At 44.2% G+C, this 70,821-nt stretch overlaps 1 protein-coding gene and 1 pseudogene across 5 annotated transcripts; both read left to right on the forward strand.

Moving 5' to 3' along the window:
* Positions 1 to 28,187: 28,187 nt before the first annotated feature.
* LOC125540038 lies at positions 28,188 to 37,132 on the forward strand. Of its 5 annotated transcripts, XM_048703611.1 has the most exons (12): positions 28,188 to 28,640; positions 29,757 to 29,851; positions 30,438 to 30,504; positions 30,703 to 31,238; positions 31,339 to 31,434; positions 31,516 to 31,653; positions 31,732 to 31,803; positions 31,905 to 32,053; positions 33,502 to 33,576; positions 36,648 to 36,792; positions 36,886 to 36,910; positions 36,997 to 37,132. In XM_048703611.1, the coding sequence occupies exons 4-11, from the start codon at positions 30,734 to 30,736 to the stop codon at positions 36,903 to 36,905; spliced, it is 1,200 nt and encodes a 399-aa protein (XP_048559568.1). In that variant the 5' UTR covers positions 28,188 to 28,640; positions 29,757 to 29,851; positions 30,438 to 30,504; positions 30,703 to 30,733; the 3' UTR covers positions 36,906 to 36,910; positions 36,997 to 37,132. The 5 variants fall into 5 exon arrangements, with proteins under 5 accessions (XP_048559568.1, XP_048559563.1, XP_048559566.1 ...); XM_048703606.1 differs by having other exon boundaries at positions 36,886 to 37,132; XM_048703609.1 differs by lacking the exon at positions 30,438 to 30,504 and having other exon boundaries at positions 36,886 to 37,132.
* Positions 37,133 to 37,369: 237 nt separating this feature from the next.
* On the forward strand, positions 37,370 to 40,873 carry LOC125540039 (annotated as a pseudogene).
* The last annotated feature ends 29,948 nt before the right edge of the window (positions 40,874 to 70,821 follow it).

Genomic DNA, 70,821 nt, shown 5'->3' on the forward strand with positions numbered 1-70,821 from the left:
TATAATTGAGATTTGTATAGATAACACACAGGAGCAAAACCAAGTGGTACGGTTAAGGGCATCCACAATGTGTAGCCAAATGTGAAAATAGCTTTTGGCATCGTGGGAACCATTGTGCACGGTGTTGCCAAAGCCAAATGGAAAAATGCAACGTCTCTCCTCTTTCTCCCATGCTTGGACGCATGTAGTACAGTATAGAGCACAGATTCTACTCCCCTGTCCCTTCTATCACAAATCACAAAGCAGTGAGGCGTCAAATCACAAAAGCACTGATGAAGCAACCATCATTTCACTCTTCGCTGACTCCGCTTCTCCATTGTCTTCTTCGAGAAGCCATCTCACTGCATTAGTTAGAGTATTACTAGTAAAGGACTTCCTGGATGCAAATAAGGCGGTTTTCTCGGCTTGCAGGCGGCACTTGCGAACGACTTACCGTGGTCTCCCTCAACGGTGTTCTCCGTCGTACGCACTTCGCCAAACCACCAAAAAAATATCGTCGACGTCACCGCAATGGGGAAGGAAGTCAAATATAGTTACTACCTCCATTTTTTTGTACAGAAGGCCAGTGTATCAAAATTACAATTTGCAAAGGGCCACTAACACTAATCGAGGCAAAATTGATGGGGTTAGCAACCAAGGACATTAATATCCCCTGCATGCATGCGGAAGTGAGAAGGTCGGTTTGCATGGCGCTGCATTAATCAAGCGATGAGGAGTGAGATGGTTAGCTCTTTGTTCTTTGGAGAAAAAAATACGCATTAATTGACACGTGAAATGAGTATTTGCATCGATTAAATCCCACGAAGGAAAACCCAGCCTTTCTTTTTTAACACTAGTACTCCTAGTACGTACGTACTTACCCTGTTTGGGTCTAAGCCTTGCATTGCCAAACTTCGCCACACATTTTTGCCAAGCTTTCCTAAAAGTTTTCAAAATGAGAAGGAGGTACATTTGCACACGGCTATCGTGGTCGCACCACACCCTCACACGGTCGCTCCTGCACGCCGCGGTCGCACCGCACCCTCACACGGTCGCTCTTGCACGCCGCAAACCCAACCAAGCGAACGCACCCTCACTGACACGTGCTGTCGCATGTGAACACACCAAACTCAGCCATCCTATCGCTGACACATAATTGTCGTTTATAGAGTATGTTTATCCAACCGCATGTTGGGGAGTATCCGTACAGCCCGTGCGGTGGTCTGTTGGGGAAGAAGAAGAGGTGAGGATGAAGGAAACAAGGGTTAGGAGACGTAGGATATTCATCCAACCGCCTGAAATGGTAGACTGACCCAAGTCAGGCGACTTGCATAACAAATATATGTTTTTACACAGCAAAAGATCCATAAAAACAACAACATAAAGAAAAACTATCACTGCTCAAGGAAAGAGACGACCTCGTCGTCTTTGGCTGCCGGCGCGAACCAGCCGTCACTGCCGACGTGTGTCTCCGCACCATGGTTGCCCTCGCTCTCCAGCTACTCATTCAAGCGGAGCGTGCGGGCGCTCTGCACGGACGAGAGCACAACCCGGTTCAAGTCGAGGACATCCGGTTCCGCATGCAGGAGGGCCTCGATGGCAGCGGCATCCGCGCGCTCCGCGTCGAGTCGAGCCTCCGCCGCCCGGTTCAAGTCCAGGATGTCCGGTTCCGCCTGCAGGAGGGCGTCGATGAGAGCGGCATCCGCATGCTCTGCGTCGAGTCGAGCCTCTGCCACCCGGTTCAAGTCCAGGACGTCCAGTTCCGCCTACAGGAGGGCCTCGATGGCAGCGGCATCCGCGCGCTCCGCCTCAAGTTGAGCCTCCGCCGCCTGGTTCACATCCACGACATCCGGTTCCGCAGCAGGAGAGCCTCGATGGCAGTGGCATGCGCACGCTCTACGTCGAGTTGAGCCTCTGCCTCCCGGTCCTCCTTTAGTATCGCCATGTTGAACCGCAGCTCCGCCTGCACCATGGGGGACTCGGACGCCGGCATGAAGTCGAAGTCCATCGTCTCATACCCATCGGGGGCCTTCTGCGCCACGACCTCCGCCATGAACATTGGATCGGCTTCCTCCTCCTCGTAGCTTGGCTCCAGAGAACTCGGGGATTGGCCCGCCGCAAAGCGAGCTTGGGAACGGAGGTCTGTGGCGCCGACCGCCGCCGCGATTTCTGCGTGGCGCTCCGGCGTCAGCATCTTGTAGTAAGTGATATTGCAGCCCACCATGGCTTTTCGGCGAACTAGGGGACGCTTGATGCGGTCTAGGGGATCGAAAGGTGGGGGAATGGGCTGGAGATTTGGTGTGGTTTTAGGGCAGTGGCTGGCATAGGCCGAGCAGTGAAGGTTCTTGTGTGAATAGTGGTTCCGATAATGACCGGTCAATCGGTTTTGACTGTACATCGCTCTTGTCGCGTTCGCGTTGCAGCCCGGCACGCTGGACCCTCCATGTCGCTCACCGAATGGAACACGCTTCGTCTTGCGTTTTCGCTCACTTGTGGGACCGCAGTTGAGAGCAAGCCGACGTCCATCCCCCTCCCCCGCCCGCATCATTTATTATACCACCACTCCCTCCGTTTTATGTGGAGTAAATAAAAACAGAGGGAGTATACTACGGATGAGGATCCCCTGACGTGGCTGAACCCATTGAGTAACTGACATGCGGGGCCTAGCAAGCATGGGGTCCGCCAGTAAGTGACCAAAAGGGAGGGTCAGGCAGGGATACCTACGTCAGAGGATCCACTTCCACTATACTACTTTGACCAAATGTTAGAGTAATAATATATGACATGCAACTTACACAAATGTTAGAGTAATAATATATGACATGCAACTTACACAAAGCATACAGGGTCTAATGTGTTTTTCGAGGCTAACTTTGACCAAATGTTAGAGTAATAATATATGACATGCAACTTACACAAAGCATACGGTCAAATTCATATGTGAAAGGAGTTTCCAATGATATAATTTTCACATTATACATCTCATGTACTATTAATCTTGTCAATAGTCAAATTGGAAACCATCTCGAGTACAAATCTAGGAGTACGTACGAATCTAACAATATTGATTGGGAATTGTTGAATGTTGATACCTTTTTGATCAAAGTAGATATACTTTGACTACACATAAAACTTATATGTAAACTAGAAAGGATAGGAGGGAGTATATTGTACGTTCAAAAATGAAACGAACATTGAATACCCTTTATATATGATTTGCGGATGCTATGATCACCAGTTCAAAATTTTGAATCCGCCTTAGGTATCATGTGCCCCCACTCGTTCCCTCTCAATTTCATCTCGGGGTCCGGAGATCTATTGAAAGAGGACTAGGGTGGGTACATGCGAATGATACTCGGCGGAATGTTCATCCAACCCCCCACCGGGAACTGTTCATCCAAACCCCCTCAACATCGCTCACTGTTCATCAAGGGAAGGAGGCAGCAGTGTTCGATCGGCTTCAGTTAGTAGTAGTAGCGAAGGAATCACTCAGGTTCAGTTAACAGCAAGGGATCGATCGATTGCTCGGGTTCAGTAATGCGTAGCCTGCAGTGCAATCGCTCGGATTCCGTTAGATCCCAACGCCTCGCTCGGGTTCAGTTGGAGCCCAACACCTCGCACACACGCATGTACGTACGAGAGAAACGCGCATCGCTCGGCCCCCGACCACCCACCGTAACCGGGAATTCCCCCGATATTTTCCTCGCCCTCGCTTCTACCATGGTTTTCTCCGTCATGGACGGCCCAAACAATGTCATGCAGCAGCGTCTCCGGCCCGCCCAGGACGAAAAGCCCATTTTCTGTCATGATTTTTTGTCATAGAAGTAGGAACCCACCACATCTATGATGATACCGGGTTTCGTCACAATTATCGTCATAGAAGTGTCATAAGTATGACAGGAAAAAAAATTCGTTTAGCCCAAAATGTCACGGATGTGTCTTTTTTTGTAGTGATACTTTGTTCTCATATATGGATCCTATCTCAGATTTCATGGCCTCAAGCCATTTATCGGAATCTGGGCTCAGCATAGCTTCTTCATAGTTCATAGGTTCGCCATGGTCAAGTAACATGACTTCCAGGACAGGATTACCGTGCCACTCTGGTGTGAAACGTGATCTGTTTGACCTACGAAGTCCAGTAGTAACTTGATCTGAAGTTTCATGATCATCATCATTAGCTTCCTCTCTAGACGGTGTAGGCATCACGGGAACTGATTTCTCTGATGTGCTACTTTCCAATTTGAGAGAAGGTATAATTACCTCATCAAGTTCTACTTTCCTCCCACTCACTTCTTTCGAGAGAAACTCCTTCTATAGAAATGTTCCATTCTTGGCAACAAAGATCTTGCCTTCGGACCTGTGGTAGAAGGTGTACCCAATTGTTTCCTTAGGGTATCCTATGAAGACGTACTTCTCTGATTTGAGTTCGAGCTTATCAGGCTGAAGCCTTTTGACATAAGTGTCACAACCCCAAACTGTGAGAAAGGACAGCTTAGGTTTCTTGCCAAACCATAGTTCATACGGTGTCATCTCAACGGATTTAGACGGTGCCCTATTTAATGTGAATGTAGCTGTCTCTAATGCACACCCCAAAACAATAGTGGTAAATCGGTAAGAGACATCATAGATCGCGCCATATCCAATAAAGTACGATTACGACATTCGGACACACCATTACGCTGTGGTGTTCAAGGTGGCGTGAGTTGTAAAACTATTACACATTGTTCTAAATGAAGGCCAAACTCGTAGCTCAAATATTCGCCTCCATGATCAGATCATAGAAACTTTATTTTTTTTGTTATGATGATTCTCCACTTCACTCTGAAATTCTTTGAACTTTTCAAATGTTTCAGACTTGTGTTTTTTTATTGAATACTATGAGGCAAAAGCCCCACAACCCTTTATTAAAATAGGACCCCAAGTCTTACAAAATTAAAAGGTAGAAAAATAAAACTATCTAGGAGTTACAAAGAACCTACCTATGAAAATACAACAACATCATATATATAAATATACAGAGGAGTAACATGCCACATAGATCATGGAAGCGCATTAATCCACTGAAGGAGCAGTGGCTCGATCAAAGCCTTCATCCTATGGGAGTGCAGCGTGATGTCATGTATGAATTTGGCCTTCCATCCCCCAAAGGTTGGCCTGATATGTCTGAAGATTCTGTCATTCCTTGTGGTCCGGATGCTCCAAGCAGCAAGGTAAACTACCTCAAAGAAGAAAGGGTGATTGAAACTCCTCTTTGCTGCCAAGATACATTCCTTAGGAGATAACCCTGCAATCCAGGTAATCTGAAGGTAATTCCAAACTCTGGTGCTGAAAATGCACTTGAAGAATAAATGATCTCTATCCTCATGTATATTAGCCACACACATAGGGCATAAATTGTCCTCATCCTCAGATCTCCAATGCCTTCTAACAAGCATATCTCTAGTATTGAGTCTATCATTCAACATTAACTAGGCAAAAACCTTGATTTTCATTATGCATTTACTTCTCCAAATCCATTTACAGGGATCAACATCTGGCAGATGCGCATGGGCCACAGAATAGTAACTTTTTAGCAGAGCATAAGTTCCTTTGCCAGGTGTCCATGACCAAGAGTCAGGTTCCTGAGGGCACCTTTGTAACCCACTTAACTATGTGTTAAGGGAAACCATCTCGTCCATTGCTTCCTAAGATAATGGTAACTAAAAATAAGTACCAATATAAAAATCTTCTATAAAGTCCTTGACAGAAATCTTGTCATCCAAAGCAAAGGAGAAAAGTCTGGGGAATCTATCATTAATAGGCAGATGGCTTCCACCCAAGATCCAAGCATCATGCCAAAACAGTGAGTTTTTGCCATCATTGATGGTGATAACAGAATGTGATCTATAAACCTCATTTAGCTTCATCATATCCCTCCACCAAAAGGAACCGCACTGGACAGTTGCATGTGGAACCACTCCATTGTAGTAAGTGTCCCAAATCAAGGAGACCCAAGGTATTTCTGTTTTTGTAGAACTTATGCAAGTGTTTTGTGAGAAAGGCCTTATTTTGAACTGCAAGGTTAAGGACCCCCATGCCCCCTTTATCTTTTGGTTTACAAACCATTGGCCAGACAGCTAGAGATTGTTTTGGGGTGGCAGAATTTCCTCTCCAAAACATTTCCTCATTATTCTTTCCAACTGCTTAATAATACTAGCTAGCAAACTCAGACTGCAAAGGAAATCAATGGGCAAGGAGGAGAGAACTGGTTGCAGAAGTTGTAACCTGGCACCCTGGGAAAGCAGGGAGGAACTAGCAGAAAGCCTCCTCTCAACTCTATCAACAACAGGCACCAGATCTTGGATTCTGGGCTTTGTGGTACCCACAGGCAGACCCAGGTATGTGAAAGGAAGAGACCCAACTTGACAGCCAAAAATAGCAGCCAACCTAGCTGTTTCCTCCTGTGTAACATTGATGGGTAAGATGCAGGACATATGGAAATTAACTTTGAGCCCAATTGACTTGGAGAAGGCAACCAGCATGTTCTTTAGAGCTAGCAGCTAGGTTTCATCAGCTTGGACAATCAACAAGGTATCATCTGCATATTGGACTATAGGGAAGTCATGATCATTAGAAGGTATTGGAAGTGACAGTAGCCCTTGTTAGAGCATTTGATTAACCAGTGATTGCAAGAGATCAGCAACAATAACAAAGAGGAGTGGTGAGAGAGGATCTCCTTGTCTTACACCTCTTTTGCAATTGAATTGCTTACCAGGAACACCATTTAGAAGGATAGAAGAGGATCTAGAAGAAAGAAGCTCTTAGTCCAACCAATCGATTTTGCATCAAAACCCTTATATTTCAACATAAGCAAGATCAGATCATGCTCCACAGTGTCAAAAGCTTTTGCAAAGTCAAGCTTAAGGATGAGGATGGGTCTCTTGGACTGATGACACTGATGAATGTATTCCAAACTCCAGGCAATGCAATCCTGAATGGACCTTGACTTTATAAAACCATACTAGTTCTTATGGACGCATGCGAGGATAACCTTCTGCAATCTATTTGCCAGGAGTTTAGTGAGGAATTTGAGGCATGTATTTGTGAGAGAGATTGGCCTATAATCATTGGGTCCTTCAGGAGATAGGATTTTTGGAATAAGGGTCACTAGGGAACCATTTATGCTTTGCAGGGAAATTCTTCCTTCATAGAAATCAGTGATTAACTTTAGGAAGTCATCTTTAATGATGTGCCAACACTTCTTCACAAACAGACCAGTAAATCCATCTGGTCCAGGTGCCCTGTCAAGAGGTAAATATTTGAGCACATCATTGATCTCCTCATCTGAGAAAGGATCAGACAAGCACTCAAGGCCAGGGACAGGTTGGATCAGATTCTCCAGATCAAATAACATGTCAATCCCATAAGAAACTCCCATTCTATCCTTATACGAAGACCAAAGGAGAGCAGCCATGTCATTGTGTGAGGAGAGGGCCAAACCTTCATCATTAATTAGACTGGAAATAGTATTCCTTCTAAATCTCTCTTTTGCCATAGCTTGGAAGAATTTGGAATTTTCTTCCCCCACCTTTATCCATCTGATGGTGCATCTCTGCTTCCAATAAAGATACTGAAGATGGAGCAACTCTTCAAGGTGCAGCTTGACTATTTCATTGAAATTAAATTCTGACCTAGATAATGGCCTCTGGTCTTCCAAATTGTCAAAAGCTAGAATAACTGCATTACAGGCATCCATCAGCAACTTTAGCCTAGAGAGGCCAATCTGCCATTTCCTAAGATCAGTCCTCAACCTTTTGAATTTCTCAGTTAGAATGGTAGTAGAATTAGACTTTCTAGTGGGGGCAGACCAAGAAAGCTCCACACACTCCAGAAACCCAGGCATGTCCACCGAATAGTTTTCAAAACGAAAAATCTTTGCTTTAGGTATGGAAGTGGAGATGGAGACCACACATGGCACATGATCAGAGCTAGTTTTAGCTAAAGGATACACCATTGTATTAGGGTACTCCCCAATCCATGTTGGTGTAGTAAAAAACCCATAAAGCTGCTCTAGAAGAGGTGTTTCCTGCATGTTTGACCAAGTGTATGACCTTCCTTTTAATGGTAGTTCAATTAGCCCCAAATGGCCAATAATTTCATTGAAAATGAACATATCATTAATGTCTCCTCCGGGCAAATTCCTATTATCCAATGATCTGATAAAGTTGAAGTCTCCCAGAAATAACCAGAGATCATCTAGAGGAATTTGAATATGATATAACTAGTGCACAAAAGCATCTATAAGCTCCCCCTGACAAGTCCCATAAATATTAACCAAGTTCCAAGATTGGTTGTTTTGGGTTGTGGTGAAATTAATGATGATGCCAAAACTTTGCAGTTCAACCAAAGTACCAGTTACTACAGAGGAACACCATAGGACAATAGTTCCACCAGAAGCACCCACAGAAGGAGAATATGCAAAGTTATCAAACCTTTTAGGACAAAATTTCCTGATAGATCTTTGGTCAAAGAAATCACACTTTGTTTCCTATAAGCAAACAACTGAACATTGACTTTCCTCAATTTTAGCTCTGACAGCCCGCTGCCTAATTTCAGAATTAAGCCCTCTAACATTCCAACATAGCACCTTCCAATCCTTATTAACATTTGCACTCATTATAAAACACTATAAGATAATAGTAGAAGCACATCATCACATAATAATACTGGCACACGGCATAACCATAATAGTGCAGAAAATAGTTCAGATGATCCATGATGACCCACAAGTATAGGGGATCTATCGTAGTCCTTTCGATAAGTAAGAGTGTCGAACCCAACGAGGAGCAGAAGGAAATGATAAGCGGTTTTCAGCAAGGTATTCTCTGCAAGTACTGAAATAAGGGGTAACAGATAGTTTTGTGATAAGATAATTTGTAACGAGCAACAAGTAACAAAAGTAAATAAAGTGCAGCAAGGTGGCCCAATCCTTTTTGTAACAAAGGACAAGCCTGGACAAACTCTTATATAAGGAAAAGCGCTCCCGAGGACACATGGGAATATCGTCAAGCTAGTTTTCATCACATTCATATGATTCACGTTCCGTACTTTAATAATTTGACATGTGGGTGGACCGGTGCTTAGGTCCTCTTCTTACTTGAACAAGCATCCCACTTATGATTAACCTCTATTGCAAGCATCCGCAACTACAACAAAAGTATTAAGGTAAACCTAACCATAGCATGAAACATATGGATCCAAATCAGCCCCTTACGAAGCAACGCACAAACTAGGGTTTAAGCTTCTGTCACTCTAGTAACCCATCATCTACTTATTGCTTCCCAATGCCTTCCTCTAGGCCCAAATAATGGTGAAGTGTTATGTAGTCGACGTTCACATAACACCACTAGAGGCTAGACAACATAATCTCATCAAAATATCAAACGAATACCAAATTCACATGACTACTAATAGCAAGACTTCTCCCTTGTCCTCGGGAATAAACGTAACTACTCACAAAGCATATTCATGTTCATAATCAGAGGGGTAATAATATGCATAAAGGATCTGAACATATGATCTTCCACCAACTAAACCAACTAGCATCAACTACAAGGAGTAATTAACACTACTAGCAACCTACTAGCACCAATCCCGGACTTGTAGACAAGAATTGGTTACAAGAGATGAACTAGGGTTTTGAGATGAGATGGTGCTGATGAAGATGTTGATGGAGATTTCCCTCTCTCGATGAGAGGAGCGTTGGTGATGACGATGGCGATGATGTACCCCTCCGGGACGGAAGTTCCCCCGGCAGAACAGCTCTGCCAGAGCCCTAGATTGGTTCCGCCTCGTGGCGGCGGAGTTTCGTCCTGAAAAGTTGCTTCTAGTTTTTTTCTCGACGAAAGACTTCATATAGCAGAAGATGGTCATCGGAGAGCCACCAGGGGGCCCACGAAGTAGGGGAGCGCGCCCTAGGGGGGGCGCCCCCCACCCTCGTGGAAAGGGTGTGGGCCCCCTGGTCTTCATCTTTGGTGAGGATTTTTCATTATTTATTATAAGGTATTCCGTGGAGTTTCAGGACTTTTGGAGTTGTGCAGAATAGGTCTCTAATATTTGCTCCTTTTCTAGCCCAGAATTCCAGGTACCGGCATTCTCCCTCCTTATGTAAACATTGTAAAATAAGAGAGAATAGCCATAAGTATTGTGACATAATGTGAAATAACAGCCCATAATGCAATAAATATCGATATAAAAGCATGATGCAAAATGGACGTATCAACTCCCCCAAGCTTAGACCTCGCTTGTCCTCAAGCGAAAGTCGATAACAATAAATATGTCCCCATGTTTAGAGGTAGAGGCGTCGATAAAAATAAAATACAGACATGAGGGCATCATGATTATTCCCATAACAGCAACATATATATATTGTCATGTGATTACTTATGTTCAAGTGATGATCTATTCACAATGCAAAAGTATGAATCAGAAACCTTATTGAGAACCAACAAACTATAACCTCAGTCATTGAAGCAATTGCAATTTATCATAACATCAGAAAGAGTCTATGTCAGAGCTAAAAAGCAAGTCCACATACTCAACTATCATCTAGTCCATAATTGCTAACACTCGCGCAATACTTGTGGTTACAGAGTTTTAATCGGACACAGAGAAAGATAGGGGCTTATAGTTTCGCCCCACAACCTTTTACCTCGAGGGTAATGTCAACAATAATAACTCATGCCCCCCTACATCCAATTAGATATATATATCAGGTTCTTTCCAACATGATGGGCTTGCCAAAGGATAAAATGAAAAAGGGAGAGGTGAAGATCACCATGACACTTGCATAAGGTAGAAGATAATAATAAAAGATAGGCCCTTCGCAGAGGGAGGCAGAGGTTGCCATGCGCTTTTATGGTTGGATGCACAAAATCTTAATGCGAAAGAACGTCACTTTATATTGCCCCTTGTGATATGAACCTTTATTATGCAGTCCGTCGCTTTTATTACTTCCACATCACAAGATCGTATAAAGCTTATTTCTCCCACACTAATCATACATATTTAGAGCAATTATTATTTCTTTGCACCGATGACAACTTACTTGAAGGATCTTACTCAATCCATAGGTAGATATGGTGGACTCTCATGGCAAAACTGGTTTAAGGGTATTCGGAAGCACAAGTAGTATCTCTACTTGGTGCTGAGAATTTGGCTAGCATGAGGGGGAAAGGCAAGCTCAACATGTTGGGTGATCCATGACAACATACTTTATCTCAGGTATAAGAAAACATAACCCATTACGTTGTCTTCCTTGTCCAACATCAACTCTTTAGCATGTCATATTTTGATGAGTGCTCCCAATAATAAAAGATGTCAATAATAGTATATTTATATGTGAAACCTCTCTTTCCTTATTACTTCCTATTAATTGCAACGATGACCAAAGCTATGTCTGCCAACTCCCAACAACTTTTAATCATCACACTCTTTCTATGTGAAGTCATTACTATCAATAAGATCAATATGAACTTTTGTTTCTTCTTATTCTGTTTCTCTTTTCTTTTATTCACCCAAGATCATAGCAAGAAAATCAAGCCCTTGACTCAACACTAATCTTTATTATATAGATCACGGACTCGATTACATAGAGAGATCATAAGGCAAAACTCAAAACTAGATCATGCCATAAACTTTATTCTACTAGATCAAAATACTACTAATAGGATCGAACTAAGGAAAACGGTAAAGATAGGAGTTGTGATTGTGATACGATACCGAGGCACCTCCCCCAAGCTTGGCAGTTTCCAAGGGGAGTGCCCATACCCATGTTATTATATCTCCTTGGTTGGTGAAGATGGAGGTGATGGATAGTCGCACATCGAGCGTAAGAGGTCCTCTAGCTTGCGAATAATGCCCTTGAGTGCAAAGATATGCTCCTTCAACAAAATATTTTCACTTGTGAGATACTTGTTTTGAATACGAGTTAATCATCTGGAAAGCTTCAATCTCAGTTGGGGTAAGAAGGTTGTGATCAAGTTGAAGGATGTCTTCTGTTGCCGGAGCTTGGTTCTCCATGGCCTTCTTGATCCCTTCATCCTTGTTGATCTCCATGGGTTCTTCCGTCTTCAGCTCTATCTTCATTAGCCAGGCATCTTTGTCACTGTTGTTGGAGGAGGGGGACGACATGATGCCTGGCCTTGACAACCCTGACAGAGAACAGCCCAAAACAAGAACAGAGGATATTTGTGTGATACGGGAGTCAAAACCTTAGGGAGAATATATAGTGAATTTTTACCGACCAAAATACATATCGCGCAAGAAAACGGAGTCCGGAAGGCACACGAGGTGCTCACGAGGTAGGGGGCACGCCCAGGGGGGTAGGGCGCGCCCTCCACCCTCGTGGGGCCCTCATGTCCTTCCCGGACTACTACTTAATTTTATTTTTTTCTAAATATTCCAAAACGGAGTAATATTGCCTTAAAAATTGTTTTGGAGTCGGTTTACTTACCGTACCACATACCTATTCCTTTTCGGAGTATGAAACGTTCTAGAAAGTGTCCCTTATGTATTCCTCCGGGGTTACGGCTTCAATAATATTGGTTTCAATATTTATGGGATTACCTAAGATTATAATGTTTAATTCTCTGACCGTTTACCACCTTCAAATTTGTGCCTTCGAAGTTGTTGATTTTTATGGCACTGGAACGATAGACCTCCTCGATAACATAGGGGCCTTCCCATTTAGAGAGAAGTTTTCCTGCAAAAAATCTTAAACAAGAGTTGTATAACAGTACATAATCACCTACATTAAACTCACGCTTTTGTATCCTTTTGTCATGCCATCTTTTAACCTTTTCTTTAAACAACTTGGCATTTTCATAAACTTGGGTTCTCCATTCATCAAGCGAGCTAATATCAAATAACCTCTTTTCACCGGCAAGTTTGAAATCATAGTTGAGCTCTTTAATAGCCCAATATGCCTTATGTTCTAGTTCGAGAGGTAAGTGACATGCTTTTCCATATACCATTTTATACGGAGACATACCCATAGGATTTTTATATGCAGTTCTATAGGCCCATAATGCATCATCAAGTTTCTTGGACCAATTCTTTCTAGACCTATTGACAGTCTTTTGCAAAATTAATTTAAGTTCTCTATTACTCAATTCTACATGACCACTAGACTGTGGGTGATACGGAGATGCAATTCTATGATTGACGTCATATTTAGCAAGCATTTTACGGAAAGCACCATGAATAAAATGTGAACCACCATCAGTCATTAAATATCTAGGGACTCCAAACCTCGGAAAAATAACTTCTTTAAGCATTTTAATAGAAGTGTTATGATCAGCACTACTAGTTGGAATAGCTTCTACCCACTTAGTAACGTAATCAACAACAACTAAAATATGTGTATATCCATTAGAGGCAGGAAAAGGTCCCATATAATCAAAGCCCCAAACATCAAACGGTTCAATAACAAGTGAATAATTCATAGGCATTTCTTGACATCTACTAATATTACCAATTCTTTGACATTCATCACAAGATAGGACAAACTTACGGACATCCTTGAGGAGAGTAGGCCAATAAAAACCGGATTGCAATACCTTATGTGCAGTTCGATCTCCCATGTGGTGTCCTCCATAAGTTTCGGAGTGGCACTTGTGTAGGATCTGTTCCTGTTCATGCTCAGGTACACAACGTCTAATAACACCATCTACTCCTTCTTTATAAAGATGTGGGTCATCCCAAAAGTAATGTCTCAAATCATAGAAGAACTTTTTCTTTTGTTGGTATGTGAAGCTAGGTGGTATAAATTTAGCAACAATGTAATTAGCATAATCAGCATACCAAGGAGTACTACGAGAAGTACTTATGACATTTAATTGTTCATCAGGAAAGCTATCATCAATAGGTAGTGGGTCATCAAGAACATTCTCTAACCTAGATAAGTTGTCTGCAACAGGGTTCTCAGCTCCTTTTCTATCAACAATATGCAAATCAAATTCTTGTAGCGAGAGAACCCATCTAATAAGTCTAGGTTTAGCATCTTTCTTCTCCATAATATATTTAATAGCAGCATGATCAGTGTGGATAGTTACTTTCGAATCAACAATATAAGGTCTGAACTTATCACAAGCAAATACAACTGCTAAAAGTTCTTTTTCAGTAGTAGCATAATTTCTTTGAGAATTGTCTAGAGTCTTACTAGCATGGATAACATTTAGTTTCTTATCAACTCTTTCCCAAGAACATCACCTACAGCATAATTGCTAGCATCACACATAATTTCAAAGGGTAAATTCCAATCAGGTGGCTGAACAATAGGTGGAGAGACTAATGCTTTCTTAAGTATTTCAAATGCTTCTACACAATCCTCATCAAAGACAAATGGTATATCTTTTTGTAATAAATTAGTCAGAGGCCGAGAAATTTTTGAGAAGTCCTTAATGAACCTCCTATAAAATCCAGCATGACCAAGGAAACTTCTTATACCTTTGATGTCCGTGGGATATGGCATCTTTTCAATAGCATCAACTTTGGCTTTATCAACTTCAATACCTCTTTCAGAAACTTTATGCCCCAAGAGAATACCTTCATTCACCATAAAGTGGCACTTTTCCCAATTAAAGACAAGATTAGTTTCTTCACATCTCTGCAAAACTCGATCAAGATTGCTCAAGCAATCATCAAAAGAAGATCCATAGACGGAAAAGTCGTCCATGAAAACCTCACAAATCTTTTCACAAAAGTCAGAGAATATAGCCATCATGCATCTTTGAAAGGTAGCAGGTGCATTACATAAACCAAAAGGCATACGTCTGTAAGCAAAAGTACCAAAAGGGCATGTAAAAGTAGTCTTTGATTGATCTTTAGCCGACACGGGTATTTGAGAGAAACCAGAATAACCATCTAGAAAGCAGTAATGTGTGTGCTCGCATAATCTTTCTAGCATTTGATCGATAAAAGGTAAGGGGTAATGATCTTTCTTAGTAGCCTTATTTAATTTGCGGAAATCAATTACCATCCTATAACCTGTAATAATTCTTCGTGGAATCAATTCATCTTTATCATTAGGAACAATAGTAATACCTCCCTTCTTAGGGACACAATGAATAGGACTTACCCACTGACTATCAGCAACGGGATAAATTATACCTGCCTCCAGAAGCTTTAGTATTTCTTTTCTTACCACTTCTTTCATTTTAGGATTCAGACGTCGTTGAGGATCACGAACTGGTTTGGCATCTGCTTCCAAATTTATTTTATGTTGACATAGAGTGGGACTAATGCCCTTAAGATCATCAAGAGTATATCCAATAGCAGCACGGTGCTTCTTCAGAGTTTTCAATAATCTCTCTTCTTCATGCTCTCAAAGGTTAGCACTAATAATAAGAGGATACATCTTCTTTTCATCAAGATAAGCATATTTAAGATTATCAGGCAATGGTTTAAGCTCAAACACGGGATCACCCTTAGGTGAAGGGGGATCCCCTAGGATTTCAACAGGCAAATTATGTTTCAGAATAGGTTCCTGTTTAAAGAATACTTCATCTATTTCCATTATTTCATTCATAAACATATCATTCTCATGGTCTAGCAAATATTGTTCTAAAGGATCACTAGGAGGTACGGCAATAGAAGCAAGACCAATAATTTCATCCTTACTAGGCAATTCTTCTTCACGGTGTTGTTTAGTAAATTTAGAGAAATTAAACTCATGAGTCATATCATCTAAGCCGAGAGTAACAACATCCCTTGTGCAATCTATGGTAGCATTAACAGTATTCAAGAAGGGTCTACCAAATATAATGGGACAAAAGCTATCTTGTGGGGAACCAAGAACAAGAAAATTAGCAGGATATTTAGTTTTCCCACACAAGACTTCAACATCTCTAACAATTCCCATTGGTGAAATAGTATCTCTATTAGCAAGTTTAATAGTGACATTAATTTCTTCTAACTCAATAGGTGCAATGTCATGCATAATTTCTTTGTATAAGTTAATAGGTATTGCACTAGCACTAGCACCCATATCACATAAGCCATGATAAAAATGATCTCCTATTTTAACAGAAATAACATGCATGCCTACCACATGTCTAGGTTTATCTCTATCACGGGGTTTAGCAATTCTAGCAGATTCATTACAGAAGTAAATAACATGCCCATCTATATTACCAGACAAGAGATCTTTAATAATAGCAATATTAGGTTCAACTTTAACTTTCTCAGGAGCTGTATATGTTATAATATTTCTTATACGAACCACAGTTGAAGCTTTAGCATGATCCTTTATCCTAACAGGGAAAGGTGGTTTCTCAACATAACAAGTAGGAACAATAGGATCATTATAAGTGACAGTCTTTTCTTCAACTTTAATTGGTGCGGCTACTTTTACTTCTATGGGAGGATAATATTTAAACCACTTCTCCTTAGGGAGATCAACATAAGTAGCAAAAGATTAACAGAAAGAAGCTACTATCTCAGAATCAAGTCCATATTTAGTGCTAAATTTACAAAAAATATCGGTATCCATAAAAGATTTAACACAATCAAACTTAGGTGTCATACCTGACTCCTTACCTTTGTCGAGATCCCAATCTTCAGAGTTGCGTTTAATTCTATCCAATAAATCCCATCTAAATCCAATAGTCTTCATCATAAAAGAACCAGCACAAGAAGTATCGAGCATGGTGCGATTATTTTCAGAAAGCCGAGCATAAATTTTTTGTAGAATTGTTTCTCTTGGGAGCTCATGATTGGGGCATGAATATAAAATTGATTTAAGCCTCCCCCAAGCTTGAGCGATGCTTTCTCCTTCCCGAGGCCAAAAATTATATATATAATTGTGGTCACGATGAACAAGATGCATAGGGTAATACTTCTGATGAAATTCCAATTTCAATCTTCTATAGTTCCGTGATCTCGTATCATCACATAGCCTATACCATGTCAATGTGTCTCCCTTCAAAGATAAAGGGAAGACCTTCTTCTTAGCAACATCATCGGGTATACCTGCAAGCTTAAATAATCCACAAACTTCATCCACATATATTAGGTGTTCATCAGGATGCTTTGTTCCATCTCCTGTAAAAGGATTAGCTAGCAGTTTTTCTATCATACCCGAAGGATACTCATAAGGAATTTCATTTTCAATAGGTTCGGTAGGTTGAGGAGCAACTCTTTTCTCTACTGGTCGGGGTGAAGATACCCTGAACAAGCCCCTCAGAGGATTACTTTCCATAGTAACAAGTGACAGTAAATTTCAGCACACTATATAAATTTTTCCTTACCAAATTCCACCTACCAAAGGCGCTTCACTCCCCGACAACGGTGCCAGAAAAGAGTCTTAATGGCCCACAAGTATAGGGGATCTATCGTAGTCCTTTCGATAAGTAAGAGTGTAGAACCCAACGAGGAGTAGAAGTAAATGATAAGCGGTTTTCAGCAAGGTATTCTCTGCAAGTACTGAAATAAGGGGTAACAGATAGTTTTGTGATAAGATAATTTGTAACGAGCAACAAGTAACAAAAGTAAATAAAGTGCAGCAAGGTGGCCCAATCCTTTCTGTAACAAAGGACAAGCCTGGACAATCTCTTATATAAGGAAAAGCGCTCCCGAGGATACATAGGAATATCGTCAAGCTAGTTTTCATCACATTCATATGATTCGCGTTCGGTACTTTGAAAATTTGACATGTGGGTGGACCGGTGCTTGGGTGCTGTTCTTACTTGAACAAGCATCCCACTTATGATTAACCTCTATTGCAAGCATCCACAACTACAACAAAAGTATTAAGGTAAACCTAACCATAGCATGAAACATATGGATCCAAATCAGCCCCTTACGAAGCAACGCATAAACTAGGGTTTAAGCTTCTGTCACTCTAGAAACCCATCATCTACTTATTGCTTCCCAATGCCTTCCTCTAGGCCCAAATAATGGTGAAGTGTTATGTAGTCGACGTTCACATAACACCACTAGAGGCTAGACAACATAATCTCATCAAAATATCGAACGAATACCAAATTCACATGACTACTAATAGCAAGACTTCTCCCTTGTCCTCAGGAACAAACGTAACTACTCACAAAGCATATTCATGTTCATAATCAGAGGGGTAATAATATGCATAAAGGATCTGAACATATGATCTTCCACCAATTAAACTAACTAGCATCAACTACAAGGAGTAATTAACACTACTAGCAACCTACTAGCACCAATCCCGGACTTGGAGACAAGAATTGGATACAAGAGATGAAATAGGGTTTTGAGATGAGGTGGTGCTGATGAAGATGTTGATGGAGATTTCCCTCTCTCGATGAGAGGAGCGTTGGTGATGACGATGGCGATGATTTCCCCCTCCGGGAGGGAAGTTCCCCCGGCAGAACAGCTCTGCCGAAGCCCTAGATTGGTTCCGCCTCCTGGCTGCAGAGTTTCGTCTAGAAAAGTTCCTTCTAGTTTTTTTCTCGACGAAAGACTTCATATAGCAGAAGATGGTCATCCGAGAGCCACCAGGGGGCCCACGAGGTAGGGGCGCGCCCTAGGGGGGCACCCCCCACCCTCGTGGAAAGGGTGTGGGCCCCCTTGTCTTCATCTTTGGCGAGGATTTTTCATTATTTATTATAAGGTATTCCGTGGAGTTTCAGGACTTTTGGAGTTGTGCAGAATAGGTCTCTAATATTTGCTCCTTTTCCAGCCCAGAATTCCAGCTGCCGGCATTCTCCCTCCTTATGTAAACCTTGTAAAATAAGAGAGAATAGCCACAAGTATTGTGACATAATGTGAAATAATAGCCCATAATGCAATAAATATCGATATAAAAGCACGATACAAAATGGATGTATCAATCCACAAGGTCCACTGAGCACACACAGAAGTCTGGTGAAACAGAAAGCAACCCCAAAAGAAAACAAATGGTAGGACAAAGGGCCTGCCTCCCTGGATTATAATAACAAAGTTTACTCATCATTAGACACATCATTGTTTGGAGTCTCCTTCGGGTCAGCCATAAGCTGCTCCAGTGAAAGCTTCTCAGGTGGGATGCCCAGGGATGCACCAAGGTTCTGCATAACATGAATAGGAGTTGGAGCAGGGCCATCATCAGCCGACATGGGGTCAGGTTGATTATCCTTGTCAGCCTGGAGTCTGGGCTTCTTTGCACGTAGCTGCCTAGGTGGCCTTGGCTTGATTGGAACCGCAGATGCAAGCTTGAAACCCTGCAGTTTTGCAGCACCCATGGTCATTCTTCTGACAGAGAAATCAACCATTGGAGCTACAATGGACTTAGGCTTTCTGCCTCTCTTCTTTGCAACAGCAGACACACTAGCAAAAGGAAGTGCAGTCTAAGCTTTATCAGTATAGACAGATGGCAGAAAGAGAGTATTGGGATCCTCTCCAAAAGTCAGCTTTCGGGCCACTGGCCTAGAGGGAGAGGGCAATCTTGGCAAGGACTGCTCCTCACTTTGCACCAGAGTGGATGGCCAAGAAAAGGCCAGATCTTCAGAGAAATCTTGAAGCCATGATCTCTTCAGGGTAGAACAATCCAGCATGATTGGCATTTCTTTGGGCAGGGTTGAGGTCAAAAAAGATGGCATCAATGACTCAAAGGTCCTCTACCAGATCATTGCGGGTGGCAGAACATGGCCATAGATAATCCTAGCAGCACCAACAAAGAGAGGTGGCTGTAGAGGTTGCTGGTAAGGAACAAGGGCAAGATTGTCATTCTGTGCAGGCAAAACAGGGTTATCCATAACCCAGTTATCACCTATATGATCAGCAACAGCATTCAGAACATGAAAATCTTCAACCAAGTGTTCAGCACCAATAGCAGCACTGGCAATCAACACATTCTCAACAACATTTTCAGCAATAGGCTCATTGTGAAGATGTAATGGGCCAGCTGGATCCTGAGCTACAACAAGCTCATCCTCCTGAATCTGAGCAACTGGGCCAACAGGCCCAACTCCTTCCTGCCCCGGCTCAAGCAATTGAACATGGTCCATTAGGGGGCCCTTCAACTACAAACTGATTATTGTGCTGAGGGGAGTCATTGGAGCCAAATGAAGGATTCAAAACCATCGATGCTTGATCTTGCTGCACTTGCTGCTGCTCAACAGCTAGTTCCTCCACTGGTGCCTCCCATGGCCCCCATCCATCGTCTTGCTCAGGCTGCGGGTGCTGTGGTTGATCATGATGCATGTTAGGACCCCGATCCTAAGTCACACCGATCTAGCATGTAACACTTCATATCACTTTGCGGCCTCACACACAGTATTCCCATGGGTGCCACCTTACCTGGCCCGGGACCATTTGCGCCTTTTGGCTCACGTATATGATAGTGTCGCTAGCATCCATATGGCAGAGAACCCGGGCCGACTTGACTAGTCGTGAACCCAAAGTGGCACTAACTTACGGGGACAGGCATACATGAAACAACATCGAACATGTCGGTCATCAGCATGTAAATCTGGGCTGTAGCAACTGGGCTAACAGGACTCCAGGAACCCGGGCTGTAGCAGGCTAGCAGGACTCCGGAAGTCACCGCGTGACATTTCCCCGAAGGGACAGACACAGGAACAAAGTGAATCACATGCCGGCCAGTCTAAGTGTTCCAGAGCAGTAGTACTGGGCTAGCAGGAGTCCGGTAAACCGGGCTGTAGCAGACTACCAAGGCTCAGTGGAAACACCAGACTACATTTCCCCATAAGAGAGGCTACCAAGGATAAACAACTAGATTGTCGGATCCCACACATACCAAGCATTTCAATAACATACACACAATATGCTCGATATGTGCAAATACAACATGGCATCACAACAAAACTCTACGACTCAAAATATTTATTCATTAGGCTCCGAGGAGCGAGATATTACAAACATGGGTCTCATGACCCAACAATCATAGCATACAAATCAAAGCACATGCGGAAGCTTAACCTGTCTGAGTATAGACATCTACAAATGAAAAAGGCTGAGAAGCTTGACTATCTACCAGATCCTGCCGAGGACACAAGATCGTAGCTGAGGTATCAAGCTAAACGTCGAAGTCCACGTGGAACTACTAGCGAGACTGAAGTCTCTCTGCAAAACATAAATTAAGCAAACGTGAGTACAAAAGTACTCAGCAAGACTTACATCAGAACTAGCTACATATGCATCAGCATCAATAATAGGATGGTGGGGTTTAACTGCAGCAAGCCAGCTTTGACTCAGTGGCTAACCTGAACTACGACTGCAAGCAACTCTTTTGAGGTGGCGCACATGAGTCCACATATTCACCAATCAATACACCACTATGGATCCGCTCCCGTCTACCTACGAGAACGCCATCCATAGCACTCACGCTTATCTTGCGAGTTTTAGAGTATCCACTTCAAGTTATCTATGAACTGTTATAGGTAACCCAGAAGTCCTTTACCGTGGACGCGACTATTTGAATAGATCATTTATAACCCTACAGGGGTGTACTTCGTCACACATGTTTTCACCATTTAGCGTCTGCACACGACATGTGCTCGGCAGACTTCAAGCGAAAGCTGACGTGGGTGTAGACCACGACCTTACTAACCACACAAGTCTCTAGTCCAGGTTTATCACCTATTCGGGTTCCATCCGCAAGGAAATCCGGCCGGGGTGTCCTCAACGGCTCCAAACGATGTGTACAGGGTCCCGAGACACCAAACGGGCACCCGGCATACCCGGCCATGGTGTATCTACCGCATCATGGCCCACCCCTAGGGTCAGCGCTACGCACGGCCGCCAACACATATCCTACAAACACCAGAAACTAGTTGCAACTCCTGGACAGAGGACAAGGGCAGTTAATAAGTCGAGCGGGGTCATATTTCAGGGCCCAACGTGTGGTAGTAGCTGTTTCATGGATCACAAACACAGAACTCAGTTCCTGAGGACGGTTTCAGTGAGACAACCCACCATGTACTCCTACATGGCCTCTCACCCCTACCTTTACCAAATCGTGTTCACACACTTAGCTCACACACAGTAGGACATGTTCATCACCATTTCAATTCATTCCCGATGAATCAGACCCAACTCAACTCTAAGCAGTAGCAGGCATGACAAACAAGCATGAATGAGTAGGCACATCAGGGCTCAAACAACTCCTACTCATGCTAGTGCGTTTCATCTATTTACTATGGCAATGACAGGCCATGCAGAGGAAAAGGGGTTAAGCTACCGCAGCACGTAACAGTTGAATCGTTGTTGTCCTAATGCAGTAAAATAGAGCAGGAGTGAGAGAGTGGGATTGTATCAGAATGAACAAGGGGGTTTTGCTTGCCTGGCACTTCTGAAGATGATATAGCTCTTCATCGGTGTCATTGATCACATCGTCGAAACATACGTCTACCGAGGGGGAACAATCACCGGCAACAGAGAAAGAATATAATCAATGCAATGCACAATATGATGCATGATCATGACATGTCAATATGCTGTGATTTGAGCTAATGCAGATAAGAACAGAAGGGTTTGAATTGAGTTGAACTCAAGGTTTAAATTCAGATTCAAACTATGAATTCAAATAGTGCATGATCATGTTTTGAACTAAACAGCAAGGTTAATTTGTTTAAACATGCATGGAAATGCCATAAATAGATTCTTTGGATTTTTCTGATAATTTTTCATATATAATTTGTTTCATTTGGAGTTATGGTTGCATTTCTATGATTTTTAGAAGTTTATACTATTTTCTGGAATTTCCTGGTTATTAATAAATCCAGAAAATGTAATAATGCGTCAGCATTAGGTCATGCTGACGTCAGGAGGTCAACAGGCGCCATCCAGGTCAAACTTGACCAGTGGGGCCCACTGGTCAGTGACTCAATTAGTTAACTGGGTTAATTAGGGTTAGACTAATTCTAACAAGAATGTCAGCAGGGCTGGGCCCACATGTCAGTGGCTCAGGGTTAGTTTAGTGAGGGGATTAACACCTGACAGCGGTGATTAGCACTAACTAACACCTAACTAAACTAGTTAGGGCCGGCCCCACGTGTTAGTGGCTAACTAAACTAACCTAGTTTAATTAGGACTAACCTAGGTTAAACTAATTAAGTTTAAACCTAAACTAGATTAATTAGCCGGGCGGGGCTCGCATGTCATAGACCCAGGGGAGGTCAAATCCCCTGGTCAACCAGGGCTGAACCACCGGCGGTTAAAGTGGTCAACCCGCCGGCGACTCGACGCCGGCGAGGCCAGACGCGGCGGAGGGCCTCGGATTTGGTCCTCCGGTGACCAAATCGACGGCGGAGACGTGCTACGTAGAGCTGGGGGGCTGCCACATCCACGGGTGCAAGTGGTTGGACACGGGGACGTCGTAAACGACGCCGGCGAGCTCGACAGCGGCGGCCAGAGTTCGGTGGGCTCGGGGTCGTCATTGCGACGACCGTGGTGGCTCGTGCGGGGCACCTACGTGCTCTATGCGGCACGGGGAGGGAGTTGGGAAGGACGGCCGGACTAGTAGATGGCCAGAGACACGTCGGCGGCGAGCACAGGCGGTGATGCGTGCGGGCGAGCTCAAGGCGGCGCGTACGGTGCACGCAAGAGAAAAACGGAAAGGGGGGAAGGATCAGTGGCTCACTGCGGGTGCAGGGGAGCAAACGGCGAGCTCGGGGAGGCAGAGACGGCGACGAAACGACGATGGGGATCTTGGCGTCGGGAGGTTAAAGACGAGCTCGGTGAGGTCGTCCGGGGGCTTTAGGCGTCGCGCGGCTTGGTGAGAAGGTCGAGGAAGAAGTGGCGGGGCTTCTGGGCACGTCGGCGGGGCGTGGGGTGGCCGGTGGCCGCGACAAAGCACGGCGGCGCCCTCTGGTGCGCTCGAGAAGAGAGGGGGAGGGAGCCAGAGGAGGGGAGGAGCTGCGGGTGTGAGAGAGAGGTCAGGGGGGCGCGTGGCGTCGTCTGGAGCCGTCCGGGGCGTCGACAGAAGCAGGAGGTGGCTCGGGCGCGTGGACGCGCGCGTCGAGCACGCGACTCTCGTCCTTCTGGCGAGAGGAGGGAGATGACTGGCATCGGCCAGCTAGATTGGGCTGTGCTGGGCCAGGCCAGGTGGGCGCCAGGTTAGTTTCCTTTCTCTCTCTCTTTTCTGTTTTCTATTTATTCTATTTTGTTTTGATTTAGTAAAATACTAAACCATTTTATAAAATCCTGGAAATAATTAGGGGTGCTGTCTGAATTATTCCAATGACCCATAACAACTTCCAACATTTTTGGAGCACCTAAAATATATATAGCATTTAAATAGCTCCAAATCAAATATGTTTGAATTAATTCAAAGCCCAAATATGTCTTGCAAAAATGTAAACCATTTTTGGTAGATGCTTCCACCTCAATCCAGAAATGTTGAACATTTTTAGAGGGCATTTTGAGTTCAATGAAAAAGATTTTATTTTGACCCTAGTTGAATCCATTTGGTGCTAGGGTTTAAGCATCCCCATTTCAAGATTAATTGAAATTGAAAATGATGCATGGATGCAATGCCACTAATTACAAGAAGATTTCTAGGGATGTGACAATGCAAAGGCTGAGGTATATCATTCCAGCCCAGGGCTGGATATGGTAGCACTGCCCAAAAATTCTCCATAGGTTGAAGCTGTCCTGGCATGGGATGAGGGTTGCCATCAACTGGCATAACATCTTCATCTTGTGGCAATTGTTCCGCGAAAGCGACCGTGAGGATGTGGCAAGAGGCAGTCCAGGAAACAACAGCACCCCCCACATTAGCAAACTTGCGAAAAAACACATCCCTTGGTACCAGTAGATTGTCAGGAAAGGATGCATAAACCAAGGAACGAACTAGACGATCATCTTCATGGTTCCAATAATTGAATTGACCGAAAGTGCCCACAACCTCGGAAAGGATCTCCTCATTGCGATAATCCAGGGGGACACCAATAAACATTGACCATCTAGTTCTATGTCCCTATAGTGCCCGATAACCCTCTCCATCATCATGGTTAATGAATCTAACAAAAATCTCTTCCCCATGTTGATCTAAACCAAGCGGCCAGGGCGCGTGGTTAACAAGAGCACTACGAATAACTGGGTCTTGCATCTGATACAACCCGACACCTTGAAACAAAGTCTAGGGGGATAAAACTGGCAGCTGCAACTCATCGGTGATGAAATCTTTGACCTGTTGACGAAGGAAGGGAACATCCTCCGGCGGCGGTATGGGCTCAACAATCCCCACCATGTAAGATTCATGGCCCGCCGGCAAGAAGCGACGCGGATCAAGCTCATAGTTCACCATGGGCAGTGACGGAGGTGGCGGAACAGAGGTATCAGGTGGCGAGCGACTTGACGATGAAGATGTGGAATAACCAAGCAACAGAGCAGAGGGGGCAGGGTTTTTTGCAGGGGATCTTTGCACTATTTGGGAGCACGAAGAGTTCGGGCTATGCTTGAAGGCGCGAGACTCGAGGTTGGTAGTTAGGCTGCTCCGTTTGGGAACACAAATCTTTAAATTGGGAGGTGACCTGGTGCAACCCTTTTTAACGTGACCGAGCCTGAAACACAGACGACACCGGACCTCATTCATGCATCGCTCTAGGGTATGTCCCATACCCAAACAATGTGGGCAATCCCAAACTTGTGCCGCCATCTCTTCAACCAATTCATCCAAACCTTGTAAATCACGGACAATTTCCACAGGAGACTTGCATGGTGATGGAACCGGGCTGCATGCGGCCTCAGGGCCCAATAAGGTACTAGGAGGGGTAGAGCAAAGCCCATCATCATCAGAATCATCATCCGAGAGGACTAAAGGGTTTTGCATAGAACCCATAGAAGGCAACGTGGCAGCAACAATATCAGGCGAGATGATTATCCCACGGTTATTATCAGGAACCGATTCCCGAGAAAGGCGGGCAGCTGGTGAAACAGATCCAAACTGTAGGCCTAACTCCATCGCCGGCAAAGAGGCTACCGGCGGTGAGCAAGCAACACGTGAAACATGTTCATGATCTAATGGACAGCTAGTTGGAACTATTAATTCTTGGGGATCAAGATCATAACCCGCATCTTGTTGCACTGCGAGAATGTCTTCAGCAGTAGCCTTAAAGCGATAACCTTTGCATGCATCATAATTAAGAAAAGTAGCAAAGCACAGACTCTTGCGAGGATGATTAGCATCCTTAGAACGCAAACATGATCTAGAGGAGGCATGCAACATGGCAGCAAGGCCTAGACGTGCCCTACGCTTCGAAGGACTAACTAGAATCCATTCATCATTGCATTCAATTTGCTAAGATTTAAACTCCTTAATCCAATCTGGTCCTCCATGACCCCAAAGATGACACTTGAATTGAGGGCAGGCATGATTGCGTTGACGCAAGATGAAAAAACCCACCTCTTTTGCATGAGACATGAAAGGAGAAAACATGATCACGTAAACATGATACCTTCAACGAAGAACAGTATCCACCGATCGCCGCCTCAAGAGCTAGGGCAACATTCTCCTTAGTTAGCCGAAAATTATGCCTTGCAAAAGAAACCACCATGATGAAATGACCAGAGCCATCATTGGGGTGCACCATGCGCCTCATGGATCGCCAGATCTCTTGCGAGAGACCCATCCCATGAGAAAAGTCAAAACCAAGAGCAATGGAGGCATGAACCGCCATGGAGATGAGTCCCCAAGGGGGCAAACCAGTACGCCGGAGAGAATGGTGGATTGCATGGTGATTTCCACGGTTGGAGCTGGAGATCAACGGAGGGTGGCGGCTAGGGTTATGGTGGGGTGGGGGTGGAGCTCTCCAACATCAGGGTTTTTCCATGTGTTTTTGGCGATCCTTCAGACTTGTGTTTCATTAAGTAGATATACCCACAGCGCCGTGAGAGGCCGTGGCCGCGGCCGCCCCTGGAACTGCGGGCGCGCGAGCACCGCTCGTGGGAGAGGCCTCGCCGGCGATAGGGATGGGCCGACAGCATCGCTACAGAGGGCTGGCCTTGGGTGTGGCCTCGAGCCCTGCTGATATGCGTGGATGCAAGACGAGAGGACCGCGTCGACCACCGTGGAGCGTCGCTACGTGAGTGGTCGAGGTGGTGCAGCCATGAGTCACCGTTGATGCTCTTCGGGACGTCGCCGGCCTTGGTCTTCCGGATCACACGATGAGGCCGATGGGATCGCTTCGCTAGGAGCATGCTGATAATAATGTGTAAAGAGGGAAATTGAGAGAGAAAAGAGCGGACGATTGGAATAAACAACAAAAACTCTAGACCTACGTAAACTTACGTTCTTTTTTTCCTTCCTACTAGTAAATGCGCACGTGCAATGCACATTAATATTTAGACAATATATTAATGGCATGCGGATATTAGGTATGCTATTATTTGTGTGTTAATTCTTGATTTGTGCAATATTTGGTATGGTGTTAACTGCACGTTAAACGCTCGCCATTGGAGCAGTCTAGATCGTTGGATTGACTTAGTTTGATGACCGAGCTCAATTGGATCTGCCTCTTTGGGTCTTTTTATATTGATTATTAATAGATATATAAAACTAATCATCCCCTGATTTTCGGGAGTGGGCCAGGGCCTCTTTCTAATCCAATCCAATTAATCCAGATCAACTAGTACGTAACTTTACATAAAGAATTTACGTAGGTGTAGCAAAGCTCAATAAAAATCATCATCTCATTGATGAAAATTAGGGGTATATATCCAGTACATGGCCGTTTATTAGGGATGGTTGCCAAAAAGGACAACCGACATAGCATTGATTAATTACATAATTACTACTCCCTCTGTTTTTAAATATAAGTTTTTTTAGATATTTCAAATGGATTACAATACGGATGTATGTAGACATATTTTAGAGTGTAGATTCAATCATTTTGCTCTGTATATAGTCACCTATTGGAATATGAAAAAGACTTATATTTGGGAACGGAGGGAGTACATATCGCGTAAGATACATAGTGGGAGTAAGCCAGCCTCCTTGGAGTTTAGCGATTTCGGGCCGTCGGATCCCGTCCTTGATGCGTTTTCGTCCGTTCGATTGCAAAATGGAGAGGTACGGGCCGTCGGATTGAGTCGAGCTACTGTGGATCGAAACAGTGTCCCTCGAGCGGTAAATATCTTCTGCCACCGCATTTTATTCTGTGCCCCGCGGAGGGCATTTTTGGTATTTCGCCTTGTTGGAAAAGGGTCCACTAGCGCTAGCGCTAGGGCGTGAGATGTGAGAGCGAGGAAGCGAGCACTGGAACTCTCGTCCCCCTCCTACCCGCTCCTCTCTTCCTCGCCCGCTCCTCTCTTCCCACGAAATCCTAGCCGTCCCGCTCGCGCCGCGGTCCCCATCCGCTTCTTCTACTTGCGCCGGGGTCGCCATCGAGGGCCTGCCGCTCGCACCGCCGCTTCCCCGTCCTGCTCGTGCATCACGCCTAGGGAGGAGACGAAGCCCACGCTGCTGTTCCCGACGGAGCGCGCGCCGTCGCGCGGGAGGAGGCCAGGCGGAGCGCGCCATCGTTGGATCTTCCTCGGCGGCGATCCAGTGCCGAGGAAGGTCACGGGGAAGCGGCTCATCCTCGGGGGCGCTACGCCGGCCGGTCGGAGGCCGCCGAGTTCGCCTCGGCCACTAAGTTGCTGTCGGGGAGCACAAAGTGCCTCCTTTGAGCACCCGTTGCAGAGACGAGGAGGACCTCAAGGTGAGCCCCGTCAAATTTTGCTTGCTTGCTGTTCACTTTTTTTATTGTAAACTGACGTATTGCAGTTACTCGATACAGTTCCTTTGAGATCAACTGATTGATAGTTCATAGTTCTAACATACCTGGGCCAGGATCGAGGTTAATGCATGTCTTCTGATGGCGTCCCTCTTACAAAAAGCATACAGTTATCTAGCCCGGTCTACAGATCCATAGTTGATGTGCCTCTTGTGTCCTGTAACTTCTGAAACAGCAGAAACATATTAATTTTGAATAAAAGCCTCTAAGGAATACAAGTTAGGAATAAGAGATTGTTGCATCAAAGAGCAGTAGCACCTCCTTGTCATTGTCAATACCTGTTGATATTGTGTAATGTATCATGATCAACTACACTGCAAACATTTGCAAATATTACTCTTGAGTTAATCACTGTATAATTTACTCTAATTAGTCATACATCTTCCATTTATTTGTTTACACATGTTTGACAATTATCAATCTCCATGATATCAAGATCTGCACCTCTTCCTGATTTAGATTCAGTTTAGCTATTTACCATGGTTCAACATATTCATCTTATGGATCAAAAAATTCTATTTTGTGGTGAGAGGTAGAGGTTCAAGATGAAGGATGAGATTTCTGTTTGATGTCTGGATATGGCAGGACAATCCATTGCATAGTTATTTGCTTACAACAATTTTTCTTTTGGAAGAACAATGTGCTTATTGACGCTGTTTAGTCTGTACTAATTTTTTCTGCATGGTGTTATAAAGGAGTAGTATATTGAACCATAATTAGCACCACCGGATAATTCTCATGAGTCCTTACCAGTTAACATTTCTATGTTATACTCATCCTGCTGCTTGTTTATATATGTGACGATTTAACTCGGTCTTTTTGCCTCTGTATTCTTATCATACTCTCCATTTCACATTTTTAATTGTTTACTGTTTCCAAAGTTTCTGGAGAATGGCAGCTACTAATTACTAAGTGACTGTATATGATGTGCTCTTTAGTGTGTGTCATCAGAACAGTTAAATTTTCATCTGTGAACTATTTTCTTTATTATTATTTTCTACTTGCTCTAAACAATGCATTGACGTCCAGTTTCTTTCCCAGTTCTATCCATTCGTCGCTGATACGTGGATTATTTTGTGCGTTGTATACTCTGTAAAAGTTTGGTATTTGCAGCACCATATGGTGGATCATAGCAGGTAAAGGCTGTGTAGTTTTACACTCTACATTAGTCTATCTAGCTATTTACAGCTCACTCTAATCTAAGTAGGTAAATCTTGAACATGAGCCATCCACTGTTGATGTCCTGTTGGACAAGGCATGATCTAATCAGATAAATCTTGAACATAAGCCTCCTACTGTTGATGTCCTATTGGACAAGGCAGATATCTCCTCCTTTCATCTTATATTTATTTGCAAATGCCCCCCCCCCCACCCCCCCCTTGGTAATGGACATCAGTTCGCTCAACCGCTGAACCTTTAACCTGACATCAAAGTCAAACGTCTTCGCTTCGCCCTCTAGCTGAAGGCAGATGGGTCTTTTTCTTTCTTTTGCGTGCGGGAAACTACACACCTTAGTATATTCCTTGCACAAGACCTACTCATAAATTCACAGATCCAGATCAATGGATGATTCAAAGAAAATAGTCCATATACTTCTAATAGGTCGTGCAATTTTTTAGATGAGCAATCAGCGCCGCGCCGCAATGCAATGCAAAAGTCGGTTTTGAAATTTCATTGCAAAATCCACCACAAATAATCTTTCTCTGTAAATTATCTATCCAGGTCAGGCACATCTTATAACTAGGTCACTTCCACTGGATCTTTCTGTTAACAAGCAGCTAGACCCAAGGTACTAATGTCCAATCGCTCGATCATTTTGATATTTAGTCTCTCAAGAGTTCTTTTCATAGTTTATTATTCTTCAAGTTCCACTTTCGTTTTACTCAGTCATGTCCAAATGCTTTTTCTATAAATCATTCTAAAACAAGGTGTGTTGCTGCTATGCTCTAATGTATACTTACGTGGTTCTTGCTTCTTATTTGTCCAGCGTGTGTGTATGATGTTGTTGGGTTGTTGACATGGCGCGTTGTCCGGTTGCGGCTCATGCTCAAGCCACGGTTGAGCCTGGTGGTCATGGCTGTGGCCGTGGGCGGTCTGCTGGTCGTCGTGGACGAGCCACTGGCCGTGGAGGTTCTAATATAGGGTGTGCCCCTGTTTCTGATCATGTCGCTGCTTGCCGGGTTCCTGCCGCTGGAGGTGAGCCTCTTGACAGGCGTAGGGGTGTGAGTCGGCGGGTGCCTGCTGCTGGAGCTGAGCCCATACCCAGGCATGGGCGTGGCGCTCGGCAGATGCCTGCTGTTGGGCGTGGCGCCATACCTCGGTCAAGTGGTAGGGGTGTTCGTGGCTGTGTCCCTGGTCGCGGTGCTAATTCTGGGCATGCAGCCGCTGCTATACATGTGTCTGCCCCTGGTCATTCTGCTGGTCCTAGGTACGCCGCCGCTCCTAGGCGTGTGTTGGTCCCTGGGATTACTAGACGTTACGTGCCACGCCAGCCTGTTGGGGGTCCTCCTCGAAGCCGTACAAGTACGTGTGTATCCATTATTCTTTTGTATTTTGTCTCCTAGGGTATTTTGTTGGGGTTGATGATAATTATTTCTTATTGTGTTGTTTGCGACGTGGTTAGGTGATGGCTGGTTTCCTTTTCTGAGCTCGACCGTGGCTGCGGTAAATCGCAGAAAACGGAAAATGTGTGTTGAGTTTCGGCGCACTAGATACGAAGGTGGGTGAAAGTTCTTAGTTTGTCGTTGGTTGTTGTTGTTGTCTGTGTGTTGTCTTACTTTGTTCTGCATGTCCTGTTAAGAACATGTCGTTGATGGGCCTTTGCCGAAGGATTGGCATGGTTTCTCGGTTTATGTCAGTGTGGAGGTGATCGGGGTAGACCGCAACAGATGGAAAAAACGGAAAGTGTCCATTAAATTGCGGCGTCCTGGATGCGAAGGTGTGAGATTTCTTGGTTTGTTGTTAGTTGTTGCTTTTTGCTGTATGGTCTCTTAGTTGGTTTTACGTGCATTTTCAGAGATTGTTGTTCAAGGGCCTTTGCCAAAGGATTGGCAAGGTTTCTCAGTCAAGTTTGCCGAGTCCCTTAAAGGTACTTATTAACCAGGCCTTTGTTGTTTTGGCTATGTGATTATTGTCTTCCTTTTATCCTTGGTTTGTGGCTGATAGTTTTCTATTTTGGTGCCCGTTTAGCTTGCTATGCAGATAGGTCATACTACGGCCCTCCGGATTTCTTGTGCCAATACTGTGGTGCCTCCTTTTGGTTTGCTGAGTGTTCAAAGTCCAGGTCATCCTGGACACATCGTAAGATGGTTTATAATCATTGTTGTAAAGGCGCTAAGGTATATATCCCTCCCTTTAAGGATCCCCCGGCCTATCTCTGGGAGCTCCTTCGATTCGATGGTACTTCTCGTGCTAAAAAATTCATCCGGACTATACGTGAGTACAACTGTATGTTCGCTTTCACTTCGATGGATGCTACCATTGAACGCTCGTTTGGTGGCAGCCATGGACCTAAGATTTTTAAGATCGGTGGTCAAGTGTCTCATCGTATTGGTTCGTTGGTGCCTAGCGGTGATGATACCCCTAAGTTTGCTGAGTTGTATATACATGACCCAGCTAATGAGATTAGACATAGGATGAATGCCTTAAATCCAGAGGATAAGCCTACTGGGGTGTGGATGAGAGTATTGTGGTTGGTCTTAGAGACATGCTTAATGAGTTTAACCCATTGGTACAGACCTTTAGGGAGGCAAGTAAGATGATAGAGGATCGTGGTGATGAACCCATCGAGGATATCTCGATTCGTATTATTGGACCTTCGGAGGGCGATAGTCCACAATTTAGTTTGCCTACAACCACTGGGCTTGCTGCTTTAGTTGTCGGTGGTGGCTTCACGTTAGAGGCATCTTCTCGGGATATTGTTGTTTGCAGTCGTTCTGACGGTTTGCAGCAGATATCTTCTCTGAACACTGCATCATGCCTCTGCAATACCCATTGCTTTTCCCTTATGGAGAGAGAGGGTTCCAGGTGGATGTTCCTCACTTGATTGTTCCTGAAGAAGATGATGATGATGGACCTATATATAGATCCTAATCTTGCACCTGGAAGTCCGACCGTTGAGGCGTCCTCTTCATACCCTTCTGGGGGTGGTGATGCTTCCACAAATAGTTGGAATAGGATGACCATGCAGGATTACTATCGTTTTATGTGCCATTACAAGGGTGATCAGCCCAATCCATGTATATGTTATGGTCTCCTCTCCTCTCAGTCGGTTGTCGATGCACGTGCGTGCATCGATGAAAGTAGACTTTGGTATATCATAAGAAATCAGGACATGCTTAGATCAGAGCACATGCAGGGTATTACCGATGCGGTAGGTGATGGGTGTGTTGATGGTGATGCTCTTGGGAAGAGGACCATTGTACCTTCCAGTCACATAGGCGGTCGTCGTTACTTCCATGAAAATTTCCATGATGGCCTTGCCGTTTGTCGGGTGCACGGTGCCCCTGACATATTTACCACTTTCACTTGCAATCCCAAGTGGCCTGAGATCACCAGTGCATTGGAACCAGGTCAGACACCTTCTGATAGGGCGGATATTGTTGTTAGGGTCTATCACATGAAGCTCACCGAGTACTTGGACGAGATTAAGTCAGGCCTGGCTTTTGGCCCCATTACGGCCGGTATTGTGACTGCTGTGTTGTGTGTGTGTGGTCGTTGTTTTTAATGATGTTTTACTTCTTCTGTTGGCTGGGCTGTCTAATTGAGCTTTTATGTCCTTTTTCAGTGTTGTATACCGTTGAGTTCCAGAAGCGGGGACTGCCTCACGCGCATATACTTGTCTAGCGGAGAGGGGGTAACGGTGAGATTGGTGTTGAAAATATTAATTCATTAATATCTGCTGAAATACCTGATGCATTGCTTGATCCTCTAGGATATGCTTTAGTTTCTGAGTTTATGATGCATGGTCCGTGTGGTGAAATGAACGATAAATGTGTCTGCATGAAAAAGGGTGTTTGTTCTAAATATTTCCCAAAAGATTTTAGAGATACCACTGTCATTGATGATAATGGGTTTGCCTTATATCGACGTCGTGACGACGGTCGAAGGGTCTATAAAAATGGTCATTACCTTGACAATAGGCATGTTGTTCCTTATAATATGGCAATGCTCAAGAAATTTCAGGGACATATAAATGTAGAGTGGTGTAATAAGACACAGGTGATGAAATATCTCTTTAAGTATGTGACCAAAGGTGCTGACTACTCTAAGGTCATGTTAGAAAGGCTAAAAAATTGACTAAATCTGGTTGTCGTACGGTAGATGAGGTTCAGGAGTATCTGATATGTCGGTATATATGTGAGTATGATGCATTGTGGCGCATATTTGGGTTTGAAATACACTTTAAAATGCCGTCGGTTCAAAGGCTGACCGTTCATATGCCTGGCATGAATACTGTCTACTATCGTGCTGGTGCTGACCTCACGAAAATTGTTGATTCTGACTTCTTGCGAAAGACTATGCTTACCGAATGGTTTGTTGCGAATGAGATGTTCGAAGAGGCCCGATCATTAACTTATTGCGATTTTCCAACTGCTTGGACCTGGGACGCTAAAAGTAGGTCATGGCATCCAAGGGGTAGGGGTGAAAAGATTGGCCGCGTATATTATGTACATCCTTTGAGTGGTGAGTTGTATTACTTGCGCATGCTTTTGATGATTGTTAAGGGGGCTAGGTCATTCGAAGATCTCCGAACATATGTTGCTCGTCTTTATCACACCTTTAAAGAAGCTTGTGCCGCGCATGGTTTGTTAGGAGACGATAATGAGTGGTACATAGCGTTTGATGAAGCGGTTGTCTGGGGGTTTGGGCATTGACTTAGACAACTATTTGTGACTATGCTCATGCATTGTTCTATCAAGGATGAGATGGGTTTCTTTGAACGTTACTGCGCTAGCATGTACGATGATATCCAACATGGGTTCCATCGTGCCCTGGGTAATCCAAACTATGATGTTCCTCCTGAAAGATTGAGAAATATGCTTCTTGACGAGTTGGCCGACATTTTCTTGAAACATGGTTCTGATATAAGAAGTTTTAACTTGCCGTCTCGCTCTAGCGAAGGTGAGCAGTCTAATGATAATCGTCTAATTCGTGAGGAACTGTCTTATGATGCATGTGCTCTATCTAAACAGTCCTTGGTTATGTTTGACAGTTTAAATGAGGACCAATTGGTTGCTTATAAGGCAATTGTAGAGTGTGTGCAGGCGGGGAAACCGGGCTTTTTTTTGTCTCTGGGTACGGCGGTACTGGGAAGACTTACCTGTGGAGTGCAATATGTGCTTTCCTTAGGGGCGAGAGGAAGATAGTGCTTATTGTTGCGTCGTCGGGCATTGCGTTGCTGTTGTTTCCTGATGGGAGGACTACTCATTCTCGCTTTAAGATACCTATTCTTCTTGAAGATAATGCACAGTGTGATATTAAAAGAGGCTCTAAGCTTTGTAAGTTGTTGATGGTATCTTCACTTGTTATTTGGGACGAGGCGCTAATGACACACAGGAAATGCTTTGAGGCTGTAGATAGAACTTTGCGTGATGTCCTCTCTGTGGCTAATCCAAATCTTGCGGATATTCCGTTCGGTGGAGTAGTGATGGTCTTGGGTGGTGACCTTAGACAAATCTTACCAGTTGTTGAGGGAGGTACTAGGCCTCAAATCATTGATGCGGCAATCACGAATTCTCCACTGTGGCATTCTGTTCAGAAATTGTCGCTTTCTATTAACATGCGCTTGGGTGTGCATGGTGCGGATACCCAGGCACAGAAGGATGTTGCCTTATTTAGCAGATGGGTGCTAGATCTTGGGGAAGGGAAGTTGCCTGTCACAAGGCGAGGTGATGAGGTCGAGGCTTTTTGGATACAGATACCGGACGACCTCTTGGTTTGTACGTCTGGTGATCCAATAGTTGCTATTGTTTCTTCTGTCTATGGTGATTTTTTGCATAACTATTTGAACTCTGGTTACTTGCAAGAGAGAGCCATTTTAGCCCCTACCAACGACCATGCAGAGGATATTAATGAACATATTCTTGCATTGGTTCCTACTGATAGCAGAGACTATTTGAGTGCTGATTCTGTTGACGATTCTACGGATTCTGTTAGGGACAAAGATGTTTACTATCCAATCGAGTACCTGAATGCAACTAAAATTATAAATTTCCCAAATCATAGGCTGACTCTTAAGGTTGGTGTTCTGATTATGCTTCTTAGAAACCTGAGCCAGGCAAATGGTTTGTGTAACGGTACACGACCGATTGTAAAAGAATTAGGTGACCGGCTTATCGAAGCTGTCATTATGACTGGCTCACATGTGGGTGATACCGTTTATATCCCCAGGATTGAATTATTGGCAAAGAAGGGAAATGCACCCTTTGTGCTTAGACGTCGCCAGTTTCCTGTTCGTGTGTGCTATGCCATGCATGACAATTAATAAGAGACAGGGACAGACCCTGTCTGCTGTTGGTATATATCTTAAGGGTCCTGTTTTTACGCACGGGCAGCTATATGTGGCAGTGTCTCGTGTTACGTCGAGGGGCTTCTTTGAAAATCCTTATATTAGATGCTGATGGCAAATGCGGCTCTGAGAACAAGAACATTGTTTTCCCTGAGGTCTTCCGGGCCGCGGGGATGACCTAGGTCTGTGTATGATGGTAGTCTTCATTTTGGTAGGTTTTGGCATGCTTTTGTGAGTTGGATGACATTTTGGGTGGCGACATATAGTGCTGGCTATATAAATATGTGCTCATGCGATGGGGGTGGTATTTTGAATGTCCGCATGTACTGGGATTTGCTTTATTCCGCGGTTTGGTTTATGTCATAGAGATTTACTGAGTTTAACGGTGGTGCTGTATTTTGGTGCTGGTCCTTTTGTTGTAGATGGTGATGGCTGATCTGCAGGCTCTTGTTGTGGGGAGCAGGAACCTAACCATCTGTGTGTATGTTTCGCGTATCTGGCAGCATCGTGGATCCACTCATAACAGTCCTATGAAAGACACCGACATGGTCCTTTTGGATGCCCAAGGTATATGGCTTCTCTAGCCCCCGTGCCCTATGTTGTTTGTAATTTTCTCCTGCCTTTTCTGCTTGGTAACTGATGCATGTTGTTTCTTGGCAGGGCAACCACGTCTATGTTGAGATTGGTGAGAAGCTTTTTCCTAAGTTTATGGGTCAACTGAAGGAAGGATGTGCATATGAAACTTCTCTGTTCTTTGGTGTTCCTAAACAGACGCTATTTCAAGCCTATCGATGTGATACACATTAGGTTCCCTAGGTTCACTACGGCCAGTCCTAATACTGGTCTAGAAGTTCAGTTTCCATTTTGCACTTGCCCACGGTGCTTGGTCCAGCGCATTGGCAGGAGGAGCAAGAGTCAAGGCGTGCCGCCCCCGATTCTACAGTGTGCCCGACGGATGCCTCTACAGCAGCAGCGGCGGCGGCAAGCCTGGCTCGTGGCACCAGAAGCGGGCGACGAAAGCCATTGCCAGGTGTGTCCCTCCCTCCTCTCTCTCTGTCTCTCTGTGTATGTGTGTGTGTCTGATTTTGTTCGCCACATTGCAACTGGTCCATGTATGATCTGAGCGCTCCTGCCACGTCTGTAGTTTGCCGTCCACTTGGCCGCAACCATCCACAAGAAGAGGGGATGGCAAGGCACTTGTGTCCTCATCTGTCTCCACTCCCTAACCACTAGGTTATCTTGGTAAGGGTGGATTGGATTTCAATTCTTTAGCATCTGCTCCTGAGGAAGTTCCACCAACCTCTGCATCTTGTGTGAAATTCATGTTCTTGCTCCTTGCCTGTCAGGAGTTGTCCCTGCTGGTGCTTCTGCTGGGTCAAGTCTTGGTTTTCTTCCGTCGAATTGGCTTCGACTGAGGGAGGGGATTTTTCTGGAGGTTGTTGTCCTCATGAGGACGGATGTGAGGAGGGGCGTGGCAGCGACGGGGAGGGACCAGTTCCCCGTCAGCATGCGAGTCCTTGCCGTGGATGACGACCTGGTCTACCTCAAGGTGTGCTAGAGACCCTCCTGTGGCGTTGTCAGTATCACGGTGAGAATTTTGTTGTTGTTATTTTGCAGTTCTGGTTTGTAATTGTCTAGGAGCCACCTACTGGGTCAGGCATAGTCAATTTTAGTTGCTCTGTTCCGTGTCGAGGACAACCACTATAAAATTGCTGTTGGTAGTTGTCACAGCTCACAAGTAGATTTGGTGTACTGCGCATCATATATAAATGATACCTGTATGGATAGATTCATTATATTGCATGACCTGAATTTATGATTCCGTTTTTATAACATAGATGCACGCGGGATCGGGTTTTTATCATGGAAAATTCATAGGACCATTTCCCTTTTGTTGTATTGTTACCCAGTTTGGAAGAATAACATGTTGTGTTTCCAGTGACGACGACGAATCAGGCTGTTATCGCGCTGAGGATGCCGCGGGAAAACAGGGACATGCTTGATCTGGTTATCAGTGGTGTCCACATGCTAGACATGGATGGCTTTAAGCTTCTTGAGCTTGTAGGGCTTGAAATGGACCTCCCCGTCATCAGTAAGTTCCAAAAATTTATCCATCTCATAGCCGCACGATTTTCTTACTGGTCTTGGTAATAGGAGCCTAGGGGGTATACTTATATAATGTTGCTGGATGTATATTCTTTTATATGCAAAATGTCAATTCAGCACAGCGAATCTTATGGTTTGTACTTCTGATTGAGGAGGCAAAAATGTCAGTGCTAACCAATTATTTTCCATGTAGTGTTATCTGTGAATGGAGAGACAAAAACTGTAATGAAGGAGATAACTCATGGTGCCTGCATCTATCTCCTAAAACCCATTCACATCGAGGAGCTTAGGAATATCTGGCAGCATGTTGTTTGGTCCGTTGAATTATATAGAAAATTCATCTCTGCTGTCAACCATCTTGGAATTGACAGTAAGAACTTACCAGTACCTTCCTTCTCTGTAACTACTTTTTTCTGGAGCAACTTTGTTGCTCATTATTCTTTCATGTTTATGCAGAAGGTGTGCCGAAAAGGATACTTGAGCTCATGAATGTTGAGAAACTCACTAGGGAAAATGTTGCAAGTCGTCTACAGGCGAGCCACTTACTTAACTTCCTTGTAGTTATCAGCAGATCAGTACCATGTGCATTCCATACTTGTCGAGCTTTATCTGTACTGCAGCCAACAACTAGGCATTCAGAGATAATAGTGCTTAGAAAAAGTTGTAACTAATAGATAACTTGTGCTGTGTGTAGCTCTACGCATTATATATTCTGCAACTTCTATTTTTGATCCAGACAGTGTGATGATTTAAAGTCTGTTTTTTATATGACCTTCATATAGTTAGTTGCTTTGTTGTCACTATTGCTGCTGCATGATTTTTTCAGAGAGAGTTGCCAACTGAGCTTATATTTTTGTTAACTTACTGAATGATAACCAGACTCACCTTTGCATCTGTGTTTGTTGAAAGAACTTGAATCGTTTTCTGAACTTGCACTAAATATGTTCATGTTTGTGTTCCAATTGGAAGCATTTTTTTTGGTAACTGATATTCGATTCCAGATTATCTGTTTTTTTAAGTAGTACATGTTCATGTTTACATATCAGTACGATGCCAAAAATATTTCTGTTAAAGTACTGCAAGATAACCAGACTCACCTTTGCATATACATTTTGTTCAAAAAAAAAATGAATCATGCACTGGACTTGCACTAAATATGTTCATATTTGTGTTTCCGTGGGAAGCAAAATTCATTCTGTTAAATTAATGCAAGGTAACCAGACTCACCTTTGCATATATATATATATATATATATATATATATATATTAGTTGAAAGAGAATTGAACCATATATGCTGGGTACCGATAAAGTTATATATTGGTTCCTTCTATTGCTTTATTTAGCTTTTATTGGTTGTGTTTCTCATGAAAACTAACTTATGTTGAGTTTCTATTGGTTGTGTCTCTGTCCAGGTTGAGTTCAGCACATGTATACCTACCTCAGTCGGTGAGGTTTCTCTACCTTCGCTCTGTGATTCAGATTGATTTCTTTTCTATGCTTTTACTGTATCATGTGTCTGTACCATTGTTGCATGTCTCTAATTGTTTATGTTGCTGAAAGGACAACCACTGATACTATGTCGTTGATAGATAGAAGATTTTAGAAGTGCATTGTTTCAGAATTAAGAAATTTATGTCTCTGATATGGAAATATGCATTATGTTGTTGTTGCCAAGATCTAGCATTCTAATTGTTGATCCTTTTCTAGAAAATAAGATCCCATGGTTATTTATGTTGTCACTTCGCAAGCAAAAATAATTATGTGTGGTTTCATGGACTCTTACCTTATTGATAGGCACCACGCAGAGTTTGAGGAGATGTAGGCCAGCGTGCCACCTCTCTCACTTTTCAAGTCACCGCTGAGCCGCCTTTTTTGCTTCGGAGGCTTCTTGTGTCACCATAGGTTTGTGATTCTTATCTGTTGCCCATTGTAGGCCATGTAGAATACTAAGATAAAATAATTTTAATTTTATCTTTTATATTATTTTATGTTAAAGAGGCTACACTGTATCCAGATCATTGTATATTATCCGGAGTGATTCTCCTTCATATAGACCAAATTATTTTTCTCCCTGTCCATGAGATGCACTGTTTAAATAGTTTGCCTAACACGATATGTCCTTTAGCAGATCCGTGTGTCACAACATGCAAGCAAATCAAATGAAGGAGTGTGGACAAAGTTATATATCGAGCAAATCGGATGAAGGCGTGTGGACAAAGTTATATATCCAATAGTCAACCATGTAGTTTACTATTGTGCAGTATGAAAAACAGTGTACATAAGTTATCTGGCACTAATAATATGGCCTGCTTTTGGTTTCTATGATACCAACCCTTGCTTAGGTATTTCATGTCACATTGCATAACAAATGCGCCAATGGCATGTAGATAGGGCCATTTTTTAGATATTTTACGGGTGATTACTGTAGTGAGTATCTACCATCACCTACTCTTTGAGTAATATCAGATATATTTCCATCTTGGGGTATATTGAGTAATATCGGATGTTAATCGAAAAAGAGCTATATCAGGGGTTTGATCATTGAGCCTTTTTTGATTAATTCCTTGATATACTCTCGGCATTTTCATCTTTAATAAACACACACATGTGGGAGTTGGGTTTCGGCAAGTAGCACCTCCTTGATTAAGTTGTCCTGTTACATGTGCTAAACTTGCTATCCTACGAATGCATCATGCGGCTTGATCTCCACTGCTTGGTCATATCAGTTGGACCGGCACCCTCGCGCCGGGCGCTTCAGTAGTCCACTCCGGGAGTCTTGCGGGATGCCGACGCCGGGCTAGCGGCTGGCCATGCAGGACACACGTTCCACACACTTGCGTACTGACCAACTCATGGAGTTTCGTGCTAGGCTCTAAACTCAATGGTCATGCACTCTTGGCGGGACCAGTCCTCCGGACACTCCGCAACGCTTTGAGCTCCAGTCCGCTAGCGGAAGCAGGGTTTTACATTGCAGGCCGCTGTCCCGCCCCCCCTCGCCACGCCTCCTGCCCGCCAGACCACCAAGATCCCTCAACACTCTCGCGTTGCACTGTTTCCACAAATGCCATCAGATGAGAGTCAAATCCTCGCCGGATATCAAGTTTCTTCGCAAACTCTCACCAATCTGCCATGGACGAGGCGGACTCTGTATGGTCCACCCAGACTAAGACTTAAACATATAAAATTGCTAGGAGATGTTTACTAATGCGGCCGCGAGTGAAGCTCGGTTGTAAATACATAAACGGGCATCATATATTGTCTTTGGTACCTCCAATATCCTAATAAAATCCTACTGAAGAAGCAGTGAGTCTTTTGATATTCTTATCATGACTGCTCCTTTGTCTAAGAACTTTGCAGGCTATTAAATAGTGCCATGCTTCATGCAGTCACACAATTTTTTACTCATTTTGGCATCACACGTTTTAGAAGGTGTCACACAAAATGGGGTGCAAACGCATATTCGTGAAGATTTTGTTGTTCTAGTTGAGTCATAGTGTTCTATCAAATAAGTGATAAAACTGATGATCCATTTCCCAATAAGTAATCTCCAATTATGAACTTTTCTCACGTTTTAACAAAGTGATATTAAAGCGTCCACCAATTAATAGTTTAAGCTTTTATACGTAACAAACTAGAGGGTGTTGCACAAATTTGTGTGGCAAGATTTTATTAGTGTTTTCATATATAATTGATTACTTAATAGATATAAAAACCAAAATATAAAGGTGAACATAGTTCCATGCCCACCCACGTGAATAGTAAATTGAAAAAATATACTATAATTGAAAAAAAATCTAAATTTTTGGGGTAACAAGCTTGGTCGACCATTCTACTAACGTGTGAAGTTTCATGAAGTATTGACACCAGTGGTATTCTTAGTGAAGGAAATACAATTGGGACCTTACTGCTCATTAAATAGTGTTTATTAATATAGCTTCGATTTTGTCATTTTTACCCAAAATAATAAGGATGTAATTTCTTTGCGAAACTTCATGCATGGGTATATCGGTTGAATAAGTATGTTACAAAAAATATTCAGATATTTTTTGTTTTCTTCTAGTATTTTTTATGAATTTACTATCCATAAGGGGTGCGCGTGAACCATGTTCACCAAATCCGCGTCCATATAAAAACTCATATAGTGTACTATGTGTTATATAGTAACATAGAGGTAAAAACCATAATGAAAAAAATGACATTGTATTCACTTGACTAATCTAAATCTATATCTATCTATCTATCTATATCTATATCTATCTATACTTATAATAATCACAGACTCCCTAAAAATTCTCACGTTAATTAGAAATTAGGAGCCATTAATTTGGTGGGACCGATTTATTACGGTGGAGATTAACCCACATGACTTCTTCCGCCCTAATTTTTTCTGAGTTTAAAATAGGTTATAATGCGTCTGATTCAGCGTGTTGTAGTAGTAATCTAACCGTGCAATACAACATTGATGTTTATCCAGTCGTAATTCTACGTGACTCTAGAGTCCTCGCGTAGCAAAAAATCTTTCCATGCCCACGCTGTTTTTTTTTTTATTACTAGTAATTAGTACCGCAGCAATTAGAAAATTGATCATGGTGGGCCAAAATTTGAAAATAGGAAGGACGCTATTGACAACGGCGTCCAGGCTGGACGCTATTGCGAATGATGTCACGGCTGGACGCTGTTATAAACACGTCCAGTTATGTGGTTCGGTCAGGTGCTCTTGTTTTAACTATATTGAGAGTATTTCCTTTAATAGATTTAATATGTGAGCTGTTTTTTTTTGTGATGGTTGTGAGGCATCGATAACAAATCACTGAAATGCCCATTTGTTCCATTCTAGACCAGTTTGCTTTTGCCAAATTAGAGGAGAAATAGTCTTAACACACATGAATGTATGTATTTCTAATTCATTAGCTACTAAAACTGTCGCAAGAAAGTCTAATTGTGCATTCTACACCTAAGCGTGATTGCTTTCTGGGCTGCCTTGAGGGCGAAAGCTTCCAGCAATTCAACCATGGACAGTGTGCTCCGGTACACTCCTTGCTACTAAGAAAACAACTCGAGTGGTGAGCTAGTCAGGAGGCCTCCCCTTCCCCTCTTTCCCCTCTCCCTTCTGCGTCGCTCCCGTGAGCTATCGAGGGTAACCCTAGCCACCGTCGTCGGGGTTCCCCCTCCCACTCTCCCTCCTCCCTAATCGTTGACAAAGGGCGTGGTCGGGCGAAGCCCGGTCGGCGTAGGCGGCGACGGGGAAGTTTTGTCTTCCATGCACAGGAGGTCAGGCCTGGGCCAGATCGAGCAGGCATGGACACCGCATTGGAAAACGGGCGTGCTGGTGCGCCGAAGCGGTTACAGATGGTGTTGTGGCGGTGGTGTGACGGGCGGCATGGTGGCACGGGCAGCGCAGGCTGCGACCGGCACGGGTTGCTAGGTGCGGCGGCGTGGGTCATGGGTGGAGCTGGCTGCGGGCGGCTCCCCCTGCCATGGGCGTCCGGGTGGCATGGTGTCCGGTGTTCAGCGACCAATAGTGGTCTCGGAGACGGAGAGTGCGTGCGATAGGGTAATCCTTGTTTGGCTTGCACCAGGCCAATGGCAGCGGCAACTGTAGACGTGGTTACCTTTGTGAAGGCGGCGTTGCGGCTACTCTCCTCCTTCGGTTTGCTCGTGAAACCCATGATTTTTTTGAATCGGTGGTGGCGGTGCTCCGGTGTCGTGCCCTTCCTGAAGGCACCGTCTTGGAGTCCATGATTCATCGGGTGCAACGTCGTCTCTTTGTGACACCTCTGTCATGGTGGAGTACTCCGACCGCTTCTTGCAGGACACTCTTTGTATTCTTGTTGTGATCTTGGAGTGGGTTGTGGTGGTGTCGCTGTTATTTTGCATTGTTATATCATGTCTCGGGTGTATATGGTGTGGTGTCGAGTTGTATGATCGTTGCGTTATCTATAAAGCGGGGTGTGAGCCTTTTTCGGTAGAAAACAACTCGAGTTCATGCCAACATGCACAGATATTCACGCACAAATTCACAACGCATCCACTCACACGGTTACGCATGCCTAGTGTAGGAGAGCAAAAAGGGTGGAGAGAGGGCTCACACTGACATGTTAGTAGTTAGTGTTGCTAGAGATGGCTCCGAGCGTAATAGGGAAGAGGCTGGGGCGGTCCTTGCTGAGGAGGATATGGCTGTCGAAGATGGACATCCATGGCCCCGGCAGCAACGGGGGTTTAGCGGATCACCATTGCGAGCGAGGCACGACGATGGGAATTGGCAAAGAGGGATAACAAGGAGCGAAATGAGGGTGGTGCGTTGCTAGAGTGCCATTTTCGGCGGGCTAGAGGTGGCGGAGTCTAGCTTTGGTCCTGCGGAAGTTGCTGAGGGTACAAGTCGAAGGCCGGAGATAGCTGGACAGGGTCTGGTCGAACCAAACACAGTGGACGCTGTTTATAAGAGCGTCCAGCTTTGGACGTTGTTGGTATTGGCGTCCAGCTCTGGACGTTATTATTCCTAGCGTTCTTCCTATTTTTCAAATTTCTCATCAGTGTTTCTTAGTTTCAGAATTACTGAAATATTAATTATCAATAATAAAAATTTCGGGAAAATAAATATTCTGGCCGATAGCTTACCCCTTCCTCTTCTCACCAGCTCGCTCCTTACCTGACTCCGCCGCCGCCGCCTCTCCAGGTTCAAGCCTCCACCGTTGAGACCATATGCTCCGGGATCTGACCATCCGCGATCTAGCCAGAACGCTCAAGCCATCACTCTTTGCTTCCGCCCACTACGGCGTCAACTGTCTCCCAAGCTGTCATCTGGACCGCGGATAATGAGAAAGCAGCAAATAGGATCCATGGCCGTGAGGGAAAGGTCAGGGTCAGCATGAAGATCAAACAAGGCATCAAGGAGACATCTAACATTTTTATAATTGTTCATGGACATTGTTAGCACAGGTATGTGGTAATCTAAGCCCCACAAACCTCAGAATTTTGACCTCATCCACTTTGAACGACTTCTTCGGGCATGGACATGGTTAGCACAGGTATGTGGTAATCTAAGCCCCTATGCATCTTATTTATAATTGTTCAAATGATTCGCTAACTAGTCTATTTCCTCCCCATGTCTTGGTGTGAGCCCATGGAGTCTTGGTGTTTGACGAATTGTTAAGTTTCTGAATTTTAAACTGAAGTGAAAGTGTCTATTGAGCTTTCTTTAGAACAATTATCAAGTTTGTGGTTCAATCAACTTGCAAAAAATCACGGTATCCAGGGAGATATATTATACGTATCAATTTCAGTGTGTTTTAGGTGTGTTGTTTCTACTACCTTGGTACAAGTAGCTGTGCCTACGCTCCTAAAACATGTGTTCTTAGAGAAACTGAGAAAGGGAATTATCTCATACACAGAAATCATGTGTTTTTAGAAAAACTGAGAAAGGGAATTATCTCATAGACAGATCAAAGGCACTCTTTTATAAGAGATAATATTCAGGTTAGCCATATATTTGTCTTGAAGTCCCTTACGTATTGCTAATTGCAGTTCTGTCCATCATTGTACTATTCTAAAAAAGGTTACTGTGTGTGCCTGATAGTTCGTTTTTAACATGGCTATATTTTCCAGATTTGATTCCATGATAACTAGCTATGTTGCTTTGTGATCTTCCCTAATGTGACCCATACAAACTATGCCCACGTATTTTGCTATATGTGTCACTTATGGTTTAATACTTTAGCTACAGTTACTTACTAGCATCCTATTTATCTTTTTACAGGAAAAGAAGGGAAGGGCATTACAGCGAGGAGGATAGAATATGCACAGGGGCCGGCCGACACCGTATGATGTGTAGCATCACATGACGTACATCAGGCAGCTAATGATGCACGATCGCATACATCCGGCAGCTAATGATGAACGATTGGTCCACAACACTCCTGGTATCATTTTTTCTCTTTAGTTGTTAATTTTGTTATTAGTCACGTCTTGATAGTCATGTGTCTGTTAATATTTTGGCCTAAAAAGGGGACAAATTTTAACTCTGCTGCTGCTTATCTGAGCAATATAAGTTTCTAACTTTCTAAAAAATCAACACCTAATAGACTATATCTTTTCTTGGTTGATCTGATAGTTAAATTTTAAAATGGTAGCACACAATATTTAAGCTAGCTGAAGGGAATGGTTTAGTTGTACAGCTTTCCATTTGTGTTGTTATTTTGTTGTTTGGCGAAACTGAACCACTTCCAGGCCAAGAAGCTAAGGTCGCAAGATCTTGCTGACAGTGTTGTCATTGTCATCGCTCCAATTGCTAGCACAGATAATCGCTGCTCTCCTTGCCTTACCCCTGAAGACGATGTTCTACTGCCTCCTTACCTGATTGGATATTTTTTTACTATGCAATTAATATTAAGTAGACTCAATGAAACATTTATTTTTCTGATCACTGGTTATTCTGTTAGCAATTATATCAACAATTTTTCATGGACCTGGGTGTACTAGATAATGCAATCAGCATAGCCTCTACATCAGGTAAATACGTTTTCTTTTTGCTGGTCCTTCTGCCCCCTTGGTTGTTTAATGCCTGTGCTCATGTCCATGATCATTCGCTCACATATATAAAGATTGTGATTAATTCTTTGTGTCAGGGCTATTATCTTCTTACTGCTAAATAACCTTTGTTGCTAATACATTGTTCCTTCTTTCGGTTTATAATCTCTACTACCTAATCGATGTGTTCTCAGGTTCTATTACAATTTTCCCACTAGGCACTCGAATAAGTTCCTGTGGTTGTAAATTCTACCCTTGAATTGCATGCTGTTTTACTGAGTATGCAGAGCAAATAAAACTGTAATTACACAATCATGTGTCAAATTTGTTTGAGGGAGAGAACTATGTGCAAATGGAAGTATCATACGTGACCATCACATATCATAGATGAAAAGAAAAGAGTATGTGGTATGTATTGCCATGGCTTCACCGATAAAAAGTACTGAACTATTCTTACTACTCCAATTGGTTCTTGGTTTCGTAAGGAAACAAGAAGTCGTGGGAAGGATTCCAATGTTTGTGGCTTGAGCATTGAGGGGCTACTATTGGCATTATCATATTTATTCTGCTAGATGAAATGGTGCCGAATCCACATCAGAACAACTGGAAGTTCAATATGGTAGGTGATATTTTTTTCATTTCATTTTCTTATGGAGTCATATAGATATATATGTTTATATGTTGTTTGTAGTATGAATATTCAGATCAGTATCTCAACTCCATTTGTTTATATATTTACAAACAACTAAACTACAACATTTGTGGGGACGATTACCCATAAACCAGGAAAGGTTTATATGAAATATTCTACGGATAGTGGCGGCAACCCATAAAATATGTTTTATTTTATTTTCAAGTTGATTGCAGAGCGAATTTTCCTTACTTATTATTCTGTGGAAGCTCTCTCCTTTTAGGCAATCACTGTTCATGAGGTATATATATTCAGAGGAAGCACATAAGGATACATATATACGTATAGTTGCCCCTATTCTATCTAAAGACTTTGAATCTGGCAGTGTTTATATGAAGATCACAATATAAATTAACCACTATATGTTATACATGATGATTAATTAAGTTAGTTAGCGATATTCAGTGGGCTTGATTGCTATATGGAATTTCCTCAGTCTCTTATTTATATGAGTAGAACTAATTGGTCTGGAGTTAGGTGTAGCTATTATCACAGACTCTGATATGCAATTTGTATTCAATCGAGTGGCCTACACATCTCCATCAAAAATAGTTATTCAGAAAAATGATGAGTTAAAATTTATAAATAATAAGCAATATGAATTGTAAGTGAAGTCTTTAAGTACTGAAGAAATTTGTACCACAACATAAACAAAACATAGTCCTAGCTGGGCTTCTTTTATATGAGAAAATTACTATTGATCCAAATGCTAAGGCATATAATTATACGTCTTTTCCTTTCAATAGCTAGGATAATAGTTTTCAATATATATGGCTTACTAAAATGCTATTGCCGATGCATATATTTATAGCTCTATGAATCCAAAGTAAAATATTTATTTTCCACTCTTTGTTGAAATAGATAGTATGATATACACAGTGTTATAGATATATTATAGCAAATCAGTTCATTTAATCAAATGTTGTATATTGCTGAATTTGCACATATATTTTTGCAATATAGTATATACATATAAATATTAAAATTTGCATGTGTGAACAAGTGAAATTCATGAATGAGAATATCAAAGAGTACTCAGTACAAAATAAATACAATTTTTCTTTCAAACAAAACAAAAGGCAGCACAGAATATACACTAGCCCGTGTATTCGCACGGGTTGACGACTAGTAGTTATAGCTCTTGAAAATCAAAATGATTAAATATACAGCCTGTTTAAAAGAACTAACAAACTTTAGATTCACACATTTGATCAAATTGATCAATCTTGGAGCGGTCTTGGGGAGTCCGTACGTCCATCACGTTGGCGTACGACAATCCAGATCCAACCCAAAACCATCTTCGTGTTCAAAATCGTCGCAACATTCACACCGGTACGCCTATTCGCATTCACACTAACTACCGGCCGTGATGCATACATGGCCGGGCAGTTGGTGAGCCACCCGAGAAGCCTACCCAACTATTTAAACAGACAGCCGACCACTCCCAAACCCTGCCTCCCATTCTTCCCATTTTCTTCACATCCCTTTGACGCTGTTCAAGCCCCCCTAGTTCATCATCAGCCATTCCTCATTGCTACAGTGCGGTCCTAGATCACCTATTACAAGATGTTGATGTCTGCACTCCGCAGACGGCCGACGCAAGGCTTGCATTGTGACGGGCAACCTCCAAGCTAGGAGAAGGAGGAGGAGGGCAACCACATGGCCATGGTGGAGGTCACGGAGCAGGAAGAGGAGGCGTTGGTCATTGACGCCACGGCTTCGGCTGGCGGTCTAGGCGACATCTTCTCCATGGCACTTGTGAAGGAGCACCGCATGGTTGTGGTACAACCGGATGCGGAGGGCGCGGATGGTATTGCCGTCGCGGCACTCGTTGATGTGCCAGAGCTCATCGGCATGAATGGGACAGTCTACACATCCATGTAAAGTGCCATCACACTCCACTTCGAGCATTGTCTGGTCCGCATTGACAAGGTGCGACATGTACTCCTCTTCGCACTCCTCGAGGCCTAGAACGACGAACGACAACGGTGCCAAATATGTACACGTCGGCGGCTCCGACTAGTTCGTGTTGGCCGCCAACAATGTCGAGGCTGCCGGCACCAGCGTGGGGGTCGGCAACCTCACCTCCGACTGGGAGGAGTAGGATTTATTATAGTAGTTTTTAGTTCTTTAGGGATCTTTTTCATGGTAAAAGACCTGCGAACTAGTATGAATCAACATAGAAATACTCGGTGTCCATTGGATGGCATCCTCCCGGCTTGATATCTAACCTATGAACTAGTATGAATCAACATTGCACGACTCGGTCTCCGCCTTGTATGAGGGATATGGTTGGATGGTGTGCGCATGACTCGATTTCGAAGGACACATCCGTACAGTGGCGGAGCTTTGTGGAGAGCAACCTGGGCCATTGCCCCCCCAGTCCATAAGAAAGTTAGCAAATATCCTCTAGTATTCAGCCCATATGTCCAATTAAAATCAGCCTAAAAGCATGTTTCTTGCCCCTCCAGCCCATTTGCCCCTCCACAAATTCAGCCCAAACTCCGCCACTGCATCCGTACGTGTAAGCGAACATTTTGTTTTTGTTTTTTTGCGGGTGGTGAACATTTGGTGACGTATGTATAGTCATTGCCTTTGGAGATGCTTATGCCATATGCCACGTTGATGACTCATCCTATTTCATAAAAATGTTCACAATTTCACTTAAAATAGTTTCCTGAAATATTAAATAAATCTTTACAAATTTCCAGAAATGGCAGTGAATTTTCTAAAAATGTTCGTGATTTACAAAATATTCCTGAGTTGAAAAATGTGTTCGCAAATTTTAAAAGTATTCCTTAGTTTAAAAATATATTGGCAAATCTAAAAATGGTCACAATTTACAGAAAGTTTGCAATTTCTAAAAAACATTCGTGAATTTTTAAAATTCCTTTAATTTATAAGATCCTACAAAATAAATTAAATACTTGCAAAATTTGAAAAATCACAATCAATAAAATCATAAATAAAAAATATCTATTTTTTTAAGTTTTCATCAATTTTGAAACAAATTAATAAAAAGTAAAAAAGATTCACAAAAATATTAAAAAGGAAAAATAACATAAGGAAAAGAGACGAAAGAAACAAAAAAAAACACAAGCTCTCTCTTTGTTGGCCCGGTCTTTGTGTGAGCGGGGGTGTTCATTCATTGAAATTGGCCGCGTTACGCATGGAATAGGATCCACATGTTTCAGCTTGACCATAAGAACCGACGCGGGGGGGGGGGGGGGGGGGGGCGGCGACGATCTCCATTTGATGGATGATGACATCGAACACAATATCACGGCACATAGTTATGATGCCTCTGATGTTTGAAGGGAGAATGCGACACAAAATGAGAAGCTGATGCGTCTTATGAAATGGTTATTCTCTACGAGCCAAATCCGATCGGTCTCAACACCACCCTAGACCCGCTCGGTGTGGTGAGGCCAGTTTTCAGGTTACCATACACTCCCCTTCCTCTTGAAGAGAGGGTGGAGTTTGTCCGGAGTGCGGAAGCTATCGGATGAGAAATCTTTGTTGGACACAAGGAGGCATGGGTTCTGGATGACGATGATTTCGTGTTGATCAGCAGGTATCGAACAAGTGACTTCTTTGTGCCCCGGTGTTAGTTGACGAACGGCGGCACGCAGTAGTGTCACACTGTCCATTGCCGTTATTGTTTTAGACGCTTCATTTCTCAACAGACATTTGTTGGTGCCCATGTGGTTCCTTTGCACCTTTTGATCTAGAAACCATGAACCACTTGCTGGTATCATGCGTCTTTGCGCTCTCCATTTGGCAAGGGGTGGTTGTGTCCTGGCAGAATGGATTCATGCCTCCAAGGCATACGGACGAGCTCGTGGAGTGGTGCAACGCATCAAAGCCCGGAATCAGGAAGAGGAAGCATCACAACGCCATCGTCTTTGAGAATGGCACCCAATGTGCAACTCCAGGTTCACAAGATCACTGAGGAGGGTAAAGCATGGTCCACGGTAGGGCTGATCAAAGGGGTCCTGCAACGTTTCTTCCAAGAACCTTTTAGGTGCATTAGGTGGGATACAATTGAGTAATCATCTTGTTTTGCAACCATGGACAACCGTAAGGTCACTTTGTATTCTTGGTGGTTGGGTTTCTGCAACCCTTTCTTCAATAAAAGATGATACACATGCCTATGTGTATTCTTGAAAGAAAAAAGAATGTGTTGGACATGCGCGGGTTAACTGCTACAGTGACAAAGGCACAACAATATGGAGAGGCAACAATGACAACTCAAGGTGGAAATACGACGCTACTGGAGTCATTTCTGTAGCAACTAACCTCGTCCGTGGTCTCATGCACAACCTCATGTTTGAAGGGGAGAACGCGGCACTAAACGAGAAGCTACTACCTCTGATGAAATGGTTCTTCTGCGAGCATAACCCGATTGTTCTCAACACTGCCCTAGACTAGCTCGGTGTAGTGCGGCCTGTTTTCAGGTTGCCATACACTCCCCTCCCTCCTGAGAAGAGGGTTGGGTTTGTCCAGATTATCAAAGCCATCGGGTGGGAGAACTTTGTGGGACAGAAGGAGGCCCGGGTTCTGGACGACGGTGATTTCGTGTCGATCAGCGGGTATTGAGTAAGTGTGTCAGTTATTTGTGCCTAGTGTATGCTGATAAAGAACGCTGGTGTCGCGTTATCCGTCTGTGGTTATCTTTTTAGATGCTTCATTTGTACCAGTCATTTGTTGATCTTGTCTGTGATTGGAAGTTAACTTGGAACCTATTTAGTTTGTTGACACCTTATGATGCCAGTTCGGGTAAGAAATGAGAATAGCCTGAGACATGTACAGTTCGGTTGTTACTCGTATTGATGTCTTGGTGGGAGCCGGTCAATCCACTCTTCGTTGTCCTTCCTCTTACGTTGGCGTGCATGTTACATCCACATGGCATCACTCGTATCAACAGCGAAATGGCGCTAGATTTTGGGTAGAGCTTAGCCATGGTTTGATAGAAATGGCACCTAAAATTCCAAACCGTTTGACTTGAGTGGGCTAGTTTACATGTTGGAACGGAGCAACAGGCGTAGGTCAACCCTGTTCACGTGTGGAAAAACATGCGTGATGGAAATGGGATACTGCTCCACTAACAGAAGCAAGTCAACAACCCGTCGTTGCGACGTAAGATGAGCGTGCACACACATGGGGAGATGATATGTTTACACGTACCGGGAGGTGGGAGAGTTCACAGATGACCTGTCTTGTCTATCGTGGCGGAGGCGGCGCTGCTGCTGCTGTCGATGAGAACTGTCTTGTCTGTTTGGCTGAGCCGTCGTCTCCCACCTGGAACTGCTAAAATCCTAAAATGAAACAAAAAATGTTCAGGGAATGTTGGATTTTGAGACTTACAAATACATATATGTCAAAGCTATGTGTAGTGAACATGGATCGTCCGGAAGTGGTCCAACTTGGGGAGCTTGATGACGTCTCTCGTGGCGGCGTTGCTGCTGCTGTCGGTGCGGGCAGCTGTGACGGAGCCGTCGACTCCCACCCCGGAACCTACCGTCTGTGACGACAATTACTCGTGCCCAGAGGGGGGCACGACTTGCTGCTGCATCTACCGGCAGGGCAACGAGTGCTTCACCTGGACCTGCTGCTGCATCTACCGGCAGGGCGACGAGTGCTTCACCTGGACCAGCTGCCCGCTCCAAGGCACCACCTGCTGCGACGACAACTACAGTTGCTGCCCCCATGACTACGGCTTCTGCGACACCAATCTTGGAACCTGCCTCATGGTAACATATAGATCAGCTCACCATTTTGTTGTGCTCTCATCAACGTGATTACAAACCATGTCAATAACTAGGGAGGGTTAGTTTCAGTTCTCTAATTTGTTTTGCTGCTTGATGATGAACACAGGGCCAGGACAGCCTGTTGTGAGTGAAGGCTGTGTGGACCTAAACTGGAGACCCTCTTCCATGTGTGACAACTGGCAAACCGAATCTCAAAGCATCCCATCGATCCTTCTACCTATTCTGATTTTTGTGGCTAGTGTTCTTCGACTTGTCCAGCCGCCGTCGGCCCGGTCTGATCCGCCCGGGCTGCTCGCCAAATCACCGCCGGCGTGTTCCTCTACATCAGGACCAACTCCCTTGCTCGGCGCGCACCATCCCCACTGGCAATTACCACATTCCTGGCGGCCCGGCTCGCCGCCTCCTTGTTGCTCGCCAGATCTGGCCATGGACACGCCCGTCGACCTTGGAAACGGCCATGTTGGTCGGAATCTCTCATACCCGTGGTGCTCCATGCCTTTCGGAAACAGCCAAGTCTTGTGAGGCCCAGCTCGCGGCATGCCCCACCTGCTTATCCCCGCCGGCCATGGAGATGCTCCTCGGCGCCATCACTTGCGGCACCACCGACGCAGTCTCAGGCTGCAAGCACCCGTCGGACGGCGGCAAGTTTCCTTGTGAATCTGAACAAATGCATTTATTCTTCTACTGAATTTTGGGTTGCCAGATGTCATGCGGGGATGCGGGTCTCCGGTTTGGGTCTGTACGACCCGGTCGTATAGGATTATTTTCCCTGAAGCGTACCATGGCCAAGCTGCACCGGGCTTTCTCGTCAGGATCCAAGACTACCATGTATGAATCTACCCAAGAATTCAACACTTGCGACAGCAGTGGTCAGATTTGTAGCACATTATAACAGTTCAGTGAACGGCTGGGATATTATGAAGGACAATCTGATGGCATAGATTCAGATTTCTCTTCATTTCTTTTTTGAGGAAAGTTTTTTCTCTTTTTAGCTTTCACCTTCAGCTGTTCTTCATTTTTCACTAACTACTTTTTTACTTTTACCACAATGATTTGCCTGTGGATATAATAAAGCCGATTAAAGAGTACTCTAAAGATTTGGTTAGGGCATTTCCAACGCTGACACGCAAACCAGATATCGCATCCTTCTGCGGACAGGGGACTAGTTCGTGGACACGGATGGGGAGCCGTCTATCCAATTCTATTTGCATACATTTCAAACCGCATTTCAACTAACCCGACGAAACTTGTGCAAACCAGATGATTTTCATACAAACCGGAGCACATTCATTACATTTTGGACAGTTTTGACAAAAGGGGACCGGACCTAAACCTAGAGTACGACGGCGTCCACTGTCCCAGTCCTTGTTGTTCCCTTTCGGTGACCGCATCCTCTATCTGCCGTCCCATGAGCGGCAGCGATAAGACACGTGAAGTGAAGGTGTGGTCACCGGCGAGAAAGAGTAGAATGGGAGACGGACCTACCCACTTGGGACACAAGCCCTTGCCGCCTCTCAATCCCTACTCATCCTCGGTGGAGTCCGCAACCTATCCGTCGCTGGTGGACGTGACGTCCACAATGAAAATGGAGGGGCCGACACTCTCGTCATCCCACCAACGCAGCCAACTCCCGATATTTTTGGCAGCGGCCATCTCTAGAGAGGTTGATTCAATATGATATCTTAGTCGGACAACGATAACAGATCTCTGGTGTCGGCACTTCAATATGAGATCGTCTCGTTGAGGAAACAATAAATGTCTCTCCTGCATTAAACATGCGCAGACACTAGGGACGCGGCGCGGGCATCGCTCTCAGTCAGCGAGGGGATTCAATGCCGGTTCCAATGAGCGGTCACATCTTCTCTTGGTTTAGTGTGCTCGAGCTGGCGCTCTGTGCAGCTGCCTTCCCGCTGCAACCCACCTATCTTTCTTTTCCGCACGGAACATCAATTGTGTCGTGTCCAACATCTGTTCTTGAACCCGCGGAAGTTGGCGAAACAAAATTCTAGCGAAATCGGCCTTTTTTGAACATCAGTATAGACACAAGCGCTCATATACACGTGCATACACTCACCCCTATGAACGCACACACGCACACCTACCCCTATGAGCACCTCCGAAAGACTGAGCCGGCATATCATCTTGAAATTTATGAAGTCACCGTCACTAGTAGAAAACAGGGCTATGGTCCAGGCCGGCTCAGCCCATTAGTCCCGGTTCAGTGTAGAACCGGGACCAATATGGGCATTGGTCCCGGTTCGTGAGCCCAGGGGGCCGGCCGGGCCACGTGGGCCATTGGTCCCGGTTCGTCTGGACCTTTTGGTCCCGGTTGGTGGGACGAACCGGGACCAATGGGCCTCGCTCCTGGCCCACCACCATTGGTCCCGGTTGGTGGCTTGAACCGGGACCAAAGGCTCCCCTTTAGTCCCGGTTCATGCCACCAACCGGGACCAATGAGGTGCCTATATATACCCCCTCGCGCAAGAGCAGAGCACAGTGCTCTGTTTTTTCTGGCCGAGGGGGAGAGGGCTTTGTGATGCTCTAGCTCACCTCCTATGCACATGAGGTGTTCGATGGAATGCCCGAGCCACACTACTTAAGCTTTCTCCTCTCGAAGCTCGACCTCCAAGCTCCATTTTCCTCAAGATTTGTCTAGATTTAGCGGTCCGTCACGCCCCGTCCCCGTCTTCACCGCCGTCGATCACCCGCGCCGATCTCATAACCGACACCACCGTGGTGAGCCTCTTGTTCTTATCTTCTTTCCGAAAGGAAAAATATTCTTACTTGTATGTTTAGATAGATACTTGTATCATTTTCTTACATTTATTATTGCATCTTATATAGTGCGATGGTTTTGGTATCCGCCCCCGTCGGCCCTCGTCCTGTCTATGATTCGGATTTGGTATGTATATTATCTTTATAACTATTGGTTCATTTATTGTTTATGAAAATTATGCCGACCAACGTGACATAGATTTTATTTATCTAGGATGTATGTGAATCGGAAATGCCAACCGACCCTATTGTCGAGAGGTTAAATTTAGTTGAAGAAGAAAACAATTTGTTGAAGGAAAAAATAAAAAAAATTGAGGAGGAGAAGATGATATTGGAGTTGCATGTTGCGGATGTCGTCGATGATCACAAGATCAAGATGGATGCAATGCGCTTGAAGATTAGAAAGATTAGAAAATATGCCATTCATACCGAAGCTTGGTATCATTATGCCGTTGGATCAATTGTTACCTTGGTTGCGATTATGATCGCATTTGTTTTCGCATTGAAATGTTTTACATAGTTTCAATGTATGGTTTAATTAATTAGATGCTCTGGAGAGCTATATGTTGTTAGATGAGAACTATGTATGCACTTTGGTTTTAATGTGATGATGAACTTCTATTAATTTGGACACTTAATTATATATAATGCACGTAGATGAACCGGCAATGGATGTACGGTGACAGACACACCCGCGAGTACGTTAAGGGCGTGCATGAGTTTCTCGATGCGGCTGAGGCAAACAAGCAGAATGGTTTTATGTGTTGTCCATGCACTGAATGTGGGAATACGAGGTCTTACTCTAACCAGAAAATCCTTCACTCCCACCTGCTTTACAAGGGTTTCATGCCACACTATAATGTTTGGACGAGGCACGGAGAAATAGGGGTTATGATGGAAGACGGCGAAGAAGAAGAGTACGATGACAACTATGTGCCCCCTGAATACGGTGATGCTGCAACGGGGGGAGCTGGTGAAGATCAAGAGGAACCAGACGATGTGCCCAATGATGCTTCCACGGGTGAAGCTGCTGAAGATCAAGAGGAACCAGACGATGTGCCCGATGATGATGATCTCTGCCGGGTCATTGTCGATGCAAGGACGCAATGCATTAGTCAAAAGGAGAAGCTGAAGTTCGATCACATGTTAGAGGATCACAAAAAAGGGTTATACCCCAATTGCAAAGATGGCAACACAAAGCTCGGTACCGTACTGGAATTGCTGCAGTGGAAGGCAGAGAATGCTGTGGCTGACAAAGAATTTGAGAAGCTACTGAAAATATTGAAGAAGAAGCTTCCAAAGGATAACGAATTGCCCGACAGTACATACGCAGCAAAGAAGGTCGTATGCCCTCTAGGATTGGAGGTGGAGAAGATACATGCATGCCCTAATGACTGCATCCTCTACCGTGGTGCATACAAGGATCTGAATGCATGCCCGGTATGCGGTGCGTTGCGGTATAAGATCAGACGAGATGACCCTGGTGATGTTGACGGCGAGCCCCTCAGGAAGAGGGTTCCTGCGAAGGTGATGTGGTATGCTCCTATAATACCACGGTTGAAACGTCTGTTCAGAAACGAAGAGCATGCCAAGTTGATGCGATGGCACAGTGTGAACCGAAAGAAAGATGGGAAGTTGAGAGCACCCGCTGACGGGTCGCAGTGGAGAAAAATCGAGAGAAAGTACTGGGATGAGTTTGCAAAGGACCCAAGGAATGTATGGTTTGCTTTAAGCGCGGATGGCATTAATCCTTTCGGGGAGCAGAGCAGCAATCACAGCACCTGGCCCGTGACTCTATGTATGTATAACCTTCCTCCTTGGATGTGCATGAAGCGGAAGTTCATTATGATGCCAGTTCTCATCCAAGGCCCTAAGCAACCCGGCAACGAAATTGATGTGTACCTAAGGCCATTAGTTGAAGAACTTTTACAGCTGTGGAATGGAAACGGTGTACGTACGTGGGATGAGCACAGACAGGAGGAATTTAACCTTAAGGTGTTGCTGTTCGTGACCATCAACGATTGGCCCGCTCTCAGTAACCTTTCAGGACAGACAAACAAAGGATACCACGCATGCACGCACTGTTTAGATGACACTGAAAGTATATACCTGGACAAATGCAGGAAGAATGTGTACCTGGGCCATCGTCGATTTCTTCCGACCAACCATCAATGTCGAAAGAAAGGCAAGCATTTCAAAGGCGAGGCGGATCACCGGAAGAAGCCCGGCATGCGCACCGGTGATCACGTGCTTGCTATGGTCAATGATTTACACTACGTAATCTTTGGAAAGGGTCCTGGTGGACTAGCTGTTCTGAATGACGCTGAGGGACACACACCCATGTGGAAGAAGAAATCTATATTTTGGGACCTACCCTACTGGAAAGACCTAGAGGTCCGCTCCTCAATCGACGTGATGCACGTGACGAAGAACCTTTGCGTGAACCTGCTAGGCTTCTTGGGCGTGTATGGAAAGACAAAAGATACACCTGAGGCACGAGAGGACCTGCAACGTTTGCACGAAAAAGACGACATGCCTCCGAAGCAGTATAAAGGTCCTGCCAGCTACGCTCTTACGAAAGAAGAGAAAGAAATCTTCTTTGAATGCCTGCTCAGTATGAAGGTCACGACTGGCTTCTCGTCGAATATAAAGGGAATAATAAATATGCCAGAGAAAAAGTTTCAGAACCTAAAGTCTCATGACTGCCACGTGATTATGACGCAACTGCTTTCGGTTGCATTGAGGGGGCTTCTACCGGAAAACGTCCGATTAGCCATTGTGAAGCTATGTGCATTCCTCAATGCAATCTCTCAGAAGGTGATCGATCCAGAAATCGTACCAAGGCTAAGGAGTGATGTGGCGCAATGTCTTGTCAGTTTCGAGCTGGTGTTCCCACCATCCTTCTTCAATATCATGACGCACGTCCTAGTTCATCTAGTCGATGAGATTGTCATCCTGGGGCCCGTATTTCTACACAATATGTTCCCCTTTGAGAGGTTCATGGGAGTCCTAAAGAAATATGTCCGTAACCGCGCTAGGCCAGAAGGAAGCATCTCCATGGGCCATCAAACAGAGGATGTTATCGGGTTTTGTGTTGACTTCATTCCTGGCCTTAACAAGATAGGTCTCCCTAAATCGCGGTATGAGGGGAGACTGACTGGAAAAGGCACTCTTGGAAGAGACTCAATAATATGCAGGGACGGATATTCTTGGTCTCAAGCACACTACATAGTTCTACAGAACTCTACCTTGGTGACCCCGTATGTCGATGAACACAAGAACAGTCTGCGCTCCAAACACCAGGAGCAGTGCAACGACTGGATTACATGTGAACACATCAGGACTTTCAGCAGTTGGTTGGAAACACGTCTCAGAGGTGACAACACTGTTTGTGATGAGTTGTACTTGTTGTCCAGGGGACCATCTTTGACTGTATTGACTTACAAAGGATACGAGATAAATGGGAATACATTTTACACGATCGCCCAAGATCAAAAGAGCCCCAACCAAAACAGCGGTGTCCGCTTTGATGCAGCAACCGAGAGCGGAAAGGACACATATTATGGTTACATAGTGGACATATGGAAACTTGACTACGGACCTGATTTTAAGGTCCCTTTGTTTAAGTGCAAATGGGTCAATCTGTTAGGCGGCAGGGTACAGGTAGACCCACAGTATGGAATGACAACAGTGGATCTGAAAAATCTTGGGTACACTGACGAACCGTTCGTCCTAGCCAATGATGTGGCACAGGTTATCTATGTGAAGGACATGTCTACCAAACCGAGAAAAAGAAAAGATAAGGAAGCGAATACATCATACGATGAGCCAAAGCGCCACATAGTTCTTTCAGGAAAAAGGGACATCCTGGGAGTGGATGGCAAGACAGACATGTCTGAAGATTATGAAAAGTTTCATGAAATTCCTCCCTTCAATGTCAAGGCTGACCCAAGCATCCTGATAAACAATGAAGATTATCCATGGTTACGGCGCAATAAAAAAATGACACAAGCGAAGAAAAAGTGAAGACTTTCTCCCGCAACTATTATGATGATACCATGCCAAATTTGTAACAGACGAACATGCTACCATTGTCCGTTTTGTACATGCACATGCTATGTGGGTGAAATTATGATACCATCCCAACTTTCAACTTTTTTCAGAGTTCATTTGAAATGCTTTCATGTCTTATGGTTTGAAACTTTGATACTTCGAAAGTGATTGTCCATTTTGTCCACGAAGTGCATCAATTTTTTGTCGTAACCCTCTCTACTTTTTGGAACATGCTATGTGGGTGAAATGATGATACCATGCCAACTTTCAACCTTTTCAGAGTTCATTTTGAAATGCTTTCCAATTTCAGAGTCATTTAGCTCAAAGAATGAATTAATAGCAAACAGAATAAACTACAAAACTTTTATGAAAATTAAAACAATCAATTAAAATATTATGTTATGATCAACTAAAATAAAACTATAATATTCTTCAATAGCAAAAAGAATATAATTTTTGTGACCTAAAATCAAACTATAAGTATTTAATTGTAAGTATAAATAAAAAATAAATAGCAAAGAAGAAAATTTTTCTAATTTTATAGTAAAGTTATTCATAAACTAGTGATTCACACAAATTTTTTAAAATTCAAATTTAAACTATTTTGAAATTTAAAACTAATGGCACTAACAGAAAGTTTATAATTTTTGTGACCTAAAAGCAAAAAAGAAATCACTAAAAAACTGTAAGTATTTAGTTGTAAGTAGAAATAAAAAATAAATAGAATTTTTTTTCTAATTTTATAGTAAAGTTATTCATAAACTAGTGATTCACACAAATTTTTAAAAATTCAAATTTAAACTATTTAAAACTAATGGCACTAAGAGAAAGTTTATAATTTTTGTGACCTAAAAGCAAAAAGAAATCACTAAAAAACTGTAAGTATTTAGTTGTAAGTAGAAATAAAAAAATAAAAAACCAAAAAAATATAGAAATAAAAAAGAAAAACCAAAAAAATGCCTCCTACTGGGCCTCCACGGCCTGAATACGACTAGAAACCCTACATGGGCCAGGATTCAGGCCCGCAGAAGGCCCAATAGGCCCACAGGCAGTAGCAAGTTTAGGCCCGAAAGCCTGCATTAGAGAGGAGCTCGAATGGGTAGGAACACCAGCGCTTATAAACCAGTGCCGGCGCCCTTCAGCTAGCGATGTGGGACTAAACTTTTGGGCTCGGGGCAGCAAAGGCCATTGGTCCCGGTTGGTGGCACCAACCGGGACTAAAGGGGGCATTGGTCCCGGTTCGTGGCACCAACCGTGACCAATGCCCCCCTTTAGTCCCGGTTGGTTCCACCAACCGGGACCAAAGGCCGCCGCTTCCCGCCCTTTGGGCTGCTGAAAATTGGCCATTGGTCCCGGTTCGTAGCACCAACCGGGACTAAAGGGGGCATTAGTCCCGGTTTGTGCCACCAACCGGGACCAATGCTCCGTCTATATAAGCCACACTTGTGAAAATTTTGGTTCAGTTTCTTCGATCCCGCCCCGACGTCGCCGCCAGGCTGCCCCTGTGCTCGCCTCGCCGTCGCCGCCGTTGCTCCTGCCCCGCCCCCGAGCGCGCCCTGCCTCGCCGTCGTCGCCGGCCGCCCGTCCAACCCCCCCGAGCACCCCCTGCGCCGCCGAGCCCATCCGCCGCCCCCGAGCACCCCCTGCGCCCCCGAGCCCGTCCGCCGCCGCCGAGCGCGCCCCGCCGTCGCCCTCGCCCTCGCCGACCCCGAGCCCGTCCTCGTCGCCGTCGCCCCCGACGCCGGCCGCCCGCGTCTCCTCCCCGATCCCTCCGGGAGAGGTAGCTACCGCCCCATCCCCCCCTTCCTTCCTTCCCTGCTCCTTAATTTGCAAAATATTGATATGATGTAGATGTATGTATGTATGTATGAGTTGGGGAGAAAGTTTATAATTTTTGTTCATATATACTGTACATGTATGTATGATGAATTTTGATATTTTTTTGTTCATATATAATGTAGATGTATATGTATGTATGGAATGATATCGATGGATGTATGTATATAGAACATTCATAGAAAAAAATGTCCCCCTCCGGTTCACTCGGGAACACTAACTATCTCGGAGAAAAAAATGTTATCGGGGAAAAAAAATGTTATCGGGGTCGAGGGTCGTCGAACATGAGAGGAAGAAGAGGATAAAAAAGAAGAGGAAGAAGAAAAAAAGAGAGGAGAAGAAAGAATAGAGGAGCTTCTCCTCTATTCTTTCTTCTCCTCTTTTTTTCTTCTTCTTCATCTTTTTTTATCGGGAGGGGTCGACGGTCGCCTAGGGGTGGGGGGGGGGTCGAGAACGCCGGACATTCATGAGAGAGGCGAGGAAGAAGGGGAAGAAGAGGGAGAAGAAGAGGAGAGGAAGAAGAGGAAGTCTTCTCCTCTATTCTTTCTTCTCTTCTTTTTTCTTCTTCTTCTTCCTCTTTATTTTATCGGGAACGAGGGTCGTCGAGAGGTCGAGGAGCGGTAGAGGAGAAACCCTAAATAGAAAGTATCGTCGGTGTGAGATACATGTACTGTCGGTGTCGGACACTACACCCACATCCCACAAGTGGCGCGGGCTTCGACGCCCACGTCACTTGTGGGACGTGGATGTAGTGTCCGACACCGAAGGCCACATGTATCTCACACCCACGATACTTGCTAGCTATTTAGGGTTTCCTCTACCAAAAATAAGAGGAGAAATAAATAAGAAGAAGAAAAAAGAAGAAAAAGAAGAGGAGAAGAAGAGGAGAGGAAGAAGAGGAAGTCTTCTCCTCTATTCTTTCTTCTCTTTTTTTCTTCTTCTTCCTCTTTATTTATCGGGAACGAGGGTCGTCGAGAGGTCGAGGAGCGGTAGAGGAGAAACCCTAAATAGAAAGTATCGTCGGTGTGAGATACATGTACCGTCGGTGTCGGACACTACACCCACATCCCACAAGTGGCGCGGGCTTCGACGCCCACGTCACTTGTGGGACGTGGATGTAGTGTCCGACACCGAAGGCCACATGTATCTCACACCCACGATACTTGCTAGCTATTTAGGGTTTCCTCTACCGAAAAGAAGAGGAGAAATAAATAAGAAGAAGAAAAAAGAAGAAAAATAAGAGGAGAAGAAGAAATGAATAGTGGAGAAGAAGAGAAAATAGAATATATTCTATTTTCTCTTTTCTCCACTATTCCTTTCTTCTTCTCCTGTTTTTTTCTTTTCTTCTTCTTCTTCTTCTTCTTCTTCTTCTTCTTATTCTTATTCTTATTAGCCGGAAGTAGAGAGAGGTTTCCTAGTGTCAAAGTATTGAAGAAATCCATGCCTTCATCATTAGCCGGAAGTAACCAGGGCATGTTGGTACGAAGTTCTGCAAAGTTGTTCTGGAATGGAGTCCCGGATAGAATAATCCGCCTTTTGGTACGAATTCAGCAAAGGCCTTCCAAATAGCGATATTCGGAAGGCTCTTGCTGAACTTTGTACCAAAAAGCGAATTATCCTATCTGGGACTCCATTCCAGAACAACTTTGAAGAGCTTCGTACCATCATGCACATGTTACTTTCGCCTAATGATGAAGACATGGTTTTGTTGAATCCCTTGACACTAGGCAACCTCCCGACCCCTCGGCGATCCTATCGAACATGAGAGGAAGAAGAGGATAAAAAAAGAAGAGGAAGAAGAAAAATAAGAGGAGAATAAAGAATAGAGGAGATCTTCTCCTCTATTCTTTCTTCTCCTCTTATTTTTCTTCTTCTTCCTCTTTTTTTATCGGGAACGAGGGTCGTCAAGGGACATAGATGTAGTGTCGTCGTTGTCGATATATACCCCCTCCCGATAGCTTACTATGATTAGGTAGCTAGTTCTACATTTGGCACTAATATATCCATCTGTCATGTTTGAATAATAATTGCCATGTTGTAAATATTTGTAGAAACTATGGACACCGCCCTAGACGAAGCAACAAAAGAAGCGTTGTTGAGGGACATAATCGCAGAAGGAAGTGATGCCATCTTGTTGTTTCTCAACGAAACCGATGGTCTGGAAGGAGAGGGTGAACAAGCTGGCTATGGTGACCTAATGCCGGTGCAAGAAGAAGAACATGAGGATGGCTCCGATGACCCAATGCCGGTGTAAGAAGGAGACCGTGATGACGGCTCCGGTGACCGAACCGAGTCCGGCCAGGTATATATATTAGTTAAGCCTATGCTGACTAGCTGATTGATGCATTCATTGTATTGGTATGTACACATATTAATTAAGTCTTTGTTCTTTTTTCTAGCCCTCCGAATCGAGCACAACTTCGGTAAAGAGACGTGGCCCGAAGAAAAAGTTGAGCTCGGATGAAAAGTTTGAGATCATAGCAATCGCGCCCGACGGCCAACCTATTGAACCCCTCCGGACAAAGAGCGCATTTGTTGCTCAGTGCGGGGTTCTGGTTAGGGACAAGATCCCGATAAGCATCCAGCAATGGTTTAAGCCGGTTACAGAAGACCCTGAGGTGTCTTATGTCAATGATATGCAGAAAAATGATCTTTGGACTGAGCTGAAGTCAAATTTCACCCTACCGCCTAAGGATAATCCAGAGAACCCAGTTAAAGAGAAATTAATCAAGTCTTTTGCTCTGAAGAGGATGGCAGAACTATTCAGGAGGTGGAAGAAAGAGCTGAATAAGTTTGTCGAAAATAATGAGACACCAGAATTCAAGGGCGGATATGAGAAGATCAGAGATCACTGGCCCGCATTTGTGGCCCACAAGACATCAGAAAAGAGTAAGAAGATGTCGGCGACAAACAAGCAAAATGCTGCGAAGAAGAAGCTTCACCATCGCACGGGGTCAGGTGGCTACCTCGTAGCCCGGCCTAAGTGGTCCAAGACTGAGAATGATCTGGTTCATAAAGGGATCGAACCAGAGACAATTAACTGGCCAGACCGTTGCCGGATTTGGTTCTTCGGGGCTGGCGGAACACTGGACCCTATAACAGGGAAGTGCATTTGGACAAACGATCAAATGGACATACCAGTCAGTAAGCTTAAGCAGTATATCGAAGAAGCGCAGGAAGGGACGTTCTTTCCAGACAGAGAGAACGACGAGCTCACAATGGCCCTCGGGAATCCTGAGCACCCTGGACGGACACGAGGCACGCCAGGCTCCATTCCGTGGAAGGTTGGGTTTCCGGACGCAGGCGGTTACAAATCCCATGAGAGGAGGAAAAAAGTGCAGCAGACCCAAATGCAGGCGCTGCAAGCAAGGGTAGACGCGATAGAGGAACGAGAAGCAAATCGCAGCAAATGTACTGCCGAAGCCTCCCCCGAAGCTACCCCGCCATCTCAGCGCAGAAGCACCGTGGCTTCCACCGAGCTGCTTCAGCTGGAGCATGCCTTGACGGCTCCTGCCAGCTATCCCGTGGATGCTATAACGGAGTCTCAAAATTGCCACCTTATGACGCAATGGATGAATTTGAAGGTCAAGGCGGCTGTTGGCTCTGTTTATCCTACTGAACCCGGCGCAACTTTTCACTGCCGGCCGATTCCAGAAGGATATGCTAGGGTGATGGTGGATGAGATAACGGAGGGATTTGAGGACCTCCAGCTTGACCACCCTACCGGTGTAGGGGAGACTCGGCTGGGGTCTGCTCTGAAGACTCCATGCCTATGGCGGAAGGAGCTCATCAACCTTCCGAACTGGACGCCACTGCCTCCTCCTCCTCCTCCGGCGAGTCAGGGCACTCCGCCTCCACCGCCTCCTCCTCCGGCGAGTGACGATCAGGGCCCTCGGCCGGCTTCTTCTCCGGCGCGTGGCGGCACTCTGCCTCCTTCTCTGCCTGCGCCGACGCGCCCGAGCAGCCAGCCTCCTCCTTCTCCGCCTCGTCAGCAAGGGCGGAAGAGACCTGCCGCCGCTCCAGCTGCTCCGGCGCGTCGTAGTCCTTCTCCTCCGCCGCTTAAGCAAGTAAAGAAGACAACCGCTCCGTCTGCTCGGTCGGCGTCTAGCAGTACAACCAGAGGCGGGAGGACATACAGATTCGGTCCTTCTCTGAAGACTCCAGAGAAGTTACCATATGAGAGGACCCTGGAGGAGAACGCCGAGATCGCGCGAGAAGAAGTGAGGAACTTCTTTGAAGGGGTGAAAGCAAAGAAACATCCACCTCCGGAGGAGAAGGTAGATCGGGTGAAAGTGAAGCGCACTCTGGCTGCCCTGACAAAACCACCGAAGTCTGATCCGCCGAAAGGAAACTATGACCGCATTATTGGAAAGGAATTTGCCGAAGCGGAGCGGTCGGGAAGTACTGTCGGTGATCAAAGGCTGAAAGAACGACGAGCTGGGAAACAAATTGCCCAGCTCGGCGAACAAGCGAAGCAATCGTGCCCCCCGCTCAAGGTGCCTAGCCACAACGTCGATAATGATCCGAGGATAGTGTCCGGTTATAGCAATCTTGCAGATTACCTGCCCGACGAAGTACATTATGAACCCATGGAGGTGCAGATACAAAGATACGAGTACGGGAAGCCTCTCGTCAAAGATGAAAGATCTCTATCAACGATGATGTGAAGATTGCATGATTGGTACTTGAAAATCTGCAGAGACTCTGGGGGGAGGAGTACTTTGTATGTGAAAGTTAAAAAGGAGCATGACCTCGTTGGAATTGATCTGTTGCCTGTTCCATTTGAGGAGTTATATCAGTTTTTCAATCAATTGGCCCTCGATAAAACAACGGTCGCCTGCTACTGTCTGTAAGTAGTACTACTTCTGTCATGAAGTTCTCTATATAGCTTAGCTCTTTCATTGCATGTATTTATAATCATCCTCACTATATTATGCAGATTGAAGATCGCCGATTTGAAGAAAAGACAAGTCGGTGATATTGGGTTCATTAACACATATCTCATAGATGCAACTCAGGTTAAACTTCATGCCGCAGCTACCGAGGCCAACTTGCTACGATCGTTCGTAATAAATCAAAACAAAGATATAATACTCTTTCCTTACAACTTCAGGTGAGTGTTACTGTCTTGTGCGTATTCGGTTTCCCTTATATATTAGTCAAGGTTATAGTAATGTAATTCATGAGTTATGCATGTGTGTGCAGTTTCCACTATATTCTCCTAGAGATTAAGCTTGAGCAGGGAGTAGTAACCGTCTTGGACTCTAAACGAAAAGATCCCAAGGAGTATGCGGACATGACTGAAATCCTCAAGAAGTAAGTTAAATCGATCATTATCCACCATATCAGCAACTTTGTTCATTTCCTGATATCAAGTAATTGTTTTCTTTGTCCGGCAGGGTTTGGAGAAAATTCACCAAAACAGTTCCGGGACTGCCGAAGGAGCTGGAATTTAGACACCCGAAAGTAAGTACTATAGTAGCATGTTCCGCGCATCTCCTAGTGATTCAAGCGCTAGTTTCATCAATACCATTTAGCATTCTTGCTTATCAGTTTGATTGACCTCTATTTCTTGTAAAGTGGTTGTGGCAGGAACAAGGGAATGATTTCTGTGGATACTACATCTGCGAGTCCATCCGCCACACGACCTGTGAGCGGGGCGGGTACTCTAACGAACAATATGAAGTACGTAAATAACAACATTCACAATTTTATTTTATTACCATCATTTGTGTTCAGTTTCATTCATTTATATATATATATATGTATTGACCCCCTTCTTCAAATTAGATGTTTCGGAAGCGGGATGAACTCCTAGCACCAACTCGCATGCGAGCAATTCAATAGGAATTGGCGGCATTCTTTCTTGACCACGTGATCCCTGAAGACGGAGAATTCTATGTGGACCATGAGTCCGTATGATTATATTTGTAAGAGATAATTATTGTATATATGTAGCCGGTAGTGTCAGATAGATATACGAGAACTTGTTGTTCGACCAATCTCTCGGAGAAGGAGAGGTGGTCGATATCACTTCTCTCTGTATATATGCATATATGTTCATGACGATCTTCTGTTTCCTTCGTTTGCTTACTAGCTAGCTAGCGTGTCTAGTCCTCTCTATATACGTATGTATAGTACGTAGCGTCGACCAAGCACGGACATAACAGAGGACACTTCTCTCTATTAATTATAACTAGCTAACACAATATATGAAACACCTAAATTAACCCCCCAAAACCCCCAACCCCCCCCCCCCCTTCAAAAAAAAACAAAAACCCCAGCCACAGAAGTGCTGACGCGTGGATGCCTATTTGTCCCGGTTGGTGCCACCAACCGGGACCAAAGGGTCTCCTGACTGGGCTCTGCACACTGCCCACGTGGAGGGCCTTTAGTTCCGGTTCTGGATTGAACCGGGACTAAAGGGGGGAGGTATTAGTACCGACACTTTAGTCCCGGTTCCGGAACCGGGACTAAAGGCCCTTACGAACCGGGACTATTGGCCCTTTTTCTACCAGTGCGTAGGCACCTCGTCGTCGACGGGAACGTCTCCTCCCACTAAATGCTCATCGCCGGAAATCCTGAAATAAATGTAGGAATAAATGCGAGCACCGGGATTTGAACCCTGGTGGACTAGGGATACCACAGTCCCTCTAACCATCCAACCACAGGTTGGAGCGTAACCGGCCTCTACCGGGTTATCGTTTGGAGATGTGTGCGTATATATATCAGATGCAAAGTATTTCACTCATTTCCTTTATCACAAGTGATTTCTCCCTTTTTTTTTCTATGTCCAGCCATTGTTTAGCAGCCGGACTTTATTCCACCAACTATACTTTATTCTTTCACTCCACGATCCATTCACCCATTTTTTTAGTTTGATTCTACACTTTGAAACACTTTTTACTTTCTGAACAAATGGTCCAATTCACAATCTGTTTGCAGATTTGGATTCCTGGCATTTAAATCTTTAGAAAGATCAATCTCGAACATGTTTTCAATAAGTTCAAATTCAAATGTTGATACAATAATGGAACTTATATGATATACGAGATGATACATTAATGAAATAGGAGTGAACCAATAATAAAAATATACAAAAAATTAATAAAAGATAATGAAACATTTATGATATATGAAATGAAACAACGAAAACATATAAAAAGGAATGCATCAAAAAAATAAGGAAAACACGTGAAAATGCAATGACATAGAAATGAAATCATATAGAAAAAAGTGAAAATAACACACTTTTAGAACTCAGCCCAGCCTGGAAGATAATTTAACAAAATGACGTGGACTTTTTTTTCAAAACTCCAATAATAGGAATGAAAACTGAAGCGAAATAGTACGGATATCCGGAATGAAAAAGCAATAGGAACATGCAACAGAAAATTGAATATGAAAACAAATCAGCCGTGTCCAAAATGGATCTTGTTTTGAGGATTTAAATATTATGAGTACTAATATCCAAACGGCTTGACAATAAAATATTTTGTTCAAAAGATATAATTGATACAAACTATGTAATCAGAGTGGAAACCATGGATGGGTGAGATGTAATACTACCTTTTTACTTCAATCATACCGATTAGTCACTCTATTATGGGGCATCCTCGCTAGCTGTCCCATACGTCATAGAGCTGGTTAAGAAAGCTAGCTGAAAATATGGATAATGAAAGTAGTGTGATGTATATGTGTCATACAATGCATGGTATAATAATGGCAGGGCAATACATGCACACATCCCCAACAAAAATGTACGACATGACACTACTCGATAGTAACCGGTGCCGCTAGAAAATCCTCTCTCACGGAAGCTGGAAACATTCCATTCGCGTGACGATGGCTCTCCCAGCGGAAATGATTCATGAGAGACTAATAAAGCCAGCTTTTCGAGCGGAAACGACGGCTCTCACTTCACACTAGCCTCAGCAATGACCGCACTCTCCAGCCAGCTCAAAACGATGGTGGCTCTTCTCCTCATCATCATTGTCACGGCCGGCGGCATCATGGCGAGATCACAGACAATCCTGGACAACACTGTCGGATGCCCGTCCTACAACTGTGGCCACGGCGTGGAAATCTGGTATCCGTTTTGGACAGACGCCGGCAACGACTCCAACAACTCGCGCTGCGGCTACCCGATCGAGCTTCCGCCTAGACTATGCGGCGTCAAGCCGGAAACACACCACTGCTGCGTCTGCAATCGGGGGACTCCTTTGTTGCACGATGTTGCCCGATGCTTGGGCCTACACCGTTGGCTGACGACTAACACCAAGCTGCGTCCATAGTCCCTCGTCACCTCCAAGCAGGAGCAATTTACAAAGTTGACGAATATAATATGTGGGGTATGATATAATAGTAAGCTTGTAGTGTATTGAATAACAACATATCTAGCTTATGGTACCTCCAATATCTCAAATCCTAAAATCCTACATTCAAGAAAAAGTGAGTATTCTAGCACTCTATCACAACTTCCACTTTCTCTAAGAATAATGCAGACTCTTAAATAGGGTCATCTTTACTGTGGTCATACACTTCCTCACTAAGCTCTTCATCACACGTTTTGGAAGGGTACCGTGAAAATGGACACACTAGCAAGTGATGATTTGATTGTTCTAGCTGTGTCATGTCAAATAAGTGATCTCAAATTATGAGCTTCGTCGTGTTTTACAAAATATATATACATATCATGCACTAATTAATAATTTAAACTTTTCTTAGGTGGCAAACCAGTGAACGCCCCACGAATATGCTCAGCCACATTTTCTTGATGTTGCTACAAGTACAATAATTTTGTATATAAGACTACACAAATTATATATATGATATAG

The sequence above is a fragment of the Triticum urartu genome, chromosome 2 (genome assembly GCF_003073215.2).
Source record: "Triticum urartu cultivar G1812 chromosome 2, Tu2.1, whole genome shotgun sequence".
In the NCBI taxonomy this organism is placed as follows: Eukaryota; Viridiplantae; Streptophyta; class Magnoliopsida; order Poales; family Poaceae; genus Triticum; species Triticum urartu.

What these genes read in the sequence shown, in the direction of transcription:
- LOC125540038 (XM_048703606.1), top strand. Translation starts at nt 30,734, where the DNA reads ATGGCGCGTTGTCCGGTTGCGGCTCATGCTCAAGCCACGGTTGAGCCT. An exon ending in TCGGCGCACTAGATACGAAG is followed by an intron (nt 31,435 to 31,515) that starts GTGGGTGAAAGT and finishes TGTCCTGTTAAG; the next exon opens with AACATGTCGTTGATGGGCCT. An exon ending in ATTGTTGTAAAGGCGCTAAG is followed by an intron (nt 32,054 to 33,501) that starts GTATATATCCCT and finishes GTCCTTTTTCAG; the next exon opens with TGTTGTATACCGTTGAGTTC.